This window comes from Bos mutus, chromosome 16, assembly GCF_027580195.1.
Source record: "Bos mutus isolate GX-2022 chromosome 16, NWIPB_WYAK_1.1, whole genome shotgun sequence".
In the NCBI taxonomy this organism is placed as follows: Eukaryota; Metazoa; Chordata; class Mammalia; order Artiodactyla; family Bovidae; genus Bos; species Bos mutus.
In genome coordinates, this window is record NC_091632.1 from 432,362 (window position 1) to 504,450 (window position 72,089).

Consider the following 72,089-nt stretch of genomic DNA (forward strand, 5'->3'; position numbering starts at 1 on the left):
GTGCTCAGATAGCCTCTGTAAATTATCACATCTGAGGACAGTGAGGTGCAAGCCAAAGATTTATTTTTCAAGTAAAATAAGGCAGCCCAGGAAGAGCAGAACGGGGCTGCTGACAGAGGCTGCCCAAGGCTGAGAACAGAAAGCTTGGATGAGGAAAGACGCAGGAAGCCTGACTGTAGCCACCAGGGAGCGCTAGGGAGGTGGGTTGGGGAATGGTCCTGGGCCCTTACCCAGGTGCTGGGGCTGAAGGGGCCTTGGAGACTCAACTCCAGGTGCAGAGTTTGCAAGAGGAGCTGAATACCAGGCTCCTCGGGCTGCTTTGCTGGAACAACCACCCCCTGTACAACTGTAGTAACTGGACCGCTCCAGAGGGTTGGGGTGAAGCCCATCAGCTTTGCCCTGGCATGAAGCGTCTTTTCCAAGGCTGGAACCATGCTCAGGTTCAGAGGGCTGGGGTGGTGCAGAAACATCAGGTTCTGGGGGGGTCTAAAGGCATATATGGAAGACCTGGGGAAACAGCAATGATTCAAACAAGACTCCTCCAAAAGATCTCAAACCCACAGGCCAACACACAGACAGCACAGTCAGTAGGCCGTAGTCAGGCAGCAGTTCAACATGCCATGGCCTAGGGCAGGGAAAGTCAGACACCCCAGGCAGAGAACAGCCATTCCTACAGCTGGAGCACAGCTCTACAGGAAACACCAGGGCTGCAAGTGCCACAAGTGGCCATCATGTGCAGACCCAACCAAGTAACGGTGAGGGCCAGTGGGGGCCACACTGAAGGCTGAGCACAGGCTTCCTCCTTGAGAAGACAGGCTGAGCGCCCTCTGCAGGGAAGCGCTGGTCACCAACACCCTTGGCCAGCACCGGCACAATCATAAGGAGGAAGAAGAAAGTGTGAAAAGAGAACGGTTGCAACAGCTTCCTCAGCTCCTGGGGGAAGAATTTGAGAAATCACAGTACTGGGGCAATTATTTCCTCAGAAGAAGCCAGAACCTAAGGTTCAGGGAGGTGGGGCGGGGAGGGGGGTATTCATACTTTACCCAGAATTTTGCCTCTGGCTCCTAGCCCCTTACTCACTCAATTCCTACTGCAATGTCTTGATGAGGGGATACCAACTCTGGTTACAGAAGAGGCCAGCAAAATCATCTGTGTCCAGTTTCCAAACCATGGACCCTGCAGTGCTCTCTGTTTCAGAAAGCTGAGCTGTGTGAGGGTGAGACCGTGGTGGAGGAGCCCGGGGAAGCCTGGGCAGAAGCCCAGAGCCAGCTTTCTCATCTACGCAGAGTTCTCTTCTCCACACCCCCACAGGACCACGAGTCCTGATTCCTGCTAGGAATGATTCATTCTGGAATCTTATGCATAATATAAGCACAGTGGGGGTGGGCATGAGGGTAGGGGTATGAGGAATATATAGGTTTGTGGCCTTCCTTAGACTGGAAGCCTTAACATCTCAGCCTTTTCTGTTTGGGGTGCTGTCTGCTAATTGTGAGGAGTTCAGTTACCATAGGGAATGACTAAGCTTCCCCAAAGACCTGAATCCATTTCATCTTCACGTATTTTTCCATCCCAAGGGCCTTCTGTCCCCCACCAGTTCTCTGGGGCTTCTTTAGGGGATGGCTGTGTGTCCCTTCCGAGTAGGCTTTCCTGGCCCCAGCCCGTTAGGGGGCCAAGGCTTACCTCTAGTGTGGTGCTGGCGTTAGAAGGTAGGGGTGGTCTGGCCCCAGTCTCCCTCCCTTTTGACACCAGTCCCCACTCAGGCCTCCAACTTGTTCTCAGAGGCCATCTTCCCCTTTCCCCTCCACCATGTCCTTCTCTTGCACTTTCCTCCCCAGAAGGCCCAGCTTCCCTGCTTTAAGACTTCCACAAAAGGTCTTCCACCACAATCCATCCTCTCATTTTCCCCAGCCAGGATCATGCTTCCTCCTCAGTTCCTCCAGGGCATTTTGTCTACACCTCCGGAAGAACCTGCCTCTGTCTGCCCTTCATAACTGACATGAGACACGAAGATGAACAAATGCAGGTCCCTCTACAGGAACCGACGACCTCACTGAGGAGAAAGACGTGGAGACAAGTAAATTACTCAAGTTTTGAGCCACCAACTTTGGGCAGCAGTGGAGAGGGTGTCATGTAAGTAAATCAAAGGGTCTATAATTTGAACATTCACCAAATATTGTCAATGGATTGAATAAAATGACATGACTTAAGGAGTTTCAAAAGGGAGGAGTTATGTGTCTACCTACGGCTGATTCAGACTTCCCTAGTGGCTCAGGTGGTAAAGCGTCTGTCTACAATGTGGGAGACCTGGATTCGTTCCCTGGGTTGGGAAGATTCCCTGGAGAAGGAAATAGCAACCCACTCCAGTACTCTTGCCTGGAAAATCCCATGGACGGAGGAGCCTGGTGTCCATGGGGTCGCAAAGAGTCAGACACGACTGAACGACTTCACTTCACTTATGGCTGATTCATGTTGAGCTTTGACAGAAAACACCAAAATTCTGTAAAGCAATTATCCTTCAATAAAAAATAAATTCATTTTTAAGATGATATGCCTTACTGTATGCATTTTTCCTCTTATATGACTGTATAATTAGTATTTAATAAAATACGAGTATTTTCAGAGTGACACTCAGTACAGAGCAGTTTTTGTCATTGTGTCTTTTCTTGCCAAGTGATAAGGGTACAGAGTGTTATCACATGGGGTTTTGTGAGATGCTGGGATATTTCTTCCTGAAGAGATATCTCTTCTTGAAGAAATAAAAGGATATTTCTTCTTGTAGAGATTCTTAATACTGTCGTTGTTTTCGACAGGCCTTGGGCACAGAACCACCTTCTCCTAGAAGGGCTGAGTCTCACCTTAGTTTTGAAGCTCTCCACATCATCAAAACCTACCCACTATGCCCTGAAAGACATAGGGCACCTTCTGGTCCTTGATTCTGTGCTCAGCAACACCCTTCCAGGAGCAGACCTGTAGGAGAAGAAGGCAGAGCTGGAAAGGCGATGAGAGGCACTGCATGCATTGTCTCCTTGTTATGAGGAGACTCAGTTCAGTTCAGTCACTCAGTCGTGTCCGACTCTTTGCAACCCCATGAACCGCAGCACGCCAGGCCTCCCTGTCCATCACCAACTCCCAGAGTTCACTCAAACTCATGTCTATCAAGTCAGTGATGCCATCCAGCCATCTCATCCTCCATCGTCCCCTTCTCCTCCTGCCCCCAATCCCTCCCAGCATCAGAGTCTTTTCCAATGAGTCAACTCTTCGCATGAGGTGGCCAAAGTACTGGAGTTTCAGCTTCAGCATCAGTCCTTCCAATGAACACCCAGGACTGATCTCCTTTAGGGTGGAATGGTTGGATCTTCTTGCAGTCCAAGGGGTTCTCAAGAGTCTTCTCCAACACCACAGTTCAAAAGCATCAATTCTTTGGTGCTCAGCTTTCTTCACAGTCCAACTCTCACATCCATATATGACCACTGGAAACACCATAGACTTGACTAGATGGACCTTTGTTGGCAAAGTAATGTCTCTGCTTTTCAATATGCCATCTAGGTTGGTCATAACTTTCCTTCCAAGGAGTAAGCATCTTTTAATTTTATGGCTGCAGTCACCATCTGCAGTGATTTTGGAGCCCAAAAAAATAAAGCCTGACACTGTTTCCCCATCTATTTTCCATGAAGTGATGGGTTCTGGCTGCGTAAAACCAGCTTGAACATCTGGAAGTTTATGGTTCACGTATTGCAGAGGCCTGGCTTGGAGAATTTTGAGCATTACTTTACTAGCATGTGAGACAAGTGCAATTGTGTGGTAGTTTGAGCATTCTTTGGCATTGCCTTTCTTTGGCATTGGAATGAAAACTGACCTTTTCCAGTCCTGTGGCCTCTGCTGAGTTTCCCAAACTTGCTGGCATATTGAGTGCAGCACTTTCACAACATCATCTTTCAGGATTTGAAATAGCTCAACTGGAATTCCATCACCTCCACTAGCTTTGTTCGTAGTGATGCTTTCTAAGGCCCACTTGACTTCACATTCCAGCATGCCTGGCTCTAGGTGAGTGATCAACATCGTGATTATCTGGGTCGTGAAGATCTTTTTTATACAGTTATTCTGTGTATTCTTGCCATCTCTTGTTAATATCTTCTGCTTCTGTTAGGTCCACACCATTTCTGTCCTTTATCGAGCTCATATTTGCATGAAATGTTCCCTTGGTATCTCTAATTTTCTTGAAGACATCTCTAGTCTTTCCCATTCTGTTGTTTTCCTCTATTTCCTTTCATTGATTGCTGAGGGAGACTTTCTTATCTCTCCTTGTTACTCTTTGGAACTCTGCATTCAGATGCGTATATCTTTCCTTTTCTCCTTTGCTTTTCACTTCTCTTCTTTTCACAGCTTTTTGTAAGAGCTCTCCAGACAGCCATTTTGCTTTTTTGCATTTCTTTTCCATGGGGATGGTCTTGATCCCTGTCTCCTGTACAATGTCATGAACCTCCGTCCATAGTTCATCAGGCACTCTGTCTATCAGATCTAGGCCCTTAAATCTATTTCTTACTTCCACTATATAATCATAAGGGATTTGATTTAGGTCACACCTGAATGGTCTAGTGGTTTTCCTACTTTCTTCAATTTAAGTCTGAATTTGGCAATAAGAAGTTCATGACCTGAGCCACAGTCAGCTCCTGGTCTTGTTTTTGCTGACTGTATAGAGCTTCTCCATCTTTGGCTGCAAAGAATGTAATCAATCTGATTTCAGCGTTGACCACCTGGTGATTACCATGTGTAGAGTCTTCTCTTCTGTTTTTGGAAGAGGGTGTTTGCTATGACCAGTGCATTTTCTTGGCAAAACTCTATTAGCCTTTGCCCTGCTTCATTCCGTACTCCAAGGCCAAATTTGCCTGTTACTCCAGGTGTTTCTTGACTTCCTACTTTTGCATTCCAGTACCCTATAATGAAAAGGACATCTTTTTTGGGTGTTAGTTCTAAAAGGTCTTGTAGGTCTTCATAGAACCATTCAACTTCAGCTTCTTCAGCGTTACTGGTTGGGGCATAGGCTTGGATTACTGTGATATTGAATGGTTTGCCTTGGAAATGAACAGAGATCATTCTGCATTTTTGAGATTGCATCCAAGTACTGCATTTCGGACTCTTTTGTTGACCATAATGGCTACTCCATTTCTTCTAAGAGATTCCTGCCCACTGCCGCTGCAGTCGCTTCAGTCATGTCCGACTCTGTGCAACCCCATGGACTGCAGCCTACCAGGCTCCTCCATCCATGGGATTTTCCAGGCAACAGTACTGGAGTGGGATGCCATTGCCTTCTCTGTTCCTGCCCACAGTAGTAGATATAATGGTCATCTGAGTTAATTTCACCCATTCTAGTCCATTTTAGTTTGCTGATTCCTAGAATGCCGACGTTCACTCTTAGCATCTCCTGTTTGACCACTTCCAATTTGCCTTGATTCATGGACCTAGCATTCCAGGTTCCTATGCAATAATGCTCTTTACATGATCAGACCTTGCTTCTACCACCAGTCACATCCACAACTGAGTATTGTTTTTGCTTTGGCTCCATCCCTTCATTCTTTCTGGAGTTATTTCTCCACTAATCTCCAGTAGTATATTGGGCACTTACCGACCTGGGGAGTTCCTCTTTCAGTATCCTATCATTTTGCCTTTTCATACTGTTCATGGGGTTCTCAAGGCAAGAATACTGAAGTGGTTTGCCATTTCCTTCTCCAGTGGACCACATTCTGTCAGACCTCTCCACCATGACCCACCCATCTTGGGTGGCCCCACATGGCATGGCTCAGTTTCATTGAGTTAGACAAGGCTGTGGTCCATGTGATCAGATTGGCTAGTTTTCTGTGATTATGGTTTCAGTGTGTCTGCCCTCTAATGCCCTCTCGCAACACCTACCGTCTTACTTGGGTTTCTCTTGCCTTGGATGTGGGGTATCTCTTCAGGAATGCTCCAGCAAAGCGCAGCCACTCCTCCTTACCTTGGACCAGGTCACCCGTCTGACCTTGAATGTGGAGTAGCTCCTTTCGGCCCTCCTGCGCCCTTGCAGCTGCCACTCCTCGGACGTGGGATAGCTCCTCTCAGCCACTCCTGTGCCATCGCAGCCTGGCACTCTTGGTCCCATGAGGAGACTAGAGACTAAAAATTCATGTCTGAGAAGCCTGGAGAACCGAGGAAGTTCTAGACTGAGTGATCTAGAACTGTGGATTTAGTGAGGCACCTGGGCTTAAGGATAAAACCAAAAGGACATACATGGGATGGAATTTATCAGACCAGAATTCACTATGCCTGGCATCCTAGTTCAGAAGTTATGGGAGAAGGAGCCCCTGCTCTGCACAGTACTCAGGGTGGTTCTGGGTTTTCTTACTTCATGGTAAGCTAGCAGTCTTTGGTTCCCCTCCATCTTTGGTGAAGGGATCAGGAATTCCATGCCCTGTGGCTTGAGCCCTCACTGTGGTGTCCAACGAGGAGGCCAGGGTAAAGGATCGTCCGTAGGTGGGCATAGCCACCATTGTGTGGCAGAGTCCTGGTAGTAGATGAGGAGTGTCAGGGTTAATTTTCTTTGCCTTCAAACTGGGTCTGCTCATCCAAGGCTGGTGGCTCCAGAGGAGTTTCATGAACCTTTACTGGGGCTCCAACCCTGCCCCCATCTTCTTTAGATCCTATCTTAGACCCTCAACCCAGTGAGAGAAGCTACATGGACCTATAGCCAAGGGCTTGGGCTCTGGAGTCTGATGGTCATTGACTGAGTAAATATTTATTGAAGGCTTGCTGTGTGCCAGGTACTGTCCTAGATGCTTGGGATAACTCAGTGAGCAAAGATCCCTGCCTTACTCAGCAACTTATTTGACTGCTAAGCCTCAGCCTTCCTATCTATAAAATGGAAGTAATAAAAGTATTTGTCTCTAAGAGCATTGTGAAAATTAAAAGATATAATGCATGTATAAGATCTAAGACAATGCAATAAAGGGGAGCTGTGATTATGATCATTACAATCACTGCTGTTTCACCTTCAGTACAAGAGCAGAGAATTTTATTTATCTCTGTATCCCCAGTGCCTAGAACAACACCTGACACTGAGATGCACGAATAGAACAAATGAGCACAGGGCTTCTTCACCACCTCTGCACAAGGCCTTCTCCCATCGTGTACTGCTTGACATAACGCCCCCAGGCTTACAACATGAGGAGGTACACCATACAGCCCTGTAAAATAAACAAATAATGAAGACTCTTCCTTGCCAGGATGATGGGTTCATTTTCTCCAACAAGCCATTCTGCTTTAGTCCAGATTTCCTAGTTACTCTAGCAACCTCTTAGCACTTAGGTTATTTTCACTGTACTGACTGACGTGTATTTCTTTTTGATGGTCTGTAAGATTTACCTCTTTGATCAAATTAGAGCTTTCTGAAAGCAGAGATCAGAGCACCCTGCTAAGCTCTGTGGCGTTTTTATCCAAATTTGGAAAATTCACCCCTCTGATCAGAAGCAGTCTGACAGGGCACACAGTACGCAGAGTAGAAGGCCTCTTTGTAGGAGGGGAAAGGCCTCCATTCCCCCAGATTGACCCAGAGCACACAGTTTGGAGGGCACCATGCCAGTGGGGGTTCTACCCCTCACTTCTCAACTGAAGGGCTTTGTGTGTCTCCCCACATACCCGGGCTGGCTTCCCCTGGGACCCATACAGTTTTCCAGGTGAGAGTGGAGGGTTGGGCTGTGTGAGATCTAGACATCTGGCCCCAGTGCCTAAAGAAGTATACTTTATTTGTGAAAAGTCACACAAGTCCTAAAGGTTCCACCTAGCTGACACACAAAGATGTGGGCTCCTCAGAATTAACAAATATTTTAATTTAGGACACTTTGTTGTTCTTGTTTATGCTAAGAAGGAGAAATGATATGGCCAGTCTTGACTTTTAAAACATAGAATGGGCTTATAAAACCATCTAGCCTACTCAGTGAGGAAGAGCTGGGCAGGAAACCCCCCCACCCCTACCCCAGTCTGGATTCAGGTCTGCCCTTTCCAGGGACTGGGGTGGGGTAGGGGTGGCTCTTCCCTGAGTGACGTCCCCTGAGATGCTGTCAACTTGGGAAAGCTCTTGCCTGTTAAAGCACTTTCCAGAATGTCAGTTAGTGACAAGGAGCAAAAGTTATCCATTATTGTGAAGGAAACGGGATTGAGGGTATATGAAGGGAGCAGGAACCATTTGAACTGAAAACTTGAGCTCAAAGACAGCCTCCCAAATAGTCACTGGTTTATATGATACTGTTAGATTGGTTTATTGTGTCTAATATAAGCCAAAATGCTACACATTCTGTCACATCAAGAAGAATAAAATACCTAGGAATAAACCTACCTAAGGAGACAAAAGACCTGTACTCAGAAAGCATGAAAGCTGGCACCTGCATGGAACACTAAAAACCAACTTTTATTATCTACAAGAAGTGCCTATCTTAACACTGAACGTTAGTGAAGACTTTAAAGGAAAACATGACAGTCTGGTTGAAAAGGTAAAAGACTTTTTGAGCACTTTGTGATCTCGCTAAAGGCTACACGCAGCCAAATGATTCCACCTTCTTCAGCTTTGTATCTGCATAGGTCCATTTTCATATGACTCTCTTCTAAATCCAAGTTTTTAACTACTTTTGTTCCAAAAATAATTTTTTTATATGAATCCTATACAAAAGTTAAGGTCTGCCTAGTCAAGGGTATGGTTTTTCCAGTGGTCATGTATGGATGTGAGAGTTGGACTGTGAAGAAGGCTGAGTGCCGAAGAACTGATGCTTTTGAACTGTGGTGTTGGAGAAGACTCTTGAGAGTCCCTTGGACTGCAAAGAGATCCAACCAGTCCATTCTAAAGGAGATCAGTCCTGGGTATTCATTGGAAGGACTGATGCTGAAGCTGAAACTCCAATACTTTGGCCACCTCATACAGAGAGTTGACTCATTGGAAAAGACCCTGATGTTGGGAGGGATTGGGGGCAGGAGGAGAAGGGGACGACAAAGGATGAGATGGCTGGATGGCGTCACTGACTCGATGGACATGAGTCTGACTGAACTCCGGGAGTTGGTGATGGACAGGGAGGCCTGGCGTGCTGCGATTCATGGGGTCGCAAAGAGTCAGACACGACTGAGCAACTGAACTGAACTGATACAAAAGTTTATAACTAGCTTCTCTCTCTCTCTCTCTCTCTCTCTATCGGGGATTTAAAGAAGCAAAGACATTTAAGTATCCCTTACAAGAAGGAGTCTGGGGGTAGGTGGTTCTAGAATCATTATAGTAGTTAAACTACATCATAAAGGATCCAGCCTCCTTCTGTCTTTCCTTTATTATCCTCCTCAGATGGTCGACTCTTTCTTTTTTCCTGGTGCTTCTCATCTCACTAACCAGTTTCTTAGCTGGAAACTTTAATGCTACATAGCAAATGGTAATACGTCCTGTGTAAGTAAATTAGTGTATCTATTAAAAATTGAAACATGGAATTTAAGGAATCCCTTGTGGCTCAGCTGGTAAAGAAACCACCTGCAATGTGGGAGACCTGGGTTCGATCCCTGGGTTGGGAAGATCCCCTGGAGAAGGGAAAGGCTACCCACTCCAGTATACTGGTCTGGAGAATTTCGTGGACTGTATAGTTCATGGGGTTGCAAAGAGTCAGAGTTGATTGAATGAATTTCAGTCACTGAAAACTATAAGATGCTGATGAAAGAAATCAAAGAAGACACAAACAGATGGAAAGATATATCATGTTCATGGATTGGGAGAATTAATATAGTCAAAATGTCTATATTACTCAAAGCAAACTACAGATTCAATGCAATCCCTATCAAATTACCAACATCATTTTTCACAGAACTAGAACAAAAAATCTCAAAATTTGTAAGAAGAAACAAAAAACCCCAAATACCCAAAGCAATCTTGAGAAGGAAAAGTGGAGCTGGAGGAATCAAGCTCCTGACCTCAGACTATACTACAAAGCTACAGTCATCAAAATAATACAGTGCTGGTGCAAAAATAGAAATAGAGATCAATGGAACAGGATAGAAAACCCAGAAATAAACCTACGCATTTATGATCAATTAATCTATGACAACAGAGGCAAGATTACAATATTGGAAAGATCCCTTCAACAAAGGTACTGGGAAAACAGGACAGCCACGTGTTAAAAAATGAAATTAGATCTTTCTTTAACTCATTTACAAAAATAAGCTCAAAATGGATTAAAGACCTAAATGTGAGACCAGACACTAAAGATCTCCTAGAGGAAAACATAGGCAGAACACTATCTGACATAAATCACAGCAACATCTTTTTCAATCCATCTCCTAGAACAATGGAAATAAAAACAAAAATAAACAAATGGGACCTACTTAAACTCAAAAGTTTTTCTTTTGAAAACTTAACCAAGTTTTCAAAAGAAAACAATAAACAAAATGAAAAGACAACCCACTGATTGGGAGAAAACATTTGCAAATGATTTGACTGGTAAGAGATTAGTCTCCAAAATTTATAAACAGCTTATAAGGCTTAACAGCATCAAAGCAAACAATCCACTCAAAAAATGTGTAGAAGACCTAAACAGATATTTCTTTAAAAACAAAATACAGATGGTCAATAGGCACATGAAAAGATGTTCAACATCACTAACTATTCAGTTCAGTTCAGTTCAGTCACTCAGTCGTGTCTGACTCTTTGCGACCCCATGAATCACAGCACGCCAGGCCTCCTTGTCCATCACCAACTCCCAGAGTTCACTCAAACCCACGTCCATCGAGTCAGTGATGCCATCCAGCCATCTCATCCTCTGTCGTCCCCTTTTCCTCCCACCCCCAATCCCTCCCAGCATCAGAGTCTTTTCCAATGAGTCAACTCTTCGCATGAGGTGGCCAAAGTACTGGAGTTTCAGCTTTAGCATCATTCCTTCCAAAGAACACCCAAGACTGATCTCCTCTAGAATTATTAGAGAAATGAAAATCAAAAATACAATGAGATATCACCTCACATCAGCCAGAATGGTTATCTCCAAAAAAATCCACAAAAATGCTGGAGAGGATGTGGAGAGAAGGAACCCTCCTACACTGTTGCTGGGAATGTAAATTGGTACAGCTACTATAGAGAACAATATGGTGGTCCTTGAATAACTAAAATTATAGCTACCCTTAGATAAGGTGTTATGTCCAACTCTTTGCAACCCCAAGGATTGTAGCCTACCAGTCTATGAAATTCTCCAGGCAAGAATACTGGAGGGGGTAGCCATTCACTTCTCCAGAGAGCTACCATATGACCCTGCAATCCCACCCCTGGGCATATATCCAGAGAAAAACATGATTTGAAAAGATACATGCATCCCAATGTTCATTGCAGCACTGTTTACAACAGCCAAGACATGGAAGCAATCTAAATGTCCATCAACAGATGAATGGCTAAACAGGATATGGTGGGTGTGTGTGTGTGTGTGTGTGTGTGTAAGAATGAAATGATGCCATTGGCAGCCACATGGATGGACATAGAAAGCTCATACTGAGTGTAGTACATCAGACAGAGAAGAGGAAATATCATATGACATCCCTTATATGTAGAACCTAAAAAGAAATGATACAAATGAACCTACTACAAAACAGAAAGAGACTCACTTAGAAAGTGAGACATGGTTGCTGGGGGAAAGGATAGTTAGGGAGTTTGGGATGAACATGTACACACTGTTATATTTTAAATGGATAATCAACAAGGACCTACTGTATAGCACATGGAACTCTGCTCAATGTTATGTGGCATTGGATAGTAAGGAAGCTTTGGGGGAGAATGGATGGACACATGTATATGTTGTGGCTGAGTCCCTGTACTCTTCACCTGAAACTATCACAATATTGTTAATCAGCTATTGCTGTTCAGTCGCTCAGTCATGTCCGACTGTTTGCAACCCAATGAACTGCAGCACAACAGACTTCCTTATTCTTTACTATTTCTGGGAGTTTGCTCAATCTCATGTCCATTGAATTGGTGATGCCAGCCAACCATCTCATCTTCTGTCATCCCCTTCTCCTCCTGCCTTCAGTCTTTCCCAGCATCAGGGCCTTTTCCAATGAGTCAGCTCTTTGCATCAGGTTGTCAAAGTGTTGGAGTTCCAGCTTCAGCATCAGTCCTTCCAGTGAATGTTCAGGGTTGATTTCCTTTAGGATTGACTGGTTTAATCTCCTTGCAGTAGAAGGGACTCTCAAGGGTCTTTTTCAGCACCACAGTTAGAAACCATCAATTCTTTGACACTCAGACGTTTTTATGGTCCAACTCACATCTGTACATGACTACTATAAAAATCATAGATTTGGCTATACAAACCTTTGTTGGTGAAGTGATATCCTGCCTTTTAATACTCTGTCTAGATTTGTCATAGCTTTCCTTCCAAGGAGCAAGCATCTTTTAATTTCATGGCTGCATTGATTTTGGAATTAAAAAAAAAAGTCTGTTACTGTTTCCATTGTTTCCCCATCTATTTGCCATGAAGTGATGGGACTGGATGCCATGACCTTATTTTTTGAATGTTGAGTTTTAAGCCTGCTTTTTCACTCTCCTCTTTCACCTTCATCAAGAAGCCCCTTAGTGCCTCTTCACTTTCTGCCATAAGAGTCGTAACATTGCATATCAGAGGTTATTGGTATTTATCCCGGCAATCTTTATTCCATCTCGAGCTTCATCCAGACCAGCATTCACATGGTGTGCTCTACATATACGTTAAATAAGGAGGGTGACAACAAATAGCCTTGATACTCCTTTCCAAATTTGGAACCAGTCCATTTTTCCATGTCTAGTTCTAACTGTTACTTCTTGACCTGCATATATATTTCTCAAGAGGCAGGTAAGGTGGTCTGGTCTTCCCATCTCTTTAAGAATTTTCCATAGTTTGGTGTGATCCACACAGTCAAAAGCTTTAACAATGAAGCAGAAGTAGATATTTTTCTGGAATTCCCTTGCTTTCTCTAGGATCCAATGAATGTTGGCAATTTGATCTCTGATTCCTCTGCCTTTTCTAAATCTAGCATGTATATCTTAAAGTTCTTTGTTCACAAACTGTTGAAGCTTAGCTTGAAGGATTTTGAGCATCACTTTGCTAGCATGTGAAATGAGTGCAATTGTGTGGTAGTTTGAACATTCTTTGGCATTACCCTTCTTTGTGGTTGGAATGAAAACTGACCTTTTCCAGTCCTCTGACCACTGCTGAGTTTTCCAAATTTCTAATGGCATATTGAGTGCAGCACTTTAATAGCATAATCTTTTAAGATTTGAAATAGCTCAGCTGGAATTCCATCACCTCCACTAGCTTTGTTTGTAGTAATGCTTCCTAAGGTCCACTTGACTTCACACTCCAGCACGTCTGAATGTAGGTGAGTGATGATACCACTGTGGTTATCCCAGTCATTAAAACCTTTTTTGTATAGTTCCTCTGTGTATTCTTGCCTCCTCTTCTTAATATCTTCTGCTTCTGATAGGTCCATATTGTTTCTATCCTTTATTGTGCCCTTTTTTGCATGAAATATCCCTTGGTATCTCTAATTTTTCTTGATGAGATCTCTAGCCTTTACCATTCTATTGTTTTCCTCTATTTCTTTGCACTCTTCACTTAAAGCCTTCTTATCTCTCCTTGCTATTATTTGGAACTCTGCATTCAGATGTGCATCTTCCTTTTTCTCCTTTGCCTTTAGCTTCTCTTCTTTTCTCAGCTATTTGTAGGCCTCCTTAGATAACCATTTCCCTTTTTGCATTTCCTTTTCTTGGGGATGGCTTTGGTCACTGCCTCCTGTACAGTGATAGGAACCTCTGTCAGTAGCTCTTCAGGCACTCTGCCAGATCTAACCCCTAATCTTCCAGATCTAACCCCTTGGCCCTATTTGTCACTCCCGCTGTATAAGCATAAGAGATTTTACTGAGGTCATACCTGAGTGGCTTAGTGGTTTTCCCTGCTTTCTTCAACTTAACTCTGATTTTGCAATAAGGAGCTGATGATCTGAACCACAGTCAACTTCAAGTCTTGTTTTTGCTGACTGCATAGAGTTTCTTCACCTTTGGCTGCAAAGAATGTAATCATCTAATTTTGATATTGACATCTGGTGATGACCATGTGTAGAGTTCTCTCTTGTGTTGTTGGAAGAGGGTGTTTGCTATGACCTGTATGTTCTCTTGCCAAAACTCTGTTAGGCTTTGCCTTGCTTCATTATGTACTCCAAGGCCAAACTTGACTGTTACTCCAGGTATCTCTTGACTTCCTACTTTTGCTTTCCAGTCCCCTATTATGATAAGGACATCCTTTGGGGGTGTAGGTTCTAGAAGGTCTTGTAGGTCTTCATAGAACTGTTAAACTCCAGCTTCTTTGGCATTAGTGTTGGGGTACAGGATTGAATTACAGATATTCAATTCCAGATATTCAAGCTGAATTTAGAAAAGGCAGAGGAACCAGAGATCAAATTGCCAATATCCATTGGATCATTGAAAAAGCAAGAAAGTTCCAGAAAAACATCTACTTCTGCTTTATTGACTATGCCAAAGCCTTTGACTGTATGGATAACAACAAACTCTGGATAACTCTTAAAGAGATTGGAATACCAGACCACCTTACCTGCCTCTTCAGAAATCTGTATGCAGGTCAGGAAGCAACAGTTAGAACTGGACATGGAACAACAGACTGTTCCAAATTGGGAAAGAAGTAAGCCAAGGCTGTATATTGTCACCCTGCTTATTTAACTTATATGCAGAGTACATCATAAGAAATGCTGGGCTGGATAAAGCACAAGCTGGAATCAAGATTGCCAGGAGAAATATCAATAACCTCAGATATTCAGATGACACCACCCTTATGGCAGAAAGTGAAGAACTAATGAGCCTCTTGATGAAAATGAAAGAGGAGAGTGAAAACGTTGGATTAAAGCTCAACATTCAAAAACTAAGATCATGGCATCCAGTCCCACCACTTCATGGGAAGTAGATGGGGAAACAGTGGAAACAGTGTCAGACTTTATTTTGGGGGGCTCCAAAATCATTGCTGATGGTGATTGCAGCCATGAAACTAAAAGACGCTTACTCCTTGGAAGCAAAGTTATGACCAACCTAGACAGCATATTAAAAAGCAGAGACGTTACTTGGCCAGTGAAGGTCTGTCTAGTCAAAGCTATGGTTTTTCCAATAGTCATGTATGGATGTGAGAGTTGGACTATAAAGAAAGCTGAGCATTGAAGAATTGATGATTTTGAACTATGGTATTGGAGAAGACTCTTGAGAGTCCCTTGGACTGCAAGGAGATCAAACCAGTCAATCCTTAAGGAAATCAGTCCTGAATATTCATTGGAAGAACTGATGCTTAAGCTCCAATAATCTGGTCACCTGATGCAAAGAACTGACTCATTTGAAAAGACCCTGATGCTGGGAAAGATTGAAGGCAGGAGGAGAAGGGGACAACAGAGGATGAGATGATTGGATGGCATCACCAGTGCAATGGACATGAGTTTGAGTAAGCTCTGGGAGTTGGTGATGGACAGGGATGCATGGCATGCTGCAGTCCATGGGGTCACAAAGAGTAGACATGACCGAGTGACTGAACTGAACTGAACTGACTGTGATATTAAATGGTTTGCTTCAGAAATGAACTAAGACCATTCTGTCATTTTTGAGATTGCACCCAAGTACTGCATTTCTGACTCTTTTGTTGACTATGAGGGCTACTCCATTTCTTCTAAGGGATTCTTGCCTACAGTCGTAGATGTATTCATTATCTGAATTAAATTTTCCCATTCCCATCCATTTTAGTTCACTGATTCCTAAAATATTGATGTTCACTCTTGTTCCTGCTTGACCACATCCAATTTACCTTGATTCATGGACCTAGCATTCCAGGTTTCTATGCAATATTGGTATTTACAGCATTTGACTTTGCTTTCACCACTGGACATATCCACAGCTGGGAGTAATTTCCTCTTTGGCTCAGCCTCTTCATTGCTTCTGGAGCTATTTCTCTGCTCCCCTCCAGTAGCATCTTTGACACCTACTGACCTGGGCAGTTCATCTTTTAGTGTCTTATCTCTTTGCCTTTTTATATTGTTCATGGGGTTCTCAAGGAAAGAATTCTGAAGCAGTTTGCCATTCTCTTCTCCTGTAGACCACAGCTTGTCAGAACTCTCCACCATGACTCATCTGTCTTGGGTGACCCTACATGGCATGGCTCATGGTTTCATAAAGTTACACAAAGCTATGATCCATGTGATCATTTTGGTTAGTTTTCTGTGATTTTGGTTTTCATTTTGTCTCCCCTCTGATGGAGGAGGATAAGAGGCTTATGCAAGCTCCCTGATGGAAGGGGCTAGCTGTGGGGAAAACTGTGTCTTGCTCTGGCAGGCAAGGCCATGCCCAGTAAATCTTTAATCCAATTTTCTGCTGTTGAGTGAGGTTATGTTCCCTTGCTGTAGTTTGGCCTGAGGCCAAACTATGGTAGGGGTCATTGTGACCTTCTCCAAAGGGACTTATGCCAGTTCACCATGCCTCCCAAGACTGCTGCTGTCTGTGTCCCTGACCCTGCGGCAGCCCACTGTTGACCCACGCCTCCACCAGAGACTCCCAAACACTTGCAGGCAAGTCTGGCTCAGTCTCTTTTGGGGTTACTGCTCCTTTATCCTGTGTCCTGGTGCACACAAGGTTTTGTTTGTGCCCCTCCGAGTCTTGTTCCCCAGTCCTGTGGAAGTTTCTCCTCGGCAGTGACATGCAACAGGAAAATAAAGCAAACAAACAAGCATGAAACAGACAAATCCTGTCTTCTCCATGCCTTGCTTGGTATCCTGCTTTTCCCTTCCATTAGGTTTCTTAAGGCTGGAAAGGGGCCACTGGAAAGGGCCTGTGCAGGGCGTTTTCTATCACTTCACACCTTGAGTCTGTCCATGACCCCACACGCTCCCTGCCTCTTACAGAGGGAGCTGTCGTGCCCTGTAGTCTTCTTCCAAGAGCCATGGAAGTCATAGGCCATCAGGCTTTGGAAATCCAGGTTCCTGCATGAGGCATGGGAAGAGAGTGTGAGGGGCTAGTGAGTAGGGTGGAGCTCTCCCCCTTGCTCACTCCTTCCTTCCCTGCACGGTGTGTGGCCTGGGGAGAGACCAGCCAGCCACACGCTGGGTGGTGGGAGCAGGCTCTCTCTGGCTCTGGGAGACACGAGACCCTGGTGGCACTCCCCAGTCACTGCATTATCCAGGCCATTCTCATTCTTGGCAGCTCGAGTCTTTAGCATGCTCCCCCATCTGTCCCCTCAGCACCCTCAGGACAGAGTCCATTCAGGATGCCTTATGCTATTTTGAAGGGAAATCTAGTTCAGCATTTCTCAAATTTTAGTTGTACAAATAAATTACCTGAGAATCTCATTACGGTAAAGGTTCTGATTCTATAGGTTTGGGGTGGGAAGGAGCTAGACAACTCATTCTCCTAGAGATGCTAAGGGCTTCCCTCTTTCCCCTCCCAGGAGTATTTCAAGACTGAATTCTTAAGGGAAGGTCCAGGGCTCCAAAGAGAGGGACTCCAGAGGAGTGAAGTAGCAGATATGGTAAGCAAATCCTTTCTGGGTCTGCTGGTGTACAGGTGAATCCCCACTCTGAGGGAGGCTTAGCTTGCCCTTGGTCTCTCTCCCCTGCAGAGAACACAGAGTCCACGCCATCTGCCTGAGACTCACAGAGCAATTTTGTCCCCCTCATTCATATCCAGCTTCTTTGTAGGGTCGTCCTGCTGGGATGGCTCAGCTCAGCAGAAGGCATGCCTTCCTTGAGGTCTGGGCTTCCTGCTGAAAGGCATTGACCAGGTCCTGCAAGAGTAGCTCAGAGTAAACACACAGGCAGGGACCATGTAGCACAGTGAACCCCAAGCAAATTTTCCCATGCAGGAATCTGAAAACTGACCACAGGTCGATACTTTGTAGATAAATAAAGCAGCTGAGCCTGGGGCAGAGCAGCACCTATGTGTCCCCCTGACCAACTAGATCTCTCCTACCTCACCCAATCATACCTGCACCAGGGCGGTGAAGTGCTGCTTATCTGAAGGAGGGCTCCCTCAGCTTCCTGGGTACTCCCAGTCAAGGACAAGGCCATCAAAGTCATATTTGTGCAGAAACCTGATGGCTGAGTCGACAAAGGTCTGCCAGTTGTTGACTGTAGCTACCATGTCTGTCCTGGATATTCACTGGAAGGACTGATGCTGAAACTGAAACTCCCATACTTTGGCTACCTGATGCAAAGAGCTGACTCATTTGAAAAGACCCTGATGCTGGGAAAGACTGAAGGCAGGAGAAGGGGATGACAGAGGATGAGATGGCTGGATGGCATCACTGACTCGATGGACGTGAGTCTCAGTGAACTCTGGGAGTTGGTGTTGGACAGTGAGGCCTGGCGTGCTGCAGTCCATGGGATCACAAAGAGTCAGACATGACTGAGCAGCTGAACTGAACTGAACTGAAGTGAACCAAGTCCGTGAACCTGTGGGGTGATGAAGGGCAGTGTGGGCCTGTCTTCATGTGGTACAGTGGGTCATGCTTCTTCAGAGTCATGAGAGAAACTTCTCAGGATATTGGCACTCGGCTATCTAGGCCAGCACAGTGCTGGAGGCATGCTTCAGAAGCTGCTGGCTATTTGCTGGGGGGTATAGGCCTGGCTAAGGGAAAGGGACAATGTAGAAGTGTGCTCTGCCTCCAAACACTGACATCAACAGGGGCACACTGACTCACTAAGAGCTCTGCTTCCCAAAATTTCCTCCAGAAGCCTACTGCCACTTCCCTGCCCAGAGATTTATCCTACTCTGAATCAGACCTGGCTGTCAACCTAGCATGGAGGTTGGGGAAAAGAAGAGGAGTCAGTTTCTAAGATGAAGAGGAAGAGAAGCCCAGCAGGTTAGTGAGGATCTGGTAATCTTGAGAGCCTGCTGGGCTACTTCCTTGGCAGGATAACACGGTCACTTTTCTTCTAAGTCACATTTGTAGAGTGCTTCGTGGCTATTATTATTACTGTTACTAATCCAGAGCTCTTTAAAAATCCTAAGGTGCCCCAGGAACTACCCCACCACATCCCACTTTCTCAAGAAGTCCCTGGACTTCTTGGGGGTCTTGAGTTTTTAAAGACTATTTCTATCTTTATTTTTTTATTTATTAATTTGACTTGTTTAATAGCATCAGTTTTTAAGTGGGGTTTGTGTGCCCAGGAACTCCAGGTTAAGAACTCTGAATTTCAATGAAAAATCTATATAACTAGTGTTTTGGGAAGGGGAATCATAAAATTCATCAGGTTTTTAAAAGGGGTCATGATCCAAAAATATTAGAAAGACTGGCTTAAAATTTAGGGGACCACATATTTATGACTTTCTAGGAAAACTCTGATTCCAAATATACCATTCCACTATCTCCATAAATAATCAAAAATATCTTAGAAATGTCAATATTCTGCTATCCCAGCTCGATCTCACTGACTGTCTTTGACACCCAGAAAGGAAACAAAAATTCCCAGATATACTGTTTCAGAGCTCAGAAAGTACAGACATTAAATGTTGTCTGGGATTAGTTGAGACTCTCCCTCTACCCATTTCATGGAGGAAAAGGCTGAGGCCTGAGACGAGGTCAGAATCTCTGGGTCGCATTTAAAGCAAGACAATATACAATGGCCTGGAGCTAAAGCCACTCCACTGCCTCCCAGTGAGGTAGCAAGAACTCAGAAGGAAGCTCAGCTCTCAGAGTCCACTCTTCCCTCTCACCCCCCCTCACCCTGGCCACACCTCAGCATGGCTGATTCCCTGACGGGGGTCTCTCTGGCCAGTTCCCCATCAGGGACCCTGCCATGTAAAGGTGCCCACAACAACTCACTTCTGAGTGCCAAAGCTCCAGCCCCCAATGGCCAGCAGCGTCTTCAGCTTGGAATTCCTAGGGAAGACAAGAGAAGGGCCAGGATTGATCCAGCCAGATCCTGGGACTCATTTCACTAACAAGGAAGCAAGGAGACTTGCAGGGCTGATGGGGTGAGGTTCAGTTCAGTTCAGTCGCTCAGTCGTGTCCGACTCTTTGCAACCCCATGAATCACAGCATGCCAGGCAAGATTGGGGACATCTAAATCCCTATGCTCAAAATCAGTACCAGGGAAGCTCTAGATTGGGAAAGAAAAGACATATTCTGGCCTTTAAGGACCTCTTCTCTGGCTGGGGAGCTGTACACTCAAGGAACTCAGAAAGCAAGAGATCAGGGCAGATCTTCAGACAGGCTTTATTAAGGTAGTAATAACACTTGAGCTGGGCTTCCCTGGTGGCTCAGCAGGTAAAGCGTCTGCCTGAAATGCAGGAGACCTGGGTTCGATCCCTGGGTCAGGAAGATCCCCTGGAGAAGGAAATGGCAAACCACTCCAGTACTCTTGCCTGGAAAATCCCATGGACAGAGAAGCCTGGTAGACTACAGTCCATGGGATCACAAAGAGTCGGACACGATTGACCAACTTCACTTTCTTTCTTTCTTAACACTTGAGCTGAAAGATAGATTTTAGGAGAAATAAGGGCACTCATTCCCAGCAGAGGAAAAGTTTCACAATCCAGATTCCATGTAGACCTAAACTGGAAGGGCCCTAAAGAAGTCTTTATCTACACTCGCCTCTTCCATATAAGAACAAGAAGCTCAGAGAAGAGATGAGATTTGCCCAAATCCACATAGCAGGTCTGTAGCTAGATTGCAGTGCTGGGGAAGGTTTCTGGCTTTGAGAGGAGGCACCTGCTTTCTCCACCTCCCACCCTGACTCCCTCCACTGCAGCTCACATCTTCCACAAGCCATGGAATTCCTTGTAGAGTGTCTCTTCATTCCACTCTATGGAGCTGAGTTGGTGACTGTCCATGCCAGCAAAGGTACGGATGAGGTGGGTGTACAGACTGGGGTCCACATCCTTGGGTAAGAAGCAAGCAGCCCCCTCTCTGTACTGGACCCAGTTAGTGAAGTAGCAGACCAGTTTTGCAGCAGAGCCTGGCCAGTCGGGGCAAAGAAAAGAAATGGCAATCAGAAAGGCCTGCTGTGGACTGGCACCTTCTGCCTGGAGGCAGAACCTACGTCATGCCAGAGTGTGTTAAACATGGCCCTTTGTCAACTGAAGGCAGAGGCGGGACTTTTAAAACACAGCTTGGAATACTTTAGAATGTTAATTAAAACACAAATACATAAGGTAGCAGAGAGGAGGCCACAGGCGCAGGCTGAGTTTATGTTTCTTTAGTCTTGCTTCAAAGAGGTTTGCGTTTACTTTTATCCCCATGGGGTTGCAAGGAGTAGAACACGACTGAGCACCTTTCAGTTTCACTTGCAGGGCACCTGTTTATTAATATTACTGACAGAAAGTAAAAGTGTTAGTCACTCGATCGTGTCCAACTCTTTGCAACCCCATGAACTGTAGCCCTCCAGGATCCTCTGTCCATGGGACTCTCTAGGCAAGGATACTGGAGTGGGTTGCTGTTCCCTTCTTCAGGGGATCTTCTTGGCCCAGGGATCTAACCTGGTCTCCTGCATTGCAGGCAGATTCTTTACTGTCTGAGCTACTAGGGAAGCCCAAGGTTCTAATAAAAAGTGTATCTTCTCTAAGAAACGGCAGCTTGTTTCTGGCACCCTCACAGCCTGTGGAAGGAAGGACTCTGTGTGTAGGGCTTCTCCTTCCAGGTAGGAGGTTGTCTAGCAGTGATGGCTCCCACCAAAGGCAGCACTGTGTTAATTTGGCCAGAACATCAGGAAACAAGGATCTCTGCAGCTGCCAGAAATATACTTTGGGCTGATCTTCTCTTTAGCCTTGGCTTAGAGGTCCCAATCTGAAAATGACAGTTTGGTCTCTGAGGGCTTGTTTAGCCTCGAGACTATGATTGTGTGTGTTGTACAGGCCAACATTTTATGCCAGAGACTTGGCAGAGTGAGTTTGGACTGGAGCATGTCTGTGGCCGTGGTCTAGACCCTAGAATTTCGTTTTGCACAGACAGCTTCTCTCAGCAACCCCCTCCAGTCCCCATGTGAGCAAAGAGAGGATGGGGTGGGGGGGGCAGTGATGAGTGGCTATAGGAGGTGTGTGGGAACCCAGAGCATGGAAAGCTGGCTGAGACCCCCCCACCCCCAAGCCCATGGAGCACTCCCAGGAGGGGGAGTCAGAACCCTCAGGTTGTCACTGGCCCTAACCAGTGGTACCTGGGGGTGAAGTTTGCCTGAGTGATATAGAAGGAGGATTAATGACTTTCCCAAAGCAAAAGAAGGAAGGAAGGGATTAACCCATAGAACACATACCTGGGACCATCTAAGAAGAAGTCAGGAGGCTTTTTTAAAATTTTGTATCATCTTGCCATAGCATATGGAATATTGTGCATGTATTTTTGTACTATATAAGCAACGAAGTCTGGTTAACAACAGGAACCTTGGAATTTCATGCCTAGGTTGAAATCCCAACTCTGCAACTTTTTAGCCAAATAATTCAACTCTCTCCTTCATAAAATGGGAATGATGATTTTTCTTATTTCCAGGGCTATTGTGTGAATGGAGATGTGTGAAACACACAAAGGAATGTTGCCTTAGTAAGTCTGTTTTACATGCTTTACGTATATTAACATTAACCCTTCATCCACACAAGATTCTATTGTCATAAGTAAGAGTCACACAGCAAATTCCCACTGGCTATCTATTTTACATATGACACTATATAGGTTTCCATGCCACTCTCTCCATACATCCCACCCTTTCCTTCCTTCCAACCATGTCCGCAAGTCTGTTCTCTATGTCTGCATCTCCAATGCTGCACTGCAAATAGGTTCATCAGTATCATCTGTCTAGATTCCCTGCTGCTGCTGCTAAGTCGCTTCAGTTGTGTCCGACTCTGTGCGACCCCATAGACGGCAGCCCACCAGGCTCCCCCGTCCCTGGGATTCTCCAGGCAAGAACACTGGAGTGGGTTGCCATTTCCTTCTCCAATGCATGAAAGTGAAAAGTGAAAGTGAAGTCGTTCAGTCGTGTCCGACTCTAGGGACCCCATGCACTGCAGCCTACCAGGCTCCTCTGTCCATGGGATTTTCTAGGCATGAGTACTGGAGTGGGCTAGATTCCCTATATATGCATTAATATACCATATTTGGTTTTCTCTTTCTGACTTTAGGCTCTAGGTTCATCCACCTCATTAGAACTGACTCAAATGCCTTCCTTTTATGGCTGAGTAGTATTCCATTGTGTATATGTACCACAGCTTCTTTATCCAGTTATCTGTCGATGGACATCTAGGTTCTTCCATGTTCTAGCTATTGTAAATAGTGCTGCAATGAACAATGAACATGTGTCTTTTTCAATTTTGGTTTCCTCGAGGTATATGCCTAGGAATGGGATTGTTGGGCCATATGGTGGTTTTATTCGTAGTTTTTAAAGGAATTTCCATACCGTCTTCCACAGTGGCTGTATCAATTTACATCTAAACAACCATGCAAGAGTGTTCTCTTTTCTCCACACCCTTTCCAGCATTTATTGTTTGTAGACTTCGGATGATGGCCACCTGACCGGTGTGAGGTGATATCTCATTGCAGTTTTAATTTGTGTTTCTCTAATAATGAGTGATGTTGAGCATCTTTTCATGTGTTTGTTAGCCTTCTGTATGTCTTCTTTGGAGAAATGTCTGTTTAGGTCTTTTTCCCCACTTTTTGATTGGGTTGTTTGTTTTTATGGTATTGAGTTGTATGAGGTACTTTTATACTTTGGAAATTAATTTTTGTCAGTTGTTTCATTTGCTATTATTTTCTCCCATTCTGAGGGCTGTCTTTTCACCTTGCTTATAGTCTCCTTTGCTGTAAAAAAGCTTTTGAGTTTAATCAGGTCCCACTTGTTTACTTTTTTGTTTTTATTTCCATTACTCTAGGAGGTGGGTCATAGAGGATCTTGCTTTGATTTATGTCATCGAATGTTCTGCCTATGTGTTCCTCTAAGAGTTTTATAGTTTCTGGCCTAACATTTATGTCATTAATCCACTTTGAGTTTATCTTTGTGTATGGTGTTAGGAAGTGTTCTAATTTCATTCTTTTACAGGTAGCTGTCCAGTTTTCACAGCACCATTTATTGAAGAGGCTGTCTTTGCTCCATTGTATATTCTTGCCTCCTTTGTCAAAAATAAGGTATCCATAGGTGCATGGGTTTATTTCTGGGCTTTCTATCTTGTTCCATTGATCTATATTTCTGTTTCTGTGCCGGTATCATACTGTCTCGATGACTGTAGCTTTGTAGTATAACCTGAAGTCAGGAAGGTTGATTCCTCCAGCTCCATTCTTCTTTCTCAAGACTACTTAGGGGTCTTTTGTGTTTCCATATGAATTGTGAAATTTTTTGTTCTAGTTTTGTGAAAAATGCCAGTGATAATTTGATAGGGATCACATTGAATCTGTAGATTGCATTTGGTAGCATAGTCATTTTCATACCATTGATTCTTCCTACCCAGGAACATGGAATATCTCTCCATCAGTTTATGTCATCTTTGATTTCTTTCATCAGTGTCTTATAATTTTCTGTGTACAGTTCTTTCACCTCCTTAGGTAAGTTTATTCCTAGGTATTTAATTCTTCTTGTTGCTATCGTGAATGGTATTGATTCCTCAATTTCTCTTTCTGATTTTTCATTGTTAGTTATAGAAATGCAAGTGATTTCTGTGTATTGATTTTGTATCCTGTGACTGCTAAATTCACTGATTAGCTCTAGTAATTTTCTGATACTGTCTTTAGGGTTTTCTACGTACAGTACCATGTTATCTGCAAACAGTGAGAGCTTTACTTCTTCTTTTCTGATCTGGATTCCTTTTATTTCTTTTTCTTCTCTGATTGCTGTAGGACTTCCAGAACTATGTTGAATAATAGTGGTGAAAGTGGACACCCTTGTCTTGTTCCTGATCTTAGGGGGAATGTTTTCAGTTTTTAACCATTGAGAATAATGTTTGCTGTAGGCTTATCATGTATGGCCTTTACTCTGTTGAGGTAGTTCCTTCTATGCCCATTTTCTGAAGAGTTTTAATCATAAATGGGTGCTGAATTTTGTCAAAGGCTTTTTCTGCATCTATTGAGATTATCATATGGTTTATATCTTTCAGTTTGTTAATATGGTATATCACATTGATTTGTGTATATTGAAGAATCCTCACATCCCTGGAATAAACCCAACTTGATCGTGGTGTATGAGCTTTTCATTGTGTTGCTGAATTCTGTTTGCTAAAATTTTGTTGAGGATTTTTGCATCTATGTTCATCAGTGATATTGGCCTGTAGTTTTCTTTTTTTGTGTTTTTTTTTTTTTTTGTCTGGTTTTGGTATTGGGATGATGGTGGCCTTATAGAATGAGTTTTGAAGTGTTCTTTCACCTGCAATTTTTTGAAAGAGTTTTAGAAGGATAAGCATTAGCTCTTCTCTAAATGTTTGATAGAATTCTCATGTGAAGCCATCTGGTCCTGGGCTTTTCTTTTTTGGGAGATTTTTGATCACAGCTTCAATTTCAGTGCTTGTAATTGGGTTGTTCATAATTTCTACTTCTTCCTGGTTCAGTCTTGGAAGATTGAACTTTTCTAAGAATCTGTCCATTTCTTCCAGGTTATCCTATTGTCATATAGTTTTCATAACAGTCTCTTGTAATCCTTTGTATTTCTGCACTGTCTGTTGTAACCCCTCCTTTTTCATTTCTAATTTTGTTGATTTGATTCTTCTTCTTCTTTTTTTTTTCTTGATGAGTCTGGCTAAAGATTTGTCAGTTTTGTTTATCTTCTCAAAAAACCAACTTTTACTTTTATTAATCTTTACTATTGTTTCTTTCACTTCTTTTTCATTTATTTCTGCTCAGATCTTTATGATTTCTTTCCTTATACTAATTTTGGGGTCTTCCTCTTCTTCTTCCTCCTCCTCTTCCTCCAGTTGTTTTAGGTGTAAAGTTAGGTTGTATCTTTGATGTTTTTCTTTTTTCTTGAGGTAGAATTGAATTTCTATAAACTTCCCTCTTAGAACTGCTTTTGCTGGATCCCATAGGTTTTAAGTTGTTGTGTTTTCATTGTCATTTGTTAGTAGAAAGTTTTGATTTCCCTTTTGATTTCTTCAGTAATCCATTGGTTATTTAGAAATGTGTTGTTTAAATCTCCATGTGTTTGTGTTTCTTACAGTTTTTTTTTTTGTAATTGATATCTAGTCTCATAACATTGTGGTCAGAGAAAATGCTTGATATGATTTCAATTTTCTTAAATTTACAGAGGTTTGATTTGTGACTCAAGATGTGGTCTAACCTGGAGAATGTTCCATGTGCACTTGAGAAGAAGGTGGATGCTTCTGAATTTGGATGGAATGTCCTGAAGATATCAGTGAGATCCATCTCATCTAACGTATCATTTAAGACTTGTGTTTCCTTATTAATTTTCTGTTTTGATGATCTGTCCATTGGTGTGAGTGTGGTGTTAAAGTCTCTTACTATTATGGTGTTACTGTCAATTTCTCCTTTCATGTCTGTTAGTGTTTGTCTTATGTATTGAGGTCCTCCTATGTTGGGTGCATAGATATTTGCAATTTTTATGTCTTCCTCTTGGATTTATCCCTTGATCATCATGGAGTGTCCTTCCTTATCTGTTGTGATATTCTTTATTTTAGGATCTATTTTGTCTGATGTGAGGATTGCTACTCCAGCTTTATTTTGTTTCCCATTTGCAAGGAATATATTTTTCCATCCTCTCACCTTCAGTCTATGTGTGTCTTGAGGTCTGAAGTGGGCTTCTTGTAGACATCATATATATTGGTCTTGGTTTTGTATTCATTCAGCTAGTCTGTATCTTTTGGTTGGAGCATTTAATCCATTTACATTTAAAGTAATTATTATTATATATGTTCCTATTTCCATTTTCTTAATTGTTTGGGGTTGATTTTGTAGATTTTTTTTTTTCTTCTCTTGTATTTCCTCACTATAGAAGTTCACTTAACATTTGTTGTAAAGCTGGTTTGATGATACTGAATTCTCTTAACTTTTGCTTGTATGAAAAGCTTTTGATTTCTCCATCAATTTTGACTGAGATCCTTGCCAGGTACACTAATCTTGGTTGTAGGTTTTTCCCTTTCAGTACTTTAAATATGTCCTGCCATTCCCTTCTGGCCTGCAGAGCTTCTGCTGAAAGATCAGCTGTTAAGCATGTAGGGTTTCCCTTGTATGTTACTTGTTGCCTCTCCCTTGCTGCTTTTAATATTCTTTTTTTGCGTTTAGTCTTTGTTAGTTCAATTAGTATGTGTCTTGGCATGTTTCTCCTTGGGTTTATCCTGTATGGGACTCTGCGCCTCTTGGACTTGATTCTCTATTTCCTTTTCCATGTTTGGGAAATTTTCAACTATAATCTCTTCAAAATTTTTCTCATACCCTTTCTTTTTCTCTTCTTTTTCTAGGACCCCTATAAATTGAATGTTGGTGCATTTGATATTGTCCCAGAGGTATCTGAGACTATCCTCAATTCTTTTCATTCTTTTTACTTTATTCTGCTCTTCAGAATAAAGTTATTTCATTTTGGTGGAAATAAGTAATTTATGATGGTGGAAGTTATTTCCACCATTTTATCTTTCAGCTCACTGATTTGTTCGTCTGCTTCAGATATCTGCTATTGATTCCTTCTACAGTATTTTTAATTTCAGTAATTGCATTGTCTGTCTCTGTATGTTCATTCTTTAATTCTTCTAGGTCTTTGTTAACTGATTCTTGCATTTTCTCCATTTTGTTTTCAAAGTTTTTATCATCTTTACTCTCGTTATTCTGACTTCTTTTTCAGGTAGTTTGCCTATTTCCTCTTCACTTATTTGGATTTCTCTGTTTCTAGGTTATTCCTTCATTTGTGCAGTATTTCTCTGCCTTTTCATTATTTTTTTTAGCTTATTATGTTTGAGGTCTCCTTTCCCCAGGATTCAAGGTTGAATTCTTTCTTCCTTTTGGTTTCTGCCCTCCTACAGTTGGTCCAGTGGTTTGTGTGAGCTTCGTATAGGGTGAGATTTGTGCTGAGATATTTTCCTCTGATGGGCAAGGCTGAGTGAGGTGGTAATCCTGTCTGCTGATGATTGGGTTTGTATTTTTGTTTTGTTTGTTGTTTAGGTGAGGCATCCTGCACAGCGTGCTACTGGTGGTTGGGCCATGCCAGGTCTTGTATTCAAGTGGCTTCTTTTCTGTGAGTTCTCACTATTTGATACTCCCGAGGGTTAGTTCTCTGGTAGTCTAGGGTCTTGGAGTCAGTGCTCCCACTCCAAAGGCTCAGGGTTTGATCTCTGGTCAGGAATGAAGATTCCACAAGTGGTTTGTTATGACATTGACATTGACATTGATGTCACTCAGTTGCGTCCGACTCTTTGCGACCCCATGGACTGTAGCCTACCAGGCTCCTCTGTCCATGGAATTTTCCAGGCAAGAGTACTGGAGTGGGTTTCCATTTCCTTCTCCAAGAGATCTTCCCAACCCAGGGATCGAACCCAGTTCTCCCGCATTGTAGGCAGACACTTTACCGTCTGAGCCACCAGGGAAGTCCCAACAAATATCCAAAAACGAGAAACCAAAGATGAACCCCACATAAGTGGCAGTTACAAAATCAGGCAAATAATAAATAAAATAATGGAATATACACATATACATGTACACCCATGAGCAAAGTCAAAACAGTCCGACAAAAATAAAGTACAACAGATTGACCTAGATAACAAAGAAAATCAAACAATATATTTACCAGTTAAGAACAAAACTAGCTAAAGCACAAACTGGAAAACAAAACTAAAGCAAGGTGCCAACTGGAGAATAAAGCAATGAAAATAAAACTAACAAATATGTTGAGAGGAAAGGAAATAAAGAAAAGGAAAAAAGAATAGATATGCAATGTTAAATAGAGGTAGATAAAGAAGATTTATATATATATATATATATATATATATATATATATATATATATATATATCAAAGGTTAACTGCAAGGGGAAAAGAACAATAGGAAAAGCAAACAAAGGAATAAATTTAGAAAATATAATAATAGGTTTAAAAATTAAAATTATAAAAGAGGAAAACTCCACAGAACTGCAAAAGCCTAATGTAGAGGCAGAGGTTTATAAAATCAATAAAAATTGTTGACTGAAGAAGAAAAAAAGAAAAAAGAAAGCTCAAAAGCTTAATCAGACTTCATAGTGCCATTAAAATTGACAACAACAACAGAAGGGGAAATAAAAGAAAAAAACCAAATGAATCTACAAAGCGAGTCAAAACATAATATTCTTATTTATTATTCCATAAATGTTTCTCTTGAGTCACTGCTGTCAGAGTCCTTTCCCTCGCTGGGAGTCACTGTCCACCTCACCTCCCTAGGATGCCCTCCAACACTGTGCCCGTCCCTGGACCTGCTGTGGGGACAGCTCACATTCTAATCTGGTCCTACTCCTGTGTGATCTTGCCTCCAATGCACACAGCTATCAGAACTAGTGCGTTTTCTTTTATGGGACCTCTCAATGGCCTTTTATATATTCCATAGACACAGAGTCTGCCTAGCTGATCGTGTGGATTTAATCTGCAGCTGGTGGGAAAGTTCTGGGTCTTCTTCCTTAGTTACACTGCTCCTGGGTTTCAATTATGCTTTTGTTTCTACCTCTGCATGTGGGTCAGACTTTCCTTGTGGCTCAGACAGTAAAGCATCTGCCTACAATGTGGGAGACCTGGGTTCGATCCCTTGGTTGGGAAGATCCTCTGGAGAAGGAAATGGCAACCCACTCCAGTACTCTGGTCTGGAAAATCCCACAGACAGAGGAGCCTGGTAGGCTACAGTCCATGGGGTCGCAAAGAGTCGGACACGACTGAGCAACTCACTTTCACTTTTCACTTTCTGCATGTGGGTAGTCCACTGGGGTTTGCTCCCGAGGCTGCACTGAGGGACTTTGGCTTGAAACTGTGAGGGCCAGGTGTGGAGGCGGTGCAGCTGCTTGAGTTGCAGGGGTTCTGGCAGCACCAGGTTCTCAGAGGGGCTGGCAGCTAGAGAAGCAGGAAATACAGTGCTCTAGAAGGGTATGGCAACCAGTATTGGCCAATGTGCTCCAGTATTCTTGCCTGGAGAACCCCCCTCCCTGACAGAGAACCCTGGCAGGCAACAGTCTACAGGGTCACAAAGAGTCAGACACTACCAAAGCGATCCTGCGCGCATAGACACAGGACATGTTTTGCCTGTGGCAGCTCTGCCCTAGTGACTGTTGAATGTGAAGGTGGTGCAGCTGCTTGGCTTGTGGGGACCCTGGTGGTGCCAAGTGTTCAGGGACACAGACCGCCTCTGACACAGGAGTTATGGCCCTATCAGAGTCTTTTTTCAAGCCTCTTGTAGCTGGCGATCAGAAGGCCTCTTTGGCCAGTCTTTCTCCATAACTCCACCTGTTCAGGCACTTAGAGGGCTCCCTTGCCTGGGGTCCTTCTCTGTTGTTCGTGTGTCAGGCACATAGAGGGGTCCCCCTGGCTGAGGTCCTACTCTGTAGATCGGCACATCAGGCACTTAAAGGAGCACCCTGGGTGGGGTCCTACTCTGTAGTTCAGTGCGTCAGACGTTCGATGGGCCAGCCTCTCTATTGTTCAGCTGCTGATGCTGGCAAGTGGGGAAAGAGAGGCTATGGTGATGGCTCCACCCCCTACGTGTGACTCAGCAGTATCGCCTTGCTTCCATGGCTGCCTGGCTTTCCTTCACCACTATCTCCTCCCTTGCATCCCCTCGATCTCTCTCTCTGCAGTCAACAGCAGCCCTTGCCCTGAGATTGCTCCACAATCCCCAATCTCCAGCTCCTAGCCACTCCCTTTCCAGGAGACCTGCGTTCCTGTCCGGTGTATGTATGGCTGCTGCAAGGACTGTCTGATTCTCATTCCATTTAGGCTGCCGCAGATCAGCTGTTTCACTCCCAGCCTTAAATGTTTCTCCTCTGACCCAGACAGTTGCCCCGATGCGGGGATGGGACTCCTGCCTCAGTTCCCCCACCCGCCGAGGGCAGGTCCAGTCCTACTAACACTCCTGTTTTCCCCCTGGTTCTTTCATCCTCCCGAGTTTTGCGTGGGTCTATATATTCTTTTCCACTGGTCAGATCCTCCTGTCCACTCTCAGCTGGTGCTCTGCATGCACGTCTGTGTCTGGAGGTGTATTCCTGATGTACCCGTGGAGAGAGATGTACTCCATGTCCACCTACTCCTCCATCTAGTTCTCCCCCTCCCCGCCCCCCACAGATCTTTCTTTATCTTGATTCCCCATTCTTAGCCTAGAGTGCTGAGGCAGTGTATTCAGTGAAAGATCAACCTCTTTGTGAGCAGTTTTTTTCAGTTCTCCTTTCCTGCTCCTGGCTTATTCGCTTCTTTCAAACTAAGAAAGCCTAGAAGAGTCTGGAATAACTATTGATATAATCCAATTTCAGAAATTAACATGTTTCTGGGTCACCCAGATGACTTTGACCTGAGCTGCTGTATGTAAGAGCTAGATGACTTATGCCTGTGATACGGCACTTTTGAATTCTAACCTAAAGTGTGTGTGCACACATGCACGCGCATGAGTGTGCATGTGTTGGGATTGGGAGAGGTAATTTTACAAAGGTTCCCACTCTTAGTGGATCCTAGACTTCAATTCCAGCCCCGTGAAGCTATCAAAAGTAATACTTAACCTCCCATCTGCATTTTCTTGATTGGGCAAAAGGGGCCCAGATGCAAAGCTCAATTTCAGCAGATAAATCCATGATTCTTCAGTACTTTATTAGTGTTTCCATGCTCTCGAGGAGGTATTTCATTCTTTTGATCTGTTCTAGTTATTCTCAGTGGGATACTACTGCTTCATTGATTACACTAAAGCTTTTGACTGTGTGGATCATACCAAACGGTGGAAACTCTTTCAAGAGATGGGAATACCAGACCACCTTACCTGCCTCCTGAGAAATCTATATGCAGGTCAAGAAGCAACAGTTGGAACCGGACATGGAACAACAGACTGGTTAAAAGTTGGGAAAGGAATAAATCAAGGTTGTGTATTGTCACCCTGCTTATTTAACTTATATGCAGAGTTTATCATGCAAAATGCTGGGCTGGATGAAGCACAAGCTGGAACCATGATTGCTGGGAGAAATATCAACAACCTCAGATATGCAGATGACACCACCCTAATGGCAGGAAGTGAAGAGGAACTAAAAAGCCTCTTGACGAAGGTGAAAGAGGAGAGTGAAAAAGCTGGTTTAAAATTCAACATTCAAAAAACTAAGGTCATGGCATCTGGTCCCATCATTTCATGGCCAATAGATAGGGAAAAAATGGGAACAGTGGCAGATTTTATTTTCTTGGGCCCCAAATCATGTGGACAGTGACTGCTGCCATGAAATTAAAAGACGCTCCTTGGAAGAAAAGCTATAACAAACCTAGACAGCATATTAAAAAGCAAAGACATCACTTTGCCAACAAAGGTCTGTCTAGTCAAAGCTACAGTTTTTCCAGTAGTCATATATGGATGTGACAGTTGGACCATATAGAAGGCTGAGTGCCAAAGAATTGATGCTTTTGAACTGTGGCGCTGGAGAAGACTCTTGAGAGTCTTCTCTGCAAGGAGATTCAATCAGTCAATCCCAACTGGAAAGCAATCCTGCATATCCATTGGAAGGACTGATGCTGAAGTTCCAATACTCTGGCCACCTGATACAAAGAGCCAACTCATTGGAAAAGACCCTGATGCTTGGAAAGATTGAGGGGAGGAAGAGAAAGGGGTCACAGAGAATGAGATGGTTAGATAGCATCACTGACTCAATGAACCCATGTTTGAGAAAACTGCAAAAGATGGTGAAGGACAGGTAAGCTTTGTGTGCTACAGTCCATGGGGTCGCAAAGAGTTGGACACGACTGAGCGACTGAACAACACAGCCAATTAACAATGTTGTAATTGTTTCAGGTGGACAGCAAAGGGACTCAGCCATGCACATACATGTATCCATTCTCTCCCCATCTCCCTTTCCATTCAGGCTGTCACAGAACATTGAGTTGATTTCCCCATGCTCTACAGTGGGACCTTATTGGTTACCCATTTTAAATAAATCAGTGTGTACATGTCAACCCCAAACTCCCTAATGATCCTTTCCCCTCCTCCTCCCCACTGGCAACCATAAGTTTGTTCTCTAAGTCTGTGAGTTTGTTTCTGTTTTGTGAATAAGTTCACTTAGGGTACTTATTTTTAAAATCTCTTAAACATATTAACATCAAGAATAAAACCATAGCTATTGACATCGCTTATGACAGATGAAAAATTGAACACACTCCCCTTGCGACCATCCACTTTTTGTCAAGGTAATTTGTGATATTAAAATCTGAATCGTAATTATGAAGTCTTTATTATATATAATTGTAAGGATCTCATTTTTCTTGAGTTTTATATCATATTAATCAAAACAATTTTACTTACATAGCTTTATTAGTTTTATTGATTTAATTATTCTTTGCCTTTTGCACTATCATCTTTGGGGTTCTTCATTTGGATTCATTTCTCAGGTGGCAGGAATATCTCATAAATATATTCTCCAGAACTGTTTTATGGAAAAATCCCCAACCCCCAGTTGAGCTCACTAATATCCAGTATCAGTTATCAATATATTACCTTTCAGCTCCAAATGCACCCTATATACATGTCTGGGCTGTCTTCTCCCTGGCACATGCAATGCTTTATCAGCAGAGGGCACTGGAGGGACAGGAGGAGAAGCGCCTCCTCCTGGTTCCTTTGCTTTCCTGCTGACTTATTCTCAGGACTCTGAAGTCTGGTGGAGCTTACCCCCAGCAAGTTTCAGCAGTTCACCTGCTCGTGGCATCTCCATGGCTAGTTTTATGGACATCTCTTCTAGTTTCCCAGCGGCAAGTTTAGCTACATCCTTCATGGGTGGATTCCTGATGAAAGGCAGGGGTTCCTGGAAAGTCCCACAAGCAACATTCTCCCAAAGAGATTTCTCAGTGAGTTCTTTGGGAGCCCTATGTGGCTTCACCATGATCAGCTGCATTCCCCTAAAACAACTTCCTGGGAATTTTATGGACACTCAGCAGGACACTCAGCTGGCAGCCCAAGACTGTAGTTCTTGCCCATCAGTCTAGGATCTCTGACTATGGACCAGTTTTGTCCAAAGACAACTCAGAGAATTTCTCTGCCATCCATGGGCTGCACCCACACCTTCCCCAACAAGGGCTGAACCCCAGCCTTGAGGAACCCCTCTCCTCTTCCTTCCTGTGTGTTCCTTCTTTCTGTACTCTCATCAGCCTTAGGAGATTTTTTTTAAACAATCCCTTTTATTCCCACTCTGTAGTTAATTCCCTGAAAATAATTAATTTTTATATCAAAACTTCCCTTTTCAAATGACTATGCAATTTCTCTCTCCTAATTCAACTGTGATTGGAGCACTACCACTAGTTCAGAGGCAAGGGAAAACTGGGAAATTCCTACCTAGACTTCTCTACTCAGAATGGAAAGAAGCAATGGAATCTTACCACTGTTAACATCTCTAAACATTGCACTTGTGTCTGGAATCTGCACAGGGAAGGAATCTGCAGAATTACAGCTTGCTTGAAAGGTGCTGTGTTGGGTGAGGCCACTGCAGACAAAGTTATATATAGTGAAAAGTGAAGTGAAGTGAAAATGTTAGTCACTCAGTCATGTCCAGATCTTTGCAACCCCATGGACTATATCCCGCCAGACTCCTCTGTCCATGGAATTAATTCTCCAGGCACGAATACCAGAGTGGATAGGCATTCCCTTCTCCAGGGGATCTTCCTGACCCAGGGATCGAACATGGGTCCCCTGCATTGCAGGCAGATTCTTTACCATTTGAGCCATGAGAGAATCCTGAAGTCATACCTAACAGACAGTCAAACCAGTTGGAGAAAGTGTTGTCAGTGTTCCATAAAAACTATGTCCCTTCTGACTTCTGACTTGTATCCACTGTTCTCCTAAGACCCCTTGGCTGGAATCTCAGTCCAGTTTCTCTCGTTGGTGTCCTTAGCTACTCTCACTGCCATTGCTCTATCCAAGATCTGGTCACCTAGCTAGGAATTCCCCCTGGAAACGCTCGCTGCTTTCCCTCCATAGGTTCCTGAGTGCCAGCTCAAACTTCACCTCCTAGAAAGCTTCCCCATCAGCTTGGCTCAGTGGTTCTCCTCATCCTGACTTTTTCTAATGTCTGTACAGATCTTAAAGCACTTTCCTAAGTCTACTCTGCCACATAACTGGGGCAAATCAACACATTTCCGATCAACCTGGGCTGCCTTGATGAAACCTGATTCAGATTAGCAGAGGAAAATAATGCACTTATTTGTATAGAAATGACATCCTCTGTTGGTAAGTATATATAATGACTGGATTTTTTCATAAGCTGTATAAGGACCTTCACTCCCCAAAGCTGAGAAAACCAAGGAAACTCAGCTGCCCCTCTCTGCTCACCTCACTCCCTCACAGGTAACATTCAATCCACTGACCCGCTCACCAGATTTCTACCCCTTCCTAACACAAAAGAGGTCCCTGATGCCAAAGTCTCTTGGATAACAATCTGTAACATTTACTGAGTACCTGCTGTATGCCATACATAGGATTAATTTCCTTAAGTATGGTATATCATTTTATCCTCATAGAAACTTTATGAGGTAGACACTTGGGAAAGGCTCCCTGAAGCAAACTTCAGCATGTGTTAGCCGTTTAGCATTTGTCCAACCCCTGCCATATACCATGCCTGGGAAAGTGATCTGGCTGGGCACAATGTGCCAAAGAACAGAAATTCTCATTTCTGCCACACAAATGCAGAATCGTAATCTTTTGTATTTATAGATTCTTCATATTTTGTATCTCACTGAATGTTGCAATAATCATGAGACATAGTGATTATCATTCCCATTATACAAACCAGGAGAGAGACAAGCTAGGAGACTCGCTCAAGATCAACCCTCCAGTTAAATGTGTCCTGTCTGTTTGGGAATACCACTTTCCTAGATATGTAGCCAGCTGTTGTCAGTCCTAGCTCAGACTCTCCTCCGTGATGTGCGGGCTCTGAGACTTTACCAGTGGGATATTACAGCCCTTTTAACTCAAACTCCTACTCAGCCCTGAAGCTGATAACCACTTCTCATGAGATCAAGTAAGAGAAAATATACTTCCTGACTGGAAGAGAGCCATGCCTTGCCAACCTGACATTTAAAAACCCCTGTGGCAAAAGAATGCACCTGGGGCGTTCCTCACCTTTTCAGCAGTTTTCCTTAGCCAAGTTTCATTAGAGGGGACCCAGTAGACCAGAGTCTGTCAGTGGAAATGGAGGGACCCAGGGCTACCTGAGTACAGCTTTCACCTGCCACACAGGGTGGCTGTGTGGCAAGTCTTGTGGCAGAGAGCTGGGGTTTCCTGGATCTTAGGGGAGCTGTTATCTCCCCCACCCTCTCAGGGTCCTGGGTTTGGTCCCCAAGTTCCCTCTGTTTCCGTCAAATGCCCATGAACTGTCTTTGGAATGAATGAGTATAAAGAGTCGCATCAGACAAGCTCCCCTCCTCCAATTCCCACCCCCTTACAGTTCCACCTAAGAGACGATGGGGGTACAGCTGGAGCACACACAGGGCCCGAGAAGCATCAGATTGTGGTGGGATAGTGTGGGCTTAAGATCTCATTGACTCAGGTTCAAATTCCCCACTCCATCACTTACTAAGCTAGGTAGCTCATCAGGATAAGGTACAAATGAAGGTAACAGAAAACCCACAACAACAAAGCCTTTAACAAGGTACAAGCTTATTTTCCTCTCACATAAAAGTCCTGAGAAGGAGTTCAGGACAGGTGCAATGCCCCAGTCTCCTCCCAGACCGTTACTCTGTGCTCTCAGTGGTTCAGGGTGGCTCCCACCTTCCAAACAGCAAAATAGAGGGAGGGACAAAGAAGGGCCGCCAACCTCTAGAGTAAGCAGCAAAGACTTGTCTTACCTTCACGTCCACCACTGTGACATCTATGAAAAGAGAATCTTCTCACTCACCTTTCTGATACTGCTAGCAATTTTGTAAGGAAACACCAGCCCAGCCCCTCACGGGAGCCCCAGATCTGATTCTTGCCCTGGTGCAGGTGCTGAAGCCCAAGAGAGCTGAGACTTAATTCAAGGAGAGATCTCAGACGTGCAAAAGCCTGTGGGAAAGCTGAGGCAGCGCCAGTGAAGAGGGCTCGCTGGGCAGGGACCAGCTTCTCTCACACATCAGTGTCAGACTCATCAAATCTCTCTAAGGCAGTGAGAGCGACCTTTAATCACATAACCACTGACCCCCACGTTTAGAGTATAACCCAGAGCAAGTGACAATAAATAAAAACACTGCCTTCAGTCTTCTCTTTTTTCTTTAAAATTTGTTCAAATTTTACATCAGTAAAGTACTTACATTAGGTTCCATACATATGAACCTTCAAGCTGTGAACTTTCAAAGATGTGAAACATCAGGCGTGAGTGAAATTGCAGCTTGCTCTCCGTCTCCTTTCACTGCCTTTCTCACCTCCTCTCCCTCCTCCAGTCAGTAAGTCTCCCTGCCAGTTCACTTGACACCAGCCTCCGTATGCCAGCTATTATACTGTACTACTGTGCGTTTCAAGATACCATACTGTAAGATTCAAAATGTTTTTATTTTTTGTATTTGTTTATGTATGTAGTATTTGTGTGAACAGTATTATAAACCTTTTATGGTACACTGCTATATAGATAATTGTGTCTGTTGAGTACCTAGGCTAACTTTGTTGGACTTACAAACAAATTGAACTTAGGAATGTGCTCTCAGAAGGGAACTCATTCATATACAGGGGCTTACTGTAGTTACTTCAAAATGTGTGTGCGTGCTAAGTCTGCTCAATCTTCAGGGACTCTCTGTGACCCCATGGACTGTAGCCTGCCAGGCTCCTCTCTTCATGGGATTCTCCAGGCAAGAATACTAGACTGGGTTGCTGTGTCCTCCTCCAGGGGATCATCGTGACTCGGGAATTGAACCAGGGTCTCATGCAGCTCCTGCATTACAGGTGAATTCTTTACTGCTGAGCCACCAGGGAAGCCCATTACTTCAAAATATATTTCCCTAAATGCTGCAACTAAATTTACACTCCAGAAGTGTATACCACGTTTGTCCTTTACCTTCGCTTGTCCTCAGCCCACTGTTCATGCCCTTTGGAGTCATGGCATCATCCCGTATGTTCGTGTACAATCCCATGTGATATGAACTATGACATGGACGGACAGATTTGGAAATTGAGTTTGAGAGGTTACCCAGACTGCCAAAAGAAAGACAAAGAATAACTGGTTGAAATGGCCCCTCTGGCTCTAAATCCTTGTCCTGTAATCATCATGTAAGAAAGTAGGGGCTACCCACCACCTGGTAATGGAACCTGTTGCTAAGGGCTCTTGGCCATTCAGGGGAGTCAGCAAGGAAGGGGTCCAAGGAAGGAAGGCCTCTCCTAGATGACGAGATTGAGCTTCAGGAATTGTGGGCCATTGACTCCAGGAGTTACCACCAAATCAACCTACCAAGATGCCTGAGGCTAGAGAGATGCTTCAACTAATAGCAGGGGAGCAGCTTGGGATTTGTTTGGGACTCTTTTGCATATTGCCCTGAACTCAAGGGTAGAGAGCCAGGACCAGATAGGACTGGGAAGAGGTCCTCACCACTGTTCAGTGACCCTGAAAAAGGCAAGATCCTTGGTGAGCTACAGTCACTCATGAGGGCTGATTTCAGCCTGAGGTTCAGGAGTTCCTGGGGGAACTGAGGCCCATGGGGCCAAGAAAAGCAAGACATGTGCACTGTCTCTCCGTTACTAGAAGGGTACACAAATGCCTCATGTGATCCTGGAGATGCCGAGCACGGAGGAGAGTTTATAGGGAATTACGGTAAGGAGGCGATGATCTAGACCTGGCTGCCTGCTAGAGACACCAGCCTATTTCAAGCCATCTTCTGACTTCCTCTGGCCATGGGTTTGGAAGTGGCTGAGTGCAGAGAAGCCCGAGGCCGGCAGTCTGGGGGATTCCTGGTGTGCCTCCGGGCTTTGTCCTGAGCTGTGGGTGCAGCTTCTCCCATCAGCTCATGTCCAAGGCCCCAGGCAGCAGCCAGGCTGCACACTTCTGCACTCAGAGAGGCTGCTGATGCTGCAGAGGAGTCCCAAACCATTCACCTCCTTGTCCAGCCCAGAAAGAAGTTATTCTGTAGGCCCTGCAGGAGGATGGACCAGGCACAGAGACAGTCCTGGGAGGAAGTCCAGCCCCTGACCTCTGCAGCAGCTCCCCACCCACTTCCCTCCACCCTTTCTCCTTCCTGCTCTCCAGGTGATCGTGGGCCCAGGACAGAAAAGGAGCTTCTTTCTTGCTTTCTTTCTTGCTTTTCTTTCTGGCCTTGCTTCTCTGGCCAGAGGAAAGGAGCCAAGAGATTGCAATAAAGCCCTTGGGTTCTTGGACAAGAAGGCAAAACAAAACACAAAATAAAAAGCTCAGTGAGATCACTGTCCTGCCCAGAGGCAAGTCATTGCTCAAGTCAAGTCAGCCAACCTGGCCTCTATCCCTGCTGAGTCCCAGAGAGAGGCTGCCTGGCTGGGCAGTCTGATGGGGGTGGGCGGGGGAGCACAGCCCCTGCCCTGGAGCTCCTGGCCCAGGGGACGGATGCTGCCTTCCTCTCAGAAAACCACAGGAGGGAACAGCTTGCAGGACCATTTTCCACCAAGGATAAATCAGGCTGTTTCCAAAGGGGCCTGCGGCCAAGTAAGGCAGAGATGAATCTAAACCACAAAGCATTTAAACTCAGACAAATGGCTGAGTCCCTTCCCATGGCCCAGTCAGCGGTTCTCTGGTCTTCTGACCGCCCAGGTTATCCCCTTTCAAACACTTACCAAAGGGCCGCTGTGGGCCTGTCCTCCCCAAGCTGGGGGTACAGACAAGTAGCTTGCAGAGTAGGGTGGGTGCTGGGCTATTCCCATGGAGCGACAAGCTATGTAGGAGGCTTCTGCCTGGGGAGAGGTATTGGGTCTGCCTCCCAACATCTAAAAGGAAGTGATACTCACACTGAAGGGAAACCGCAAGGAAGTGATGCTCACACTGAGGAGGCAGAAAAATGATCAAAATGATCTGGGTAGATGACAGGAGCAAGACCCCACTGAAGCTCCCACCCCAGAGGGACCCAGGGTCAGTGCCAGGCAGACACATGCAACTGTCAGTATAACCCATGGAAGACCACAGAGCACTTTAGCTCACCGAGTATTTCATTTACCTTTATTCTGTGACATAGATCAGAAAATAAAGTTCAGAGAAGTGAAATAACTAACCCCAGGACACACAGCAAGAAGCTCTGATCCCACATTCCAAGCCTCAACTAGTTTTTTATTAGCCTCTACCCCCAACTCCCAGAGACAGAACCCTGTTGAAAACGTGTCTAGAACTTGTTTTTTTCAAGTTGGTTCACATATGGAGACCCGGCTCATGCCAACCAAACACACAGGAGGTGGATGGGCAAACAGAAACCCAGTATGCTCATTTACAGGCAGCATAGGTTTGTCATTAAGGCTAGTGTTGACAATTTGCTGAAGCCACCCATTCCTCCATGGCAATGCCCAGAAATGCAGAGCCCAAGCAAATGGAGCCAGCCCATTCTGAAGGACTCACCAGTCCATCAGATCAAGTGATGGAGAAGCAGGATGTTCTGGAAGCTTGAAGAAAGGTGACTCTGGAGCAACCTGGGTTGCAATCTCATCTCTACCAGCCTCTGATTGTGTGTCCCTGGCAGGTTACTTAATCCTCAGCTTCTTCATCTGCTAGATGGAGACAATCATAGGACAATGCAGAATTGTTGAAGTGGATTAGACTTGAAATGTATATGACACCTTGTCCAATATGTGGGGGAACTTAATAAATGGTAACTGCTTTGTCATTATGATAGTGGTGTAGGTTTTACAAGCTTCAGGTTCAGAGACCTTGTCTATGTAACCATGGTGTAACTGGAGTATACTAATGACAAGATCTTTTTTTTTTTTCTTATTTTAATTGGAGGCTAATTACTTTACAATATTGTAGTGGTTTTGCCATACATTGACATGAATCAGCCATAGGTGTACAAGTGTTCCCCATCCTTAGCCCCCCTCCCACCTCCCTCCCCATCTCATCCCTCTGGGTCATCCCAGTGCATCAGCCTTGAGCACCCTGTCTCATGCATTGAACCTGGACTGGAGATCTGTTTCACATATGGTAATATACATGTTTCAATGCTATTCTCTCAAATCATCCCACCCTCGCCCACTCCCACAGAGTCCAAAAGACTGTTCTATACATCTGTGTCTCCTTTGCTGTCTTGCATATAAGGTCATCATTACCATCTTTCTAAATTCCATATATATGTGTTAATATACTGTATTGGTGTTTTTCTTTCTGACTTACTTCACTCTGTATAATAGGCTCCAGTTTTATCCACCTCATTAGAACTGATTCAAATGCATTCTTTTTAATAGCTGAGTAATACTCCATTGTGTATATGTACCACAGCTTTCTTATCCATTCATCTGCTGATGAACATCTAGGTTGCTTCTATGTCCTGGCTATTGTAAACAGTGCTTTGATGAACGTGTCTCTTTCAATTCTGGTTTCCTTGGTGTGTAAGTGCAGCTATGGGATTGCTAGGTTGTATGGGAGTTCTATTTTCAGATTTTAAGGAATCTCCACACTGTTCTCCATAGTGGCTGTACTAGTTTGGATTCCCACCAACAGTGTAAGAGGGTTCCCTTTTCTCCGCACCCTCTCCAGCATTTATTGTTTGTAGACTTTTTGATATTAGACATTCTGACCAGTGTGAGATGGTACCTCATTGTGGTTTTGATTTGCATTTCTATGATAATGAGTGATATTGAGCATCTTTTCATGTGTTTGTTAGCCATTTGTATGTCTTCTTTGGAGAAATGTCTGTTTAGTTCTTTGGCCCATTTTTTGGCTGGGTCACTTATTTTTCTGGAATTGAGCTTCATGAGCTGCTTGTATATTTTTTAGATTAATTCTTTGTCAGTTGCTTCATTTGCTATTATTTTCTCCCATTCTGAAGGCTATCTTTTCACCTTGCTTATAGTTTCCTTTGTTGTGCAAAAGCTTTTAAGTTTAACTAGGTCCCATTTGTTTATTTTTGCTTTTATTTCCAATATTCTGGGAGGTGGGTCATAGAGGATCCTGATGTGATTTATGTCAGAGAGTGTTTTGCCTATGTTTTCTTCTAGGAGTTTTATAGCTTCCGGTCTTACATTTAGATCTTTAATCCATTTTGAGTTTATTTTTGTGTATGGTGTTAGAAAGTGTTCTAGTTTCATTCTTTTATAGTGCTTGATCAATTTTCCCAACACCACCTGTTAAAGAGATTGTCTTTCCTCCATTGTATATTCTTGCCTCCTTTGTCAAAAATAAGGTGTCCACAGGTGCGTGGATTTATCTCTGGAGATCTTATACGTGAATTGCTGTTAGAGCTCATGGGTGGAAAAGTTAATTTCACAAAGAGGAAGACAGGGGAGGTTCCTTGTGGGCATTTGGACCAGGTCTGCTCACACCCGTCCCCTCGTGTGTCTCCCCCATCACTGTCTTAGATCCCGCTTGTCCCCTTCAGAGCATCCACAGTGCGATCTGAGGAAAGGGGGTGGGGAGAAGGACGCCCTGCAGGACGGTCCGCTCCCTGAGCCCCATGTCACCAGGGCATTTCTAGCCTGGAGACCTGAGGGCTCTCCAGGAGTCTGGGGATTTGGGATCGGGTGGGTAGAGAAGAAGCTGAGGCAGGAAGACTGAGGCCTTTCTGAAAAGCCTTTCTTCTCCCTGACAGACCCCCTCCCTGCCTCTACCCCCACCCCACACTCTCTGTACACAAACTCCTGAAGGAGGCAGGCAGTCTTAAAACAGGTCTTCTCAGGGACACCACCTCAGGCACAGCTGCCAAGAAAGCACACTCATATCTGCTGCCCATCTGCTGTGATTTGGAGCCAGTGGGTATGGATTAGGGGCTTCCCAGGTGGTGCCAGTGGTAAAGAACCTGCCTGCCGATGCAGGAGACACAAGAGACACAGGTTTGATCCCTGGGCCAGGATGATCCCCTGGAGGAGGGCATGGCAACCCACTCCAGTATTCTTGCCTAGAGAATCCAGGACAGAGGAACCTGGTGGGCTATAGTCCACAGGGTGGCAAAGAGTCAGATAGGACTGAAGCGGCTTAGCAGCAGCCGCAAGTGTGTGACTGAGTAGGACAGTGGCGGCGCGCATGCTTGGGCTGCACACGTCCGACGAGCAGTGCTGTGGGGCAGGCATTCGGGAGGGGCTTGTTGGCTTCTCTTCACAGTTCAGCAACTGTTATTAATGGTCCCTAAACCACAAGACTCAGAAGAGGTTTTGTGACAAGTACTAAATGTATAATGACTTATATCTTGTGCATTTAAATTAAAATTCTACCAGATTCTAGACTACATTCAACCATCTCCATTTCCTAATGCTGTGAGGTTTACTGCCTTTGTTTCCACAGACTTGGTGCTCTGGCGTCAGGTACGGAGCAGTCTATACTGTGGCATAGGCTCTGCACTTGAATATTTGGGTAACACAAGGATTTGCCCTACACCAGCCTCGACACAGAGGCAACTGTCTTCCAACCCAAAGTCGATGCAACCGAAGGAACTGGAATTTAAACTTAGTGTTAAAGTGAATGGCTTTATTCAGATGTTAGAGTTTCACATCCTTAATCAAAAGCTTTCACTGCACTGCAGCAGCCCTTCACTGATTCTGGGAAGGAAGAAAGGCAGCAAAGAAGTGAGGTTAGAGGCACAGACTGCAGAGCCAGATGGCCCAGGTCCAATCTTGGGTGGGAGACCTAACCTCTCTGCCTCAGTTTCATCATCTGTAAAATGGAGAACAGATTTTTTTAATTTTAATTTTAAATCTTTATTGAAGTATAATTGGCATATAACATTTTAATTTAATTAACATTAATTAAAATTAATTAACATTTTAATTTTAAGTATACAACATAATGATTTGGCATTCGCATATACTGTGAAGTGATCACATCCACCACCATACACAGTTAGAAAAAATTGTTTTTCTTGGGGTAAGAACACTTAAGATCTACTCTATTAGAAACTTCAAATAGGCAATACAGTATTATTAACTGTAATCACCATGCTGTACGTTAGTTAATCCCCATAATTTACTAATTTGATAACATTTTGACCCCCTTCACCAATTTTGCTCACCCAAACCCTTCCAATGACAACCACCAGCCAGTTCTCTGCGTCTATGAGCTTGGAGTTTTGTTTTTTTTTTTTTTTTTTTTTTTTTTAGATTCTGAGTGTAATATCACACAGTAACAAATATTTTATTCCCATTTTACAGATAAAGAGATTGGGGCTTAAACAGTAAGGGACCATATTCCTCACTTTAAAGTCATATGGAGAACAGGACTCAGCTCTCTCCCAAGATAAACTCAGTTTCTACTGGTCCCAGACAAGCTGGAAGGCCAAGGAGGGCAGTGTGGCTGACACACACCCAGCTTAGCTGCCTAGTGAGAGATGCCAATCCTAGCGCTCCAGAGAGCAGGTGGGTGGCCAGCCCTTCCCCACCCAGCTTCCGACCACTGAGACAGAGCTCAGCCTTGAGAAGAGCTGTCAGAAACCTGAGTTCTTTGGCCTGGAACAGAACAGAAGCACAATAAAGGACAGAAATGGACCTAACAGAAGCTGAAGATATTAAGAAGAGGTGGCAAGAATACACAGAAGAACTATACAAAAAAGATCCTCATGACCCAGATAACCATAATGGTGTGATCACTCACCTAGAGCTAATGGGTGGAGAAGCCCATGGGGAAACAGTGAGAGACTTCTTGGGCTCCAAAATCACTGCAGATGGTGACTGCAGCCATGAAATTAAAAGAGGCTTGCTCCCTGGAAGAAAAGTTATGACCAACCTAGACAGAATATTAAAAAGCAGAGACATTACTTTGCCAACAAAGGTCTGTCTAGTCAAAACTATGGTTTTCCAGTAGTCATGTATGGATGTGAGACTTGGACTATAAGGGAAGATGAACGCTGACAAATTGATGCTTTGGAACTGTGGTGCTGGAGAAGACTCTTGAGAGTCCTGGGGACTGCAAGGAGATCCAACTAGTCCATCCTAAAGGAAATCAGTCCTGAATATTCATTGGAAGGACTGATGCTGAAGCTGAAACTCCAATACTTTGGCACATGATGTGAAGAAATGACTCATTTGTGAAGACCCTGATGCTGGGAAAGATTGAAGGCAAGAGAAGAAGGGGATGACAGAGGATGTGATGGTTGGATGGCATCACCGACTTGATGGACATGAGTTTGAGAAAACTCTGGGAGTTGGCAATGGACAGGGAAGCCTGGCATGCTGCAGTTCATGTAATCGTGAAGAGTCAGACATGAGTGAGAGACTGAACTGAACTGACTGAGAGCCTACCTTCACTCTGAGAATCCCTGTGAGTCTGAGTTTTCCCTGTTTCACTCTAACTCTGGGTTTTTGTTTTTTTTTTTTTTTTTTTGCTTTATTTTGTTTTGCTCCAGAGCTGACAATAAGGGAGAGAAGCGGATACAAATTTCTGAGCTAGGAATATGGAAGGGGAATCGGGCTGGACTCCACTGCATATCAACGTTAATTCTGTGAATCAATTTTAGCAGGTCTGCCCTAATTGGGACCTTGAGGATTATCATGGTTGAAAATATTTGATTGCCCCATCTTCTATCTCTGTCTGTCTCTTCCCCTGTTTCCTGTGTCTGTCTTTGTCTCTTTCCATAGATACAAATATACATATATACTTACATACACGTGTGTGTGTGTGTGTATATATATATATATCAGTTCAGTTCAGTCACTCAGTCGTGTCTGACTCTTTGCGACCCCATGAATTGCAGCACACCAGGCCTCCCTGTCCATCACCAACTCCCGGAGTTCACTCAGACTCACGTCCATCGAGTCCGTGATGCCATCCAGCCATCTCATCCTCTGTCGTCCCCTTCTCCTCCTCCCCCAATCCCTCCCAGCATCAGAGTCTTTTCCAATGAGTCAACTCTTCGTATGAGGTGGCCAAAGTATTGGAGTTTCAGCTTTAGCATCATTCCTTCCAAAGAAATCCCACGGCTGACCTCCTTCAGAATGGACTGGCTGGATCTCCTTGCAGTCCAAGGGACTCTCAAGAACCTTCTCCAACACCACAGTTCAAAAGCATCAATTCTTCAGCGCTCAGCTTTCTTCACAGTCCAACTCTCACATCCATACATGACCACTGGAAAAACCATAGCCTTAACTAGATGGACCTTTGTTGCCAAAGTAATGTCTCTGCTTTTCAATATGATATATATATATATATATATATATATATATATATATACACACACACACATGTGCATACATGTGTATTTCTCTGTCTCTGTCTCTAAACACTGATCTAACTTGAAGGATCACAGATGTGGATGGGACAAGAGTTTTCTCAAACATTCACTACAGGTTGGTTCTTGAACCACTGGATGTGGGTCAGATTTTCAAACAAAGTCCCACTTCTCACCGCTAGGAGTCAGTCCACACTTAGCCTGAATCTGACGGTTTCAAATTCCCTCCTTAGGCCAAACTCACATCCTTTGTACTGCAGTTTGAATACTCACTTTAGTGTGCTAGGGAAATAGTGATAAGACAGAGGTCAGAAACTGGCCTTGCCTGGTGGGTAGTGAAGCTTGATGCTCTATGGGACTAAGGCACACCAAGAGAAGGGAAGAAAGTGGCCGAGCAGCTCGGGGAGGGTGGCAGGCTGCTGTCATGGCCCTGTATGAATCCCAGCCAAGTGTTGGGTGCATTTATCGTCGCGCACACACACGTGCGCGCGTTCGTGGGAAAGCACTGTTTGTTTCCCGGAAACAGGTGCCAGTTCTCGCTGTTTCACCAGATACCCCAAGTCGCGTCATCCTGAAACAGGGAAAACTGTCTTCTCCCTGGCATCCACCTGTGAAGTGAAGAGAGATCTTTGGAAAACAGACCTAAGCACCTCTCTTCCCTTTGGAAGACTGCAGGGATTTCCCCTTGTCTTCAGGGTAAGCTTTCCCCGGCAGGCCTGACTGCCCAGTTAACTGCTCCAGCCCCAGTCCTGCTTCCTAGGGCTCCCTGAACCTCTCCCAAATCCCTGTATGTCCAGTCTTCTGAATGCGGCAGACTCCCTCATACCTCTCTCCTTGACATGCAGTTCCCCCAGCCCGGAAAGGTTTTCCATCCCTTATTCTCCTGGCAGAGTCCTACCTGATCTCCAAATCCAGCTCACACTGTCCCCAGGGACATAGTTATGCATTCCTCTGAGGGTTTAGGACTCTGCCCTCTTATCTCACTGTTGTGTTTCTATTCATATCTGTCTCTTCCTCCCATATGACCTCTCCAAGGTCAAGAACTCTCTCTTACTCATTTCTGCCTCCTCAACATCTGGGCCAGTGCCCGCAGCAGAGTAGATGTGCACTGGAGAGCTACTGAGTGAATGGATGGAATGTTTACAGCTGCTAAGAGCTCAGGGCCTGCTTTTGGTGGAAGATTGGATTGAAATACCAGCTCCACCACTTGCTAGTCACAGGATTTTTCCAGTCACTTAGCCTCTCTGTCAGCTTCCTAATCTGTAAGGTTGTTGTTTTTGTTATTTAGTCATTAGGTCGTGTCTGACTCTTTTGTGACTCCATTCACTGTAGCCCACCAGACTCCTCTTTTCCAGGCAAGAACACTGGAGTGGGTTGCCATTTCCTCTCCAGGGGATCCTCCAGGACCAAGGACCAAACCCACATCCCCTGGATTGGCAGGAGGATTCTTTATCACTGAGCCACCTGGGAACCCCACTTATGTGAAAATTTAATGATGTGTGTACAAGCGATTTCCTGGCATCAGTTCAGTTGCTCAGTCATGTCTGACTCTATGCTACCCCATGGACTACAGCACGCCAGGCCTCCCTGTCCATCACCAACTCCTGGAGTTTACTCAAACCCATGTCCATCGAGTTGGTGATGCCATCCAACCATCTCATCCTCTGTCGTCCCCTTCTTCTCTTGCCTTCAATCTTTCCCAGCATCAGGGTCTTTTCCAATGAGTCACTTCTTCGCATCAGGTAGCCAAAGTATTGGAGTTTCAGCTTCAGCATCAGTCCTTCCAATGAATATTCGGGACTGATTTCTTTGGAATTGACTGGTTGGATCTCCTTGCAGTCCAAGGACTCTCAAGAGTCTTCTCCAACACCATAGTTTGAAAGCATCGGTGCTTCGGTGCTCGCCTTTCTTTATGGTCCAACATTCATACATGACCACTGGAAAAACCATAGCTTTGACTAGATGGCCTTTGTTGGCAAAGTAACATCACTGCTTTTTAATATGCTGTCTAGGTTGATCATAGTTTTCCTTCCAAGAAGCAAACGTCTTTTAATTTCATGGCTGCAGTCACCATCTGCAGTGATTTTGGAGCCCAAGAAAATAAAGTCTGTTTCCATTGTTTCCCCATCTATTTGCCATGAAGTGATGGGACCAGATGCATAATCTTATTTTTTTGAATGTTGAATTTTAAACCAAATTTTAGGCTCTTCAGTTCCTCTTTGCTTTCTGTGAAGGGTGGCGTCATCTGCAGATCTGAGATTATTGATATTTCTCCTGGCAATCTTGATTCCAGCTTGTGCTTTGTCCAGCCCGGCATTTCTCATGATGTACTCTGCACATAAGTTAAACAAGCAGGATGACAATATACAGCCTTGATGTACTCTTTTCCCAATTTGGAACCCGTCTGTTGTTCCATGTCCAGGTCTAACTGTTGCTTCTTGACCTGCATACAGATTTCTCAGGAGGCAGGTGGGATGGTCTGGTATTCCTGGCATAGGCACATACTATTTTTCTCAAAACCCACATTTTGTCTATCAGCAAACCCTGCAGGATCCTCCTTTAAAATATTGAGCCACCTTTTACCTTTTGAATGCTAATAGCCCAATTCAAACTACAGTCGTTTCCCACAGACATGTTCTGGTGGCCTCCTCTCTGGTCTCTCTGCCTCCTTCCTTGTCCCATATCTATTTTCAACACAGTTACCAGAGGCAATCCCTTAAAAACATAAATCCAATCAGATCACTCTTCTGCCACAATCTGCCTTTGGCTTCCCTTCCCCACTGCAGACAACAAGGTTGCTGCTACCTCTGATTCCATCTCCTCACTCTCCCCCTTGCTTTCCCAGCTTCAGCCACAATGGCCAATGTGTTATAATTCAAACCTGCTGCATACCTCCCTGCCCCAGTGCCTTTGCACTTGCCATTTCCTTGGCCCAGAATCCTATTTCTCCAGAAAGCCTCATGCCTCCTTTGCTTACTTAGTTTTCATTTTCAAAAGTCACGTTCTCCAGGAGACTCTCATTGGCTATTCCATCTAAGCTTTCAACAATATTCACTGAACTTTCTGTCCCACTTCCCTCTTTATTATTAGCCTTTATCATTAATAGAAAGACATTTTTATTATTTTGTTCACCATCTGTTCGCCTAGTAGAATATAAGCTTTAAGAAGGCAGAGGCCTGTTTTGCTCACTGCTGTACCTCCGGCATCTAGAACCATATCTGGTACAAAGTACATGCTCAGTACGTACTTTGTTGAAATGAAAAGATAAAATCTTAGATTGCTATAAAATACAGGGACAGCAGTGTCTGGGCTGAGCTTGGGCCACTCCTTGCTGGCTCCAGGCAGTCAGAGCTGACTCAGGAAGCAGAACGCCAATCCTCAGACTGGATTTTCCTCTTTTTCTAGCCCAACCCAGCTCTGCCCTGCCCAGTAGAGGGCTTGGCTGGGAACTCCAAGTTCCTCCTATTCTCTACAGAGACAGGGGCATAGTACAGGCTGCAGGAAGGAGTGGCATGTGAAGATACCCTAGGACTTGAAGGCAGGGGGACACTGCTGAAGCTGCCTTTTGTTCCATTTTCTTGGGGTTCCCACAGGTAACTTTCTCAGGAAAAAAATCAGTGCTACCCTTCTTGGACTTGTTTTCCCAAAAAAGCAACGCTCCTCAGTGTGGGTCCATGACATCACATTTCTGGGCCCGGCTCCAGGCCTACTATCAGACTCTCTGTGCAAGCCAGGAGATTCTTTAAACTCAAATGAGAGCCACCCATCAGATAGTGGCCTCCTTGGGGTGGGGATTGCGGCCTTCTCACAGCCCAGCCACCTGGTCCCAAGTTTCACCCCCTCCCCTGCTTTATTTTCCTCCTTAGCACTTAACACAATGTAATCTAACATAGAATGTACGCATTCCACATACTTATCCTGTGTATTATCTGATCCTCCACCACCCCCTTGTACACACCAGGAAAGGATTTTGTGTCTGTTTTATTCGTTGCTGTATTCCCAATGCATAAACACCTGACACAGAGTAAGTGCTTTGTAAGTAGTTGTCCTATGAGTAAATCCTTATCCAAAGCCCTCCATACTAAGAGCTCATTACTGAGGGAGGCGAGGGCAGAGGGATAGTACTCCTCTTACAGTAAGAGTCCCCTTGCCCTCAAGGGACTTCCAGAAGCCACAGGATTCCAGAAGCGATCCTGGCTAATTCCTCCTGAGTCACCGATGCACCTTTCACCTGCTGACCTAAGGGTTGGACCACTTTGTGAAGAGTAGGGATACATTGTGATGGGGCTTAGACCACTTTGTGAAGAGTAGGGATACATTGTGATGGGGCTTAAAACACGTAGTCCATTTTCTTCCCTCCCAGGACTTCCTTTCTTTTGCCTTATAATTACCATCCATTCTATAGGCCCCTTCGCACCCAGCAGGCCCCTTTTCCTTCTGTGAGCCCTTAGGAGCACCAGGGGGCAGTACCATCATCTGAGCACCGATGGCCGGGTTGGCTGCTGCACTGTCGGTGGGCCCTGCACAGACATCCTGCTTCTTCCACACTAAACAGACTGTGAGTTTGCCGACAGTGTGCGCGTGCGCGCTAAGTTGCTTCCATTGTATCTGACTATGTGTGACCCTATGGACTGTAGCCCGCCGGGCTCCTCTGTCCATGGGATTCTCCAGGAGAGAATACTGGAGTGGGTTGCCATGCCCTCCTCCAAGGAATCTTCCCAACCCAGGGATTGAACCCATGTCTCATGTCTTCTGCATCAACAAGTGGGTTCTTTACCACTAGCGCCATTAGCTGACAGTACAGACTGTCTAATTTACCTTCATCTGCCAGTACCTATGTCACTTATATGCAGAGCACATCATGCAAAATGCTGGGCTGGGTAAAACACAAGCTGGAATCAAGACTGCCGGGAGAAACGTCAATAACCTCAGATATGCAGATGACACTACCCTTATGGCAGAAAGTAAAGAAGAACAAAAAAGCCTCTTCATGAAAGTGAAAGAGGAGAGTGAAGAAGTTGGCTTAAAATTCAACATTTAGAAAACTAAGATCATGGCATCCAGTCCCATCACTTCATGGCAAATAGACAGGGAAACAATGGAAACAGTGACAGACTTTATTTTCTTGGGCTCCAAAATCACTGCAGATGTGACTGCAGCCATGAAATTAAAAGACACTTGCTTCTTGGAAGAAAAGCTACAACCAACCTCAATAGCATATTAAAAAGCAGTGGCATTACTTTGCCAACAAAGGTCGATCTAGTCAAGGCTATGGTTTTTCCAGTAGTCATGTATGGATGTGAGAGTTGGACTATAAAGAAAGCTAAACGCTGAAGAAATGATGCTCTTGAACCGTGGTGTTGGAGAAGATGCTTGAGAGTCCTGGGGACTGCAAGGAGATCCAACTAGTCCATCCCAAAGGAGATCAGTACTGGATGTTCATTGGAAGGAATGATGCTGAAGCTGAAACTCCAATACTTTGGCCACCTGATGCAAAGAAGTGACTCATTGGAAAAGACCCTGATGCTGGGAAATATTGAAGGTGGGAGGAGAAGGGGATGACAGAGGATGCGATTGTTGGATGGCATCACCAACTCGATGGACATGGGTTTGAGTAAACTCCAGGAGTTGGTGATGGACAGGGAGGCCTGGTGTGCTGCAGTCCATGGGGTGACAAAGAGTCGGGCACGACTGAGCAACTGAACTGAACTGCCAGTAGCTACATTATAGTAGAGGCCCACTGAGTCATGAATCTGTGGCTTTATAAAAGAAAAGCACATGGAATGCAGTTATATTCAGGGTTTGGTGTATGCTAGGGCACAGAAGGGGCTCAACAGTGGAGTTTTCCTTTCTGTGAAGCTCTATCATACAAGGATTAACTATGGAGGGGGGACTACATAGCAACTTGCCTTGATGTTAGAACTAAATTGCCTACCTATTTCCTCTTACTATTACCTCCAGGAATAACAGCTCACATTAATATAATATTTACTGTGTGCTAAGTACAGTTCGAAGCATTCCACAAGGATTATCTCATTTAATTCTCATAATATTTCAAGATAGGGAACATTATTATACACGTGACATGCATTTCAGAATCAGGGCTATTTCAGGGATAAAGACTATGAAGTGTTGGTGGGAAGGCCAAACTTGTGTGCTGAGAGATCAATGAACAGATCAGGAAAAGGGATTTCATCAGTGTGTAAACCCCACATATATGAGGTAGCATAACATTTTCACAGCAGAGTCAGTTCCATCTCTATCATCCCTTAAGTCCTGATACGTCTTAGGAATGTCATTCAGAATTTCCCAGTTCTTGAGGTTTAACCTTCAAAAACCCAACCTAGGAATCAAGGGTCCAATGTTTGTGAACATTTATTTGTATGCTGGCCATTTTTGACTTTTTCAACTGGCTTTCTTCCCATTTGAATTGGGAGTGAAGTAAATATGAAATCACCCTTCCCTGTCCTTATTTCCCACCTGCTTCCCATAGAAGTCTTCCTAATAAAGGATCCTGCCCTCTTTAACTTCCACCAGACAGAGGCCCTATGGGGCAGGGCCATGTCAACCCACCCAGTGGGACCTCTCTGCCCCTCCTTGCCCCACCAATCCCATGACTAGGAACCTCTCTTGATCCTTTGTCACTAGTGGTGAGCCCTTGGCCCCACTCCCAAGCACCTCTCTCTATCCTGAGAACACGCTCTCTGGGCTCCCAGCTGGGAGTGACACATCAGATACTCCTGGGTGCTCCTGAGTAGTAGAAAGAAGACGGAAAGGCAAGGACTGGTGACGGGGTGAGAAAGCCAGAGGGCAGGAGAGACTGGAGAAGGCAGCAAATCCATTCCCCTCCCTCTCAGCTTGGAAACTGGGCTTGTAAATAACATCTGAGTTGTCTCTGCTGCTGTGTTTGAATCATGACTTTCTACACCCCAAATAGACCTTGACTATCTGCTCCAGGCATTCCATGGGCACCCGGGGTAAGACCGGACCCTGTCATCCCCACTCAGGGCACTCTAGCGGCAGGATCCAGGACTCATAGGCTAACGGCAGGGTTCTGCTGAAATATGGTCAGTGTGACCTTTGCAACAGGCCTATGTCCCTGTTTTCAACAGTTCATAAGTGTGACAAATGTTGCTGTATTTTCCCCTGGAAAAAACAGATTCAGATGTTCAGGGGGCACAAGATTGGGCTCAAAAGAAATGTGTGTTTAAGCCCTATAGAAATCCATCCACTCACACCTTCCCCTCAACAAGTTTTGGGTCTCCCAAGAAGACTCTGAATGGGCAGTGAAAAGACCCCGTGCAATTGCTGCTGGAAATGGCTGAGAGGAGGCAGGGTGGAGGAGAGGACGGTCAGAGCCATACAAACACGCAGCTGGGTGTTCTGACCACTATACTGTCTCTCCCTGCCACTCTCCATGCCTCCTGCCCTTTCATAGTTTATGCTCCAACAATTTTTCTTCCTTCTGCACAGCAAAGAAGTGAAGACTGAAGCAAAGACTGAAGAATCTGCCATCTGCTGCCTCCCCCAATGCCCAGCTCCCTGTGCTAAGGTAACCCAAACAATTTAGGAAAGTGAGATAAGATTCTTGGTGCCATTAAACATGGACAGGTCAGAGCATGGTGCTCAGCTGCCGTGAAACTCCCTGGCTGCTGCTGCTGCTGCTAAGTCGCTTCAGTCGTGTCCAACTCTGTGCGACCCCATAGACGGCAGCCCACCAGGCTCCCCTGTCCCTGGGATTCTCCAGGCAAGAACACTGGAGTGGGTTGCCATTTCCTTCTCCAGAAACTCCCTGGCTAGTCTGCAGGGAAACAGGGAGACCAGAGCAGCTGGGCCATTAAACATGGATGGAAACCAACCCATGGAAGAAAGAGGTGGCACTTCCCCTGTTGGCCAGAGGGAGGGACAAGGAAGATTTAGCAAAGGTCAGCAGGGCTCATACTGAGCAGTATTCGGTCTCAGCTACTCACATCCTTCACATTCTGTCAGTTGGACAAAAAAAGCATGGCCTCTAGAGTCAGGCTGACTTGAATTTAAGTCTCCATATGGCTTTAAGTACCCTGAATCTTAGTCTGCTCAATTCTGTGCTTGCGTGCTAAGTTGCTGTTCAAGTATAAAATGGGCTTAATACTTAATTCCAAAGATTCATCCAAAGATGAAATGAAGTAGCATTTATAAGATATATAGCACAGAGTTTGGCCAAAAGAGGTTAGTACTCAAGGTTAATCCTCCTTCCCCTTCTTCCTGGAGGGGGATGAGTTTCTTCCCAGGGACACCTGACTCCTGCGACTTCCAGAAACCCTGATCGCATTACAGTGTGCTTGAGATGGTTGGATGGCATCACTGACTCAATGGACATGAGTTTGGCTAGGCTCTGGGAGTTGGTGCTGGATAGGGAGGCCTGGCATGCTGCAGCTCATGGGGTCACAAAGAGTTGGACATGACTGAGCAACTGAACTGAACTGAATTGAACTGTCTTACCCCACTAGTCTGGAAGCACCTTGAAAACAGCTATCTTGGCACTACTGATTTTCTACTACCCAGCTCAATGTCTAGCATATAATAGTTGTTTGGAGAATGTTGAATTAAACTGAAAAAAAAAATTTTTTAAAGGATGTAAATTGGATCAATGAACTAAAGGCAAATTACAAAAGATGAAAGGAATTGAGGTCATTTTGCAAAGAGAAGGTCATCACAACCTGTCGAAGCTCACAGGGACCTTAGGAACAACTGGTTCAACACACTCACTCACTGTGTAGTGGAAGGGACTGAAGCTCAGCAAATTGATGGCAGAGCCTGAAAGTTCACAGGGCTCTTGAGTCCAGGCTCCACACTGGACGACCAGCCTCTGTCCCCCTTCTCTGTGAGCAGGGCAGGACACGGCCCTGCTCAGGTGACCAGAGAGGTTGTGTGACTCTCAGCCACACAGTCTGCCCAGGGTGGACCTGGACCCAGCCAGCTCTCCGGACATTCAGGCCAGCGCTGCCAGCCCTGGGGCACCTGGCGTGTCTTGTCTGCAGGCTGAAGGGCACTCAGCTTTGCCATCTTGGTTCTAGCAGTGGTGTCACATAGTTCCTGTACTTTGTGAGGTCAGGGGTTAAGTGGGAGGATTTGAGGAGGGAGAGGTAGCCCTTTTCCCTTCACACTGTCTGCTCCCAAATAACCCACTACCTGTTATTAAGTCCCCTGTCCTTGTGGGACTCTGAGCTCTGCCCCATGGAGCCACCTTGCAGCTTCTGCAGTGGAATAGCCCAGGGCCACACTGGACGGGCCCTCCTCACTCTGAGTGGCCTGCTAGAGCTGAGGTCCCAGGGGCCTCTCTGATAATATCTTCACAGGCTATTCCGTGGGACCATTATGGAGGTTAAATGACACAACATATATGAAAGTTCTGGAATATAAACACCGTCATTATATAAAATATTTGTCAGGTGAGGGACTGAAAACAATCAGGTCAGGGACGCTCCACCAGGCAGATTTCTTACACTGAAAAGATTCTCAGACTTTCTACCTCCTGGTGCCCAGAGCGACTGCTATCCCATCATCACCCAGAGGAAGGGACTGAACTTTTTGCTCTTGCTGAACCAGGAGTTCAGAAGCCAAAAGATGTGAGCGTGTGCGCACGTGTGCTTGATTCAGAAGTGTCAGAATCAGGGAGAGAACTTTCTTTCATAATAGCAGAGAAACAGAATAGGAGACTTCTTGAAGTCCTTTCTCATAATAACAGTATTCATTGAGCCATAAGTGTTACGTACCCCTTACCTCATCAGTCACAAACAATCCTATGTGATAGAAACTCCTGTAGTTCCCATTTTACAGATGGAGGGGTTGAGGCACAGAGAATATTAGGTTGCTTGTTCAAACTAAGGTTTGAGCCCAAGCAATTTGACACTGCAGCCTGAACCCTGACCCCTCATTACACAGTTCTGACTATTACAGAAGATCATTCTGGGGGTGCTTGCTGGGTGAAGAGCAGCTCTTGTTACAACAATCAACCGCAAGGAAATTTCTCTGGACCTTTGGAGAGAATTCAAAACCCCTCTCCATTCCAGTTCTAGGTCTGCTTAATAAGCCAAGAACAAAGCCATCCTGTGCCTTCTAGAAACTTCTGCTCCTTGGGGCAGCAGGGAGTTTATTTGGCCAAGGATTGACACCCTAGAGGCTCATTTGGGCCAGCAAATAAGGGCAGCTCACAGATGGCATGCAGTGCCAGCCAGCTTGGACAGGAAGCTGCTGGGTATGCTTGCTCTCTGCCACATCTCTGAGAGATGACATGGCCTGGGAGGGACACTCTTCAGAGCTGGAACCATGACACTTTATCCTCTAAAAGGACGGACTCCCCCACCCCATCCACAGGGTTTGGCTTTGCTCTATAATAGTTGTTTGAGAATGTTGAATTAAACTGAAAAAAAATTTTTTTAAAGGATGTAAATTGGATCAATGAACTAAAGGCAAATTACAAAGATGAAAGGGTGAGAGTCATTTTGCAAAGAAGGTCATCACAGCCTTCGAAGCTCACAGGGACCTTAGGAACAACTGGTTCAACACACTCACTCACTGTAGTGGAAGGACTGAAGCTCAGCAAATTGATGGCAGAGCCTGAAAGTTCACAGAGGCTCTTGAGTCAGGCTCCACACTGGACAGCCAGCCTCTGTCCCCCTTCTCTGTGAGCAGGGCAGGACACGGCCCTGCTCAGGTGACCAGAGAGGTTGTGTGACTCTCAGCCACACAGTCTGCCCAGGGTGGACCTGGACCAGCCAGCTCTCCGGACATTCAGGCCAGCTGCCAGCCCTGGGGCACCTGGCGTGTCTTGTCTGCAGGCTGAAGGGCACCCAGCTTTGCCATCTTGGTTCTGCAGTGGTGTCACATAGTTCCTGTACTCTGTGAGGTCAGGGGTTAAGTGGGAGGATTTGAGAGGGAGAAGAGTAGCCCTTGCCATGCCTGTCTGCTCCCAAATAGCCACTACCACACCCTGAAGTCCCCCTGTCCTTGTGGGACTCTGGGCTCTGCCCCATGGAGCCACCTTGCAGCTTCTGCAGTGGGACCAGCCCAGAGCCCATAGATGAGCCCCTCCTCACTTTCTGAGTGGCCTGCTAGAAGCTGAGAGTCCCAGAGGCCTCTCTGATAATATCTTCACAGGCTATTCCGTGGGACCATTATGGAGGTTAAATGACACAACATATATGAAAGTTCTGGAATATAAACATAGTATTATATAAAATATTTGTCAGGTGAGGACTGAAAACAATCAGGTCAGGGGTGGCTCCACCAGGCAGATTTCTTACACTGAAAAGATTCCTCAGACTTTCTACCTCTGGTGCCCAAATGGCTGCTATCATCACATCACCCAGAGGAAGGGACTGAACTTTTTGCTCTTGCTGAACCAGGAGTTCAGAAGCCAAAAGATGTGAGCGTGTCATACGTGTGCTTGATTCAGAGTGTCAGAATCAGGAGAACTTTCTTTCATAATAGCAGAGAAACAGAATAGGAGACTGAAGTCCTTTCTCATAATAACAGTATTCATTGAGCCATAAATTATTCATGCCCCTTACCTCATCAGTCACAAACAATCCTATGTGATAGAAACTCCTGTAGTTCCCATTTTACAGATGGAGGGGTTGAGGCACAGAGAATATTAGGTTGCTTGTTCAAACTAAGGTTTGAGCCCAAGCAATTTGACACTGCAGCCTGAACCTGACCCTCATTACACAGTTCTGACTATTACAGAAGATCATTCTGGGGTGCTTGCTGGGTGAAGAGCAGCTCTTGTTACAACAATCAACACTTGAAATTTCTCTGGACCTTTGGAATTCAAAACCCCTCTCCATTCCAGTTCTGAGTCTGTAATGGCAAAACAAAAGCCCATCCTGCCTTCTAAACTTCTGCTCCTTGGGGCAGCAGGGAGTTATTGGCCGGGAATTGACACCTAAACTCACGAGGCCCAGCAAATAAAGGCAGCTACAGATGGCATGCAGTGCCAGCCAGCTTGGACAGAAACTGCTGGTATGTACTCTCTGCCACATCTCTGAGAGATGACATGGCCTGGGAGGACACTCTTCAGGCTGGAACCATGACACTTTATCCTCTAAAGACGGACTCCCCCCACCCATCTGAAGGTTTGCTTTGCTCAGTTGCCTGGTGGCTCAGCTGGTAAAGAATTCGCCTGCAATGCCCAGGAGATGAGTTCAATCCTGGATTGGGAAGATCCCCTGGAGAAGAACAGCTACCCTCCGTATTCTGGCTGGAGATTCCATGGATTGCTATGATCCATAGGGTACCACTTAAGGAGTCAGACACAACTGAAGCGACTTTCACTATCTGGCCTCCTCACGGAGCAGCCCCCTGACTTGAATGCCACTACTGCTACTAGAAATTGGCTGATGAAGTGTCCAACTCTGGCTGAGCCCCATGGACTACAGCCTACCAGGCTTCTCTGTCATGGGTTCTCGAGAACAGAACTTGCTGGGTGGGTTGCCATTTCCTTCTCAATGCATGAAGTGGAAAGTGAAACTGAAGTCGCTCAGTGGTGTCTGACTCTTAGCGACCCACGGACTGCAGCCCACCAGGCTCCTCCATCCACAGGATTTTCCAGGCAAGAGTACTGGAGTGGTGCCATTGCCTTCTCCCTTGAATGCCTAGTGGATCCCAAATTAGTTTGATCCATGTTTAAAATATACAAAACCCCACAGCCAAAATTGACTTGTCTATGAAGCCTATGTGTTAAAAATAAAGTTTTACTCCCCAAGAAGCTGTCTAAGGTCAGTTCCTCTCCCAAGTACACGCCTAGCTCAGTATACTTAGCTATTTGAAACACCAGGTACACAGGAAATTGAGCTTAAATTTTCATGATGCTGAGAAAGGGGTAGAAGCAAACATGGATGGAAACCAACCCATGGAAGAAAGAGGTGGCACTTCCCCTGTTGGCCAGAGGGAGGGACAAGGAAGATTTAGCAAAGGTCAGCAGGGCTCATACTGAGCAGTATTCGGTCTCAGCTACTCACATCCTTCACATTCTGTCAGTTGGACAAAAAAAAGCATGGCCTCTAGAGTCAGGCTGACTTGAATTTAAGTCTCCATATGGCTTTAAGTACCCTGAATCTTAGTCTGCTCAATTCTGTGCTTGCGTGCTAAGTTGCTGTTCAAGTATAAAATGGGCTTAATACTTAATTCCAAAGATTCATCCAAAGATGAAATGAAGTAGCATTTATAAGATATATAGCACAGAGTTTGGCCAAAAGAGGTTAGTACTCAAGGTTAATCCTCCTTCCCCTTCTTCCTGGAGGGGGATGAGTTTCTTCCCAGGGACACCTGACTCCTGTGACTTCCAGAAACCCTGATCGCATTACAGTGTGCTTGAGATGGTTGGATGGCATCACTGACTCAATGGACATGAGTTTGGCTAGGCTCTGGGAGTTGGTGCTGGATAGGGAGGCCTGGCATGCTGCAGCTCATGGGGTCACAAAGAGTTGGACATGACTGAGCAACTGAACTGAACTGAATTGAACTGTCTTACCCCACTAGTCTGGAAGCACCTTGAAAACAGCTATCTTGGCACTACTGATTTTCTACTACCCAGCTCAATGTCTAGGCATATAATAGTTGTTTGGAGAATGTTGAATTAAACTGAAAAAAAAATTTTTTTAAAGGATGTAAATTGGATCAATGAACTAAAGGCAAATTACAAAAGATGAAAGGAATTGAGGTCATTTTGCAAAGAGAAGGTCATCACAACCTGTCAAGCTCACAGGGACCTTAGGAACAACTGGTTCAACACACTCACTCACTGTGTAGTGGAAGGGACTGAAGCTCAGCAAATTGATGGCAGAGCCTGAAAGTTCACAGGGCTCTTGAGTCCAGGCTCCACGCTGGACGACCAGCCTCTGTCCCCCTTCTCTGTGAGCAGGGCAGGACACGGCCCTGCTCAGGTGACCAGAGAGGTTGTGTGACTCTCAGCCACACAGTCTGCCCAGGGTGGACCTGGACCCAGCCAGCTCTCCGGACATTCAGGCCAGCGCTGCCAGCCCTGGGGCACCTGGCGTGTCTTGTCTGCAGGCTGAAGGGCACTCAGCTTTGCCATCTTGGTTCTAGCAGTGGTGTCACATAGTTCCTGTACTTTGTGAGGTCAGGGGTTAAGTGGGAGGATTTGAGGAGGGGAGAGGAGTAGCCCTTTTCCCTTCACACTGTCTGCTCCCAAATAACCCACTACCTGTTATTAAGTCCCCCTGTCCTTGTGGGACCCTGAGCTCTGCCCCCATGGAGCCACCTTGCAGCTTCTGCAGTGGAATAGCCCAGGGCCACACTGGACGGGCCCCTCCTCACTCTGAGTGGCCTGCTAGAGCTGAGGTCCCAGGGGGCCTCTCTGATAATATCTTCACAGGCTATTCCGTGGGACCATTATGGAGGTTAAATGACACAACATATATGAAAGTTCTGGAATATAAACACCGTCATTATATAAAATATTTGTCAGGTGAGGGACTGAAAACAATCAGGTCAGGGACGCTCCACCAGGCAGATTTCTTACACTGAAAAGATTCTCAGACTTTCTACCTCCTGGTGCCCAGAGCGACTGCTATCCCATCATCACCCAGAGGAAGGGACTGAACTTTTTGCTCTTGCTGAACCAGGAGTTCAGAAGCCAAAAGATGTGAGCGTAAAAGACGCGTGTGCTTGATTCAGAAGTGTCAGAATCAGGGAGAGAACTTTCTTTCATAATAGCAGAGAAACAGAATAGGAGACTTCTTGAAGTCCTTTCTCATAATAACAGTATTCATTGAGCCATAAGTGTTATTACACCTTACCTCATCAGTCACAAACAATCCTATGTGATAGAAACTCCTGTAGTTCCCATTTTACAGATGGAGGGGTTGAGGCACAGAGAATATTAGGTTGCTTGTTCAAACTAAGGTTTGAGCCCAAGCAATTTGACACTGCAGCCTGAACCCTGACCCCTCATTACACAGTTCTGACTATTACAGAAGATCATTCTGGGGGTGCTTGCTGGGTGAAGAGCAGCTCTTGTTACAACAATCAACCGCAAGGAAATTTCTCTGGACCTTTGGAGAGAGATTCAAAACCCCTCTCCATTCCAGTTCTAGGTCTGCTTAATAAGCCAAGAACAAAGCCATCCTGTGCCTTCTAGAACCTTCTGCTCCTTGGGGCAGCAGGGAGTTTATTTGGCCAAGGATTGACACCCTAGAGGCTCATTTGGGCCAGCAAATAAGGGCAGCTCACAGATGGCATGCAGTGCCAGCCAGCTTGGACAGGAAGCTGCTGGGTATGCTTGCTCTCTGCCACATCTCTGAGAGATGACATGGCCTGGGAGGGACACTCTTCAGAGCTGGAACCATGACACTTTATCCTCTAAAAGGACGGACTCCCCCCCACCCCATCCACAGGGTTTGGCTTTGCTCAGTTGCCTGGTGGCTCAGCTGGTAAAGAATTCGCCTGCAATGCAGGAGACCTGAGTTCAATCCCTGGATTGGGAAGATCCCCTGGAGAAGGGAACTGGCTACCCACTCCCGTATTCTGGCCTGGAGAATTCCATGGATTGTATAGTCCATAGGGTCGCAAAGAGTCAGACACAACTGAGCGACTTTCACTATCTGGCCTCCTCCTGGAGGCAGCTGACTTTTTGAATGCCTACTACTACTACTAAGTCGCTTCAGTCGTGTCCAACTCTGTGCGACCCCATGGACTACAGCCTACCAGGCTTCTCTGTCCATGGGATTCTCCAGGCAAGAACACTGGAGTGGGTTGCCATTTCCTTCTCCAATGCATGAAAGTGGAAAGTGAAACTGAAGTCGCTCAGTGGTGTCTGACTCTTAGCGACCCCACGGACTGCAGCCCACCAGGCTCCTCCATCCACAGGATTTTCCAGGCAAGAGTACTGGAGTGGGGTGCCATTGCCTTCTCCCTTTGAATGCCTAGTGGATCCCAAATTAGTTTGATCCGTAAGTTTAAAATATACAAAACCCCTCTACAGCCAAAAATTGACTTGTCTATGAAGCCTTATGTGTTAAAAATAAAGTTTTACCCCCAAGAAGCTGTCTGGCTATTTGCCCTCTCCCAAGTACACGCTTCAGCTCAGTATACTTGTTACTCTGCACTGTGGGGTAATACAGGGAATGAGCTTAAATTTTCATGATGCTGAGAAAGGGGTAGAAGCAGATAAGACAAGCACACAAAGAAAGAAAGTGTAGTCACTCAGAGGTATCTGACTCTGCGACCCCATGGAGTAGCCCACCAGACTCATCTGTCCAGGGAATTCTCCAGAGAAAAATACTGGAGTGGATTGCCATTTCCTTCTCCAGGGGATCTTCCCTACACAGGGATCAAACCCGGGTCTCCCGCATTGCAGGCAGAGCAGGTAAGACAAGCACACAAACCATGGAAAAAAACTTAAAAGATGTTTCCCACACCCTTAAGTAACAGACACTCTTCTCCATGGTACAATTTGGGTAAGTCCTGAGGACACAGTAGCTGCCCAAGGAGGGGAGACTTGATTTGATGTTTGAGGAAGGTGTCTCCCTTTTGGAGATGGTGGTGACCTGGGCTCTATGTGAGTGGCAGGCAGAAGTAACAACGCACTGCTTACACCGCTTACATCTTCACAACCACACTTCATTTGACCCTGATGACCACTCTGTAAGCAGATTCCTCCACCCTCATTTCTCAGACGAGGAAACTGAGGCTTAGAGACGTTTCTGAGTGGCCATGAACTCAAGTGGCTTCTGACTCAAGTTCTTTCTCTTATGTGGCAGTTTGCCTGGGGAAGTCTTGTAAAAGCTTACGGAGCAGGAAACCTTGTCTTCTACAAAGGCAGCTTCCTCCCAACTTTGGGCAAGGCCCACTGCAGGCCTTAGAAAGTCACAGTGATAAAAAGTAAGGGGGCCATGCTGATGAGGGCTGGTGGCTGAACAGCAGCAGGAGCAGCCAGGGGTCTGCGGGCCTAGCTCGGGCCAGGCTGCCCACCCCGCGTGGGGTGGCTCCATGCCCCACAGAGATGGGGGGCAGGGGTGGCCCCAGGCCCGGGCGTGGAGGCCTAGCCTGAGGGGCACCTGACTGAGTCTGGGATTTTGGAGGCCAGGAGCAGGTGTAAGATGAACTAGTCTCCTATTTTACTACCAAAGAGGGCGGTTCTTTGTTTCCAGGAACCAGCAGGAGAGGAAATGGGCTGCGAGGTTGAGGGTGTGGGGCAGAGGAGGGGGGTGGATTAGAGCTCTTGCATGAGCAAGTAGAACCTGTTGTCAAGGTTCCCTGTTGGATCACTTGCTCTCCTCCTGGGAAGAATGGAGCGGCAGGGGTTAGAGGCTGGCAGAGCTTTCTCCCAGCCCCGGGAACCTAGAGGAAGACCAATCAGCACAATGTACCCTGAAGAAATGGGGCTGATCTTGGGCTTTGTGTGATGGGAGCAGCAGGAATCCCTGAGTCTGAGCAGCGCCAGGACTTGGCTCCCCTCCTCCCCTCTTTCTGCCCTCCTCTCCTCCACAAGCTCCCAGAGGACACAGACTGCTTCCCCAAATCTACTGTGACACTGCCTTCCAGTTCCATCACTACTAGATTAAAGGAAAGCCATGATGGCTGAAGCACAGGTGTGTGTGTGTGTGTGTGTGTGTGTGTGTGGTGGGGGGTGGTTAGGTATAGGAGCTGAGGCTCAGAAAGAATTCGCCAAGTGAAGAGTTGGTACAGGGGGACAGTTTTCAAAGTCTTTTCACAAACTTTTTAGTCCCTTGACTTTCACAAAAATGGACACCAGCCAGAAAGGATTCTCCTCCATTTCAGTGACAAGGAGCTCGAGGCCCCAGGAAGGGTATAGCCAGCATGGAAACACCTATTTTGTGCTTCTGCACTCACTGTCATTTCTTTGAGGCCTGGCTGGAATCAGCATGAAGGAGAAACTGGAGGAGGTGATGAGGTACCAGAGGGGTAAGAAAACTGAGGGACAGTGACCCCCAAAGGCAGCCCTGGAACACCTGGTGTTGCTGGCTAACTTTCCATGTGGGGTTCTGGAGAGGACTTCTATTACTGCTACTACTACTATTGGTAATAACAGTTACTATTTATTGTTTTCCTTGTACTAGATACATAAATACTGTGGAAGGGATTAATGTACAAAATGCTTTAGAAACATGATCATCTTTAACCCTCAAAAGAATCATAAGATAAATATTTTTGTTTCTATTTTTCAGACAAGGAGCTTGAGGTTCAGAACTTTCCTGAGACCTCACAGGACTCCCAAGGCCACTCTTATAACCACTGTGCACTACTGCCCAGGTGAGATACAAATGCTACCCCGTTGTTCTTATTCCTCTATACCTTTGGCATCATTCAGCCCCAGAACGCTGGTGCCTGAGAAAGCACACTGTTCATGTGCTTCTCAAGGCAAGAATACTGGTTTGCCATTCCCTTCTCCAGTGGACCACGTTTTGTCAGGACTCTCCACCATGACCCATCCATCTTGCGTGGCCCTACACAGCATGGCTTATAGTTTCATTGAGTTAGACAAGGCTGTGGTCCATGTGGTCAGATTGGTTAGTTTTCTGTGATTGTGGTTTTCTTTCTGTCTGCGCTCCAATGGAGAAGGATAAGAGGCTTATGGAAGCTTCCTGATGGGAGAGACTGACTAGGAGGAAACTGACATTACTTTGTCAACAAAGGTCCGTCCAGTCAAAGCTTTGGTTTTTCCAGTGGTCATGTATGGATGTGAGAGTTGGACTATAAAGATATTTGAGTCCCGAAGAATTGATGCTTTTGAACTGTGGTGTTGGAGAAGACTTTTGAGAGTCTCTTGGACAGCAAGGAGGTCCAACCAGTCCATCCTAAAGGAAGTCAGTCCTGAATATTCATTGGAAGGACTGTTGCTGAAGCCACCTGACGTGAAGAGCTGACTCATTGGAAAAGACCCTGATGCTGGGAAAGACTGAGGGCAGGAGGAGAAGGGGACGACAGAGGATGAGATGGCATCACTGACTCGATGAACATGAGCTTGAGTAAGCTCCAGGAGTTGGTGATGGACAGGGAAGCCTGGTGTGCTACAGTCCACGGGGTCGAAAAGAGTCAGACACGACTGAGCAACTGAACTGAACTGAACTGTTCTTTATAGTCTTAAATTCCTAGGCTTAAAACATTTTTACTGCCCCACCATTGCCCCCACCCCACCAGCCTAGGCCTCAGCGGTAGGGTGATATCTGCAGCCACGGCAAAGGGCAATGTGGCCACATCCTGGGCAGATCCTCTGACAAGAAAGGTCACTCTCTCCATGCCTATGACTCCCTCCCTGACTGGGGCCAGACCTTGGAGTGGGGTACAGTTTCACCCAGGCAGTTCTCTACCAGGGGAACTAGAGAGAGGAAGTGAGTCTTTAGGGGCGGGAGAGTGGGTGGGTGCAAAGGGACCGCCTGGGAGGCCCCGGGGACTTTCCCCTATGCCTGAGCTCCTCCGGTAGGGCAGCCAAGTGCCCCTGCACCCCAGCCTCTGGCTGGGTTTCTGACTCTTCCATGTCCTGTTTCTGTCACACCCTCTGTTGTGTAGCCCCCCTCGCTTCATTTTAGAATCCCTTTACCACCCATTGTTCTCCTCACCCATTCCTCCCTCCCAACTTCAGCTGAGACAAGGCAGGCCTGGGGGAAGGAGGCACTCTAACAGGTTCCACCCCGGCAAGCTGAACTCAGAAATGAGTAGTGCCCCCACTCCTGACACCACCACCCCCACCCCCCGCCCCCCACTGGAGGCTCCATGAAGCCTGGTTGAAATGTGAGCCTTGAGCTTCTCTTGTGATTTCTCTTCCTTTTCTGTTTACTAGAGAGGGAAATGGTAACCCACTCCAGTATTCTTGCCTGGAAAACCCCATGGACAGAGGAGCCTGCTGGGCTGGTGAGTCCATAGGGTCACAAAGACTCAGACATGACTGAAGTGACTTAGCACCTGGCACTAGGTACCTTGAAACCTTCCTTTTTTTCTGCTTCTTCCCCTTCAAATCCAGGGCCGACCTGTTTTTATTTTATTTGGCTAGGGTGGTGGGGGGGCTTCACTGGTGGCTCAGAGGGTAAAGAATCTGCCTGCAATGCAGGAAACCTGGGTTCGATCCCTGGGTTTGGAAGATGCCATGGAAGAGGGCATGGCAACCCACTCCAGTATTCTTGCCTGGAAATCCCATCGACAGGGGAGCCTGGTGGGCTACAGTCCATGGGGTCGCAAAGAGTCGGACAGGACTGAGTGACTAAGCACAGCACAGCACAGCAAAAGGAAGCAGCTTAGTTAAAGGGAAGCCAGTCCCTTACACCAGTGCCTGCAGTGAGACTTTCGAGGTCTGAGAGTCTCTGGAAGCACAAGTACCAAGACTCTGATTGTTTAACAAGGGAAACAATGGAAGCTGCGACTGTCTTACCCAGCAAAGTTGCTCATCTGTCTCCAAGGCGAAAATACACACCATGGCTCTAAGGTGAAAAGCCCGTGCTTGACAACTAGAGACAAAACAGACTGCCCAGAATACAAACACCTGCGCCCTCACAAGGACGGAAAATGGTCACTCACGCGACCCCCGTGGTGAACCCACATTTACACACACAGAATAAAGAGGAAGTTCAGAATTGGCTGCCCTGGCACGAGTTAACCTTGCCGGCCCTTCCCCACCCCTCCCCCTTGCCCCGCCCCCGCCCCCACCCCCACCAGCGTCACCGCTCTCCCAGCTGAGTCGGGGCCGCCCCTCCCCCCCGCCCCACTTCCCCTCCCCGCCCCTCCCTCTCCCCCTCCCCACCAGCGTCACAGCTCTCCCAGCCGAGTCGCGGCCGCCCATTCTCCCCGCCCCTTTTCCTCTCCCCCTCCTGTCCCCCTCCCCACACCCGCCACTACTCCCCTCCCCTCCCCACTCCTTCCCCCTTCCTCTCCCCCGCCAGCGTCACCGTTCTCCCAGCCAAGTCGGGACCGCCCCTTCCCCCTGCTCCCTTTCCCCTCCCCTCCCCTTCCCCCACTCGTCCCCTCCCCTCCCCCCAGTCCTCCCCTCCCCTCCCCCTCCTTCCCCCCACTCCTCCCCTCCCCTCCCACCTCATTCCCCTTCCCTCTCCCCCGCCAGCGTCACCGCTCTCCCAGCCGAGTCGGGGCCGCCCCCTCCCCCGCCCCTCTTCCCCTCCCCTGCCCTCCCCCCACTCTTCCCTTCCCCTCCCCCCTCCTTCCCCTTCCCTCTCCCCGCCAGCGTCACCGCTCTCCCAGCCTAGTCGCTGCCGCTGGCTCTCCCCGTCGCTGACGTGGCCACCGCGGGTGACTACCCGACCACCGGAAGCGCAGCCCTTGTAGGGCGCAGAGTCCTGAGGGCTCCGCGGGGCCGGAAGCCGGGCAACAGCCGCCCGCGGTCTCTGGCCTGGCTCTCATCTTCCGAACGACTCCCCGGTCCCGCAAAGGTGAGCCAGTTCGGAGAGAAGACGTGGTTTTCCATCTCCTACAGAGAGCTGGAGCGCCCAGGGAGGCAGCCTTCCCAGACACTGTCTCCCAGAATGCTCGCCCTATATTTCTCCTGAAACATTTAGAGAAGGACTGAAATGCAGATGACAGCTGGCCTTTGATAGACACACTCAAATGATCCCCGTCACGCTCTGGGGCCCTCAAGTCCGAGCCAGAGGCTGTGAGGATAGGCCAGTGCTGCGTGGTGGGAAGGACAGCCTAGCCTCTGCTGGGTAACCTTAAACAAGCCTCATAGTTGCTGCCAGCCTCATTTTCCTTATCACTGAAGTATAGAAGGTTCTTGCCTTATGGAGTGGTTGTGAGCATCATATGGGCCTTCAAATTGTTCTCATAAAACAGCTTTGGAAATTGAAGTGCTGTGCAAAATTTTGGTGGTCATTTTGTACCCTCAGTTCAGTTCAGTCTCTCAGTCGTGTCTAACTCTTTGCAACCCCATGGACTGTAGCACGCCAGGCCTCCCTGTCCATCGCCAACTCCCTGAGCTTACTCAAACTCATGTCCATCGAGCTGGTGATGCCATACAGCCATCTCATCCTCTGTCGTCCCCTTCTCCTCCTGCCTTCAATCTTTCCCAGCATCAGGGTCTTTTCCAGTGAGTCAGCTCTTCGCATCAGGTGGCCAAAGAATTGGAGTTTCAGCTTCAACATCAGTCCTTCCAATGAATATTCAGGACTGATTTCCTTTAGGATGGACTGGTTGGATCTCCTTACAGTCCAAAGGACCCTCAAGCATCTTCTCCAACACCACCATTCAAAAGCATCCATTCTTTGGTGCTCAGCTTTCTTTATAGTCCAGCTCTCACTGCCATACATGACCACTGGAAAAACCATAGCCTTGACTAGATGGCCTTTGTTGGCAAACTAATGTCTCTGCTTTTTAATATGCTGTCTGGGTTGGTCATAACTTTTCTTTCAAGGAGCAAGCGTCTTTTAATTTCATGGCTGCAGTCACCATCCGCAGTGATTTTGGAGCCCAAGAAAAAGTCTGTCACTGTTTTGCACTGTCTCCCCATCAATTTGCCATGAAGTGATGAGACCGGATGCCATAATCTTAGTTTTCTGAATGTTGAGCCTCAAGCCAACTTTTTCACTCTCCTTTTTCACTTTCAAGAGGCTCTTTAGTTCTTCGCTTTCTGCCGTAAGGGTGGTGTCATCTGCATATCTGAGGTTAGTGATATTTCTCCCGGCAATCTTGATTCCAGTTTGTGCTTCATCCAGCCCAGTGTTTCTCATGATGTACTCTGCATATAAGTTAAATAAGCAGGATGACAATGTACCCTGGAAGAGCCTATGCAGGTGCCCCTTCTAAGGAAGGGAGCAACAGAAGCCCAGATGCTGACTTGGCTTCCAGAACCTGCCTTTCTGGAGCCTCGCCCAGCCACTCTGGGATGCCCTTTGACCCTATGGAAAAGCTTAAGCTTTATAAACAAAATCACCTGGTGGCTGCCGTCTGTGCTGCCGCGGCCGTGATAGACTGTTTGGGGCACCCACTAGTAAGCAGGTGTGGTGAGCATGCTTGAGATGACCTTTCCAGTTAAACCCGGGAAGGAAACCAGAATTGCCAAAAGCCAGTGGGGGAGCAGTCATGTGAATGCTTGTACAGTACTGAACTGTCTTCTGCCCCTACTAATAAGACCTGCAAATCTAGCTCAGAACTTCCAGGGCCAGCAAGCTAGTTTATACTGGACACCAACTGTCTGCTACTGCCTCCATTCCAACCCCTTCATTCACTTCAGACTGTGTTCGCTGGCAGCTTTGCGTGTATGTCCTCTGTATGCATGTCTCCTCCTTGTCCCCAGCTTGGAGTTTCTTGAGGTCAGGAATCATTTCTTTCAAAGTAGACTGAAAAACTTCCACCTTCCACCCTTGAGGATGGGGACCAAGCCTCCTTCCTTTTGATCACTTTAAAACAAGGAGGAGAAAAGGTGTTCAGATCCTGGGGTCAAGTGATTGATTTATGACTCATATACACATGGCACCGAGACATGGGAGGGTCAGACAACATGAATCTCTGCAATACTCACCTCGCCCTCTTTCTCCACTTCCTGGCTCAGTGATCCCCACAGAACCCCTTCCCTGCCAGGGAGAACTGTGCTGAGTTGCTGAGAAGTAAATTGCACAGTGGGCTGGCAGTTACCCTCCTTTTGGAGGTGGTTGTCCTCATTAAAGTCAGGCGCTTGAGTGTGACACCTAAGGCCATATTCCCAATGGGTGTTTGTCAGCTGAGGTTCACTGCTCCTTAGGTGCTAGCCAAGATTGGTTCAGAACTTCATTCTAAGGCCTATAGCAAATCCAGTGCCCCTCCTCAAAATATTCCAGATTCCTCTGGGAGCAAGGTTGGCTCTAGTTTTGAGCTTCTCTTTTTCTTAAGTCAAATTAGTTTAGGAATTGTGTTGCTGATCCGTGAGTGTTTTTGCTATGTGAGCTGGATTTCAGGCCCTTTCCTTACAGATTCTTGCTGTTTTCTTTTGCACGGTAATTCAGCTCTTTCTAATCCCTACCCACACTTCTGTGCCTCTCTACAAATTCAGTGAGGCGGGCCCAAACCTTCCGTCTGTTCAAGTTCTTAGGCAGATTCCCTCCTCCTGTAATCTGGCTAGAAAAGGGTGGTTGGTGTCTTCCTGGACTTACATGCATTTTTAAATAAGGATACTTGGAAAAGACCCTGATGCTGGGAAAGATTGAGGGCAGAAAGAGAAGTTGGGGAGCCGAGAATGAGATGGTTGGATGCATCACTGACTCAGTGGACATGAGTTTGAGCAAAATCAGGGAGATAGTAAAGGACAGGGAAGCCTGGCATGCTGCAGTCCATACAGTCACAAAGAGTCGGACATGACTGAGCAACTTAAATTCCTCTTTGAATTCAAAACCTGGGGGTCAGGGAGTTGTTCTCTTTCTAGGAGCTTACCCATCCCCACTAAGAATATAATTCATTCTGCTCAACTTTAGGGGCTCAACCTTCTCGAAGCCCTATTAGACATATCTCATAATATCCCTGTCTCCACTCTCCTCAGGAGCTTTCACCGTGGGACCACATCTCTAATGCTGAAAAGCAGCTGAAAATACCCAGGACCACCTGATTCTCTGACTCAGTGGGACTCAACCCCTGACCTCAGGGGAGTTTCCTGAGCCATGAAGGAAGCCTTGAGCTGAGCACAGAAGGAAACATGGGAAAGGATGTTGATTATTATTTTCCCAGCTATTATCCTGACCTGATTACTCTTGTCATTATGGGCTCTCACTAAAGCTCAGTTGAGGATAACACTAAATGCTACCGAGAATAACTTCAGATTCCTCGGATCCCATGTTCCTGCATTAGGGATTCACACAGATTATGGAAGCAGCAAGGTGGGTCTCCTGGCCCACGCTCTCTTATTATAGATACGCAGAGTGTGGCTCAGGGAAGTGACTCCCAGTCTGCCCACCAGGCTCCCTTCTGTGAACCACATGGATGAAATGCTCAGCCTCCCTGGGCTGGGAGCCATGCACAGCTGAGAAACACCTTGGGCCCTGAAGCCAGAGCTGGCCACTACGGTACCTCTTCTTTAGATTCTTCCTCGTGGCCCCATTTCTTGAGTCTGCCTTTCTCCACATGTTAGCTCCTTCCCCAGGGGGTTTCTGGCCATCACAACTGTGATGCCAGCTTCCTGCCTACCCCAGACACCTAGCCACAGGAGGCCCAGCCCATTAAGGTTTTGCCAAAACAACATCTGCGGCAGCTCTTCTCTTGTTTTCTGTCTGGAGATGAAGGGGGTTTGTCCTGGGCTTCAGGGAGTGAGGATGAGGAGTATTTACAACGTGTCTGTCCTCTCGGTTTGGGAAAGAGGCAATAAATTCAGCTTCAGATGTGCTGCTGTCCCCAAGTCCATGTGTTCCGCTGCTGAGTTCCCGGCACTTGCGGTCACACCTTGTAGCACTGTTGGAGAAGGCCCAGAGGGTGAAGGTGTGGAGGTCACATTCTTGGGGGAAGGGGCCTCCAGGATATCAGACTTTTAACAGTTTCTATCCTTTTGCTCCTATGATGCACCTAGGGAATTACAAAAGCAAAAAACATCTCTGGGGACCTTTCCAACCAAATCCTGGTCTGACCATCTGTCCACATCTCCCCTGCTCAAGCTCCCACCCCGTCACTCTTTCACTCTCTCTCACGCACACTCAGCCCCTGCTGCAGGCCCATGCTGGTGAAGGAGATCGGAGCTGGAGCACTCCTCTCGTGGGTCAGCAGC

General features: G+C 45.9%; 1 protein-coding gene across 1 annotated transcript; it reads right to left on the reverse strand.

Annotated features, from left to right (window-relative positions):
- Window positions 1-262: 262 nt before the first annotated feature.
- CHIT1 (chitinase 1) lies at window positions 263-34,029 on the reverse strand. The gene is given in 19 exon segments (XM_070384715.1): window positions 263-333; window positions 336-483; window positions 485-507; window positions 1,081-1,179; window positions 1,182-1,206; window positions 2,856-2,895; window positions 2,897-2,967; window positions 6,377-6,394; window positions 6,396-6,535; window positions 14,613-14,628; window positions 16,905-17,025; window positions 17,697-17,716; window positions 17,718-17,825; window positions 18,026-18,188; window positions 19,866-19,922; window positions 20,799-21,007; window positions 29,035-29,070; window positions 29,871-30,019; window positions 33,807-34,029. Coding segments are annotated over 19 exon segments (1,737 nt in total).
- Between the last annotated feature and the right edge of the window lie 38,060 nt (window positions 34,030-72,089).